We start from the raw sequence: 71,702 nt of genomic DNA, 5'->3' as shown, positions 1-71,702 counted from the left end.
GTTCGCAGTGTCAGAGGAGAGAAGGGGACATATTCAAGAGAGGTTACAGAGATAAAATCAACAAGACTTGGCAACAGATTGGATATGGGGGAGAAGGTGCCTGTGAGAAAGAGTGACAAGTCAGCGATGACACTTGGGCTACAAGCCTGGACGATTAGGATGGTGATGCCTTCAACAGTAATAGGGAAGAGAGGAAGGTTTAAGGGGGAAAGATGAGTTCAGTTTTGGACAAGTTGAATTTAAAATGTCTGCAGGACATCTGATTCAAGATGTCCATTTGGCAGTTGGAAATGTGAGGCTGGAAATTAGGAGATGGGTTAGACCTGGACAAATAGATCTGATAGTAATCTAAATAGAGATGATAACTTAATCTATGGGAACTGATGAGATCATCAGGCGAAATAGTATATATAGAGAAGATAAGAACCCCTAGAATAAACCCAAGGGGGACCCACCTGGTCATCAGGATGCTGCTGTTTGTCCTTCATTCTCAAAGAGGAACATGACATCTGGAAGGTGGTACCATGACTTGCAAGTGAGGGAGGGCTGTGCAAAGTCACCACCAGCCTCACTTTCTCCTCTGGAGTCACCTGGGTCGAGTGTCAAGATACAGATCAGAATAACTGGAGATGGCCCCCAGTTATCCGGCCTAAAATTGGTGAAGATCCAACAAAGAAGACTGAGGAGATATCATGATGAAAACCTAGGGAGAAGAGAGTATTAAGAAGATGAGGGTTCTATATGGTGTCAGAGGCTGCACAGAGGACAAGAAGAATGAGTGAGAAAAGACCATTAGATTCTGTAATTCAGAGATCATCGGTAACTTTGCAGAGAGCAGTTTCAGTTGAAAGATGCCAAATTGTGGAGAATTAAGAAAAGAGTGAGAGGAAAGGAAGTAGAAGCATCTATTGTAGACAATCTTCTCAAGGAGGGTAGCCATGGAAGGGAGGAGAGATAGAGAATGATAGGCAGTAGGAACCGACAGATGAAGTGAGGACTTTTGAGGAGGAGGGAGATAGGAGCAAGTTTGTAGGTTATGGGGAAGCAGCCAAAAGACAGGGAGAGTTTGAAGATAAATGAAAGTGTGGACTAGAAGGGGGGGCAATCTTTTTGAGGACAAGGATGGAACGGGACCACTTGTACATATAAAGGGGCTTGCTTTGGTAAGGAGAAAGGCCGGAGGTGATGGAGGAGATAGTGGGGGAAGGCATCTGATAGATATGAGAGGAAGGGAGAGGGAACTCATGGGGAGGGCCTTAATTTTTTCTGTGAAATATGAGGCCAGGTTGTCAGCTGTTTGTTAGAGAGGGTGGGGGTAAGGGAGAGCCATTGGAGGTTTGAGGAGAGATGAAAAGGTTTGGCTGATTGGGTGTGTAGGTAAAAGGATGACCTAGAATAAGTGAGGGTCCTGTTGAGATATTATGTAATAAATTTCTAGTGACTCAGCACAGTTTCATGATTTTTCTCTAACTTTTTGCAGGATTCAAGGAGGAGGAAAAGCAATTTTTGATGAGAATAATTCAAGCTTGGTGTTTAGAAGGGCAAGACTTCTGATAGGATGCTGGGGAAGAGGAAGAGAAGTTAGTGTACAGTTGAACTGTGTGACCTTAAGCAAGCACTTTCCCATCTCTTAGCCTCAGCCTCCCACCTTGTAAGAATTGGATGGGGTGATTGCTAAACTTTCTTCCAACTCTGAGGTTCTGTGGTTCTGAGGGAGCTGGGAAGGCTGGAGTTGTCAAAGAAGGATTCCTGTGGCATATTGCCACATGAAGTGGTCTTTGGAAGCTGAGGAACATTTGGAGAAGAAGGGGTGAGGAGTGAATCCAGGTATTGGTAGGGAGGCGCCCTAGTGGTCATACAGGAGGGGCAGAGTATTTATGGGGAGAGGTGCAGAGTAGTCATGGGGAGAGGGGCAGAGCGATCATGGGGGAGAGGCAGAATGGTCATAGGGGGAGTGAGGAGAACACTGTCTTGGGACAGGGAAGCCCTTTATTCATTCATCAAGTAGACACTTATTAAAGAGCACTGGTTACCCAGTGTTTGACTCTGATCTTTCCACATATGGCCACCTCTCTTCCTGTTTCCCAGTCCTGAATGATCTGTAGATCATCTCCATCCTGGAGAGCTTGGGGTTTGGTACATTTGGGCAACAAGGTAAGAAGAGAGGAAAGCAAAGGGCCAAGATTCGAGAGAGTGGATGGGTATGGGAGGGAGAGGGAATTCCAGACCTAGACTGGATGAGTTAAGAAGCAAAGGCCAGTTATCTTCTGACCAATCCAGGAAGGTTTCATGGAGTAGGTGGCATTTGAGGCCTAGCTGTCTGACTGGAAATCTCCCTGATGGGACTGAAGGGCTGTAAATACCCTCTCTGTGCTCTGGCTCTTAAGCCCCTGTCTAGAGACAGAAGAAGAGAGGTTGGACTTGGCTGAGCCAGGGTGCCCTAAGAGCATGAAGAGGAATAAGGGAACCTCCCACCCCCAACAGAGGTTGGCGAGCACCTGGTTTATGGTCCTAATAAATGTTGATGGGAAGAGGCCTGGCCAGTTATTTATGGTCAATAAAGCTAAGAGCCAGGGTGAAGCTCCAGCCGGACTGCCAGGCTAGGTTCAGTGTTGGCTCAGACTGGAAGCGGGGAAGTGACTGTCTTGGATCTCTCAGTGATGGGCTGGCTCAAAAACTGGGGGCCTATTCTTAGAACAGACCCCCTCCCCTGGCTTCCTTCTGGGCCAAAACCACTTGTGAGCTCCGTGGGGCCAGGGGGCAGTGCTGGGGAGGCCTTCGGCACCACTCCTGAAGTGCTCAGCTACTGGGAGTGCGGGGGTGCAGATCTGGCCCCAGAGACCTTAGCCAGGCATGAGGCCAGGATCCACAGCAGAAATGTTTTCTTACTCCCATCCCCCTTTCTGTCTGGCTGCTCCCTCCTTGACTTTAAAAGCTCTCAAATAAAGACTCAAAGATAGAGACCTAGCACAAACCTCCATCTCCTGATCTGAAGAATGGGCTGATTCATTTTCTCTTCCCAGCTCATCCCCATCTCTGTCCTGCTCAGCAATCCTTCCTTTCTAGGCTGGGGTTGGTATAGATCATGGCTCTAAATCCTCAAACCTCCTACCTTGGCAAGTGTGATTTGATCTCCTGGCCCAGGGCCTCCTTAATCCAGCTGGGTCCCCAGGCACCCCCACCCCTTGTCAGCACCTCCCCTTTCCCCTCCACCCTAGCCTGGCTGCCCTCCCACTTTGCTGTCTGCTAGCCAAATTATACACAATTTCTCCTTTAAACTCCTTCCTTCAATCTGGGCTCTGTCTCCTCATCTTTCTCCCCTGCCCCGTTCCCATTAGTCTCCCTTCCATTCTCCTTCTCTTACATACACACACCCTATCTCTAAATTGAGTTTCTTCTATCTAGGGATGGGAACTTAATGAAGGAGATGAAGATTTGGCAAGAGTGTGAGGGATCAATGACAGAGGTGGTGTGGTTCAGTGGTTGGGGATGGAGGCCCAATGGAAGGGTTGGAAGCTCAGTGACAGAGATGAGGGATCCAAGTAAGAGGGACAGGGATGTAATGAAGGGGTTGAGGGCTCAGAGGGTTGAATGAAAGGGATGGGAGCTGTTAATAGGAATTTTCCTAAATCTAAATTCCTTTTTCAGAGCTTAATGAGAGGATGAGGAGTCAGTGAGGGGAATGAGAGATCAATGAAAAGCTTAGTAACTAAGCCTAGCCCAGACTCTGAAAAATTCCCAAGGTCATGGAAATTAGACCTTTCCTTGGGGTCAACCCCAAACCTCATTCTCAGCACTCACCATTCTCGTCCTCAACTCAGATTCTCTCTGATATTGGATGGTCTTCAGGATACCATGCGTTCAGTCTGAATTCCCACATAGCCAGAGCTAAGAGACAAGAATGGGACTCAATCTGGCAATTGACCTTACCTGTCCAGCAAAAGCCCAGCCTTATCTCAGCTACTTCCTACAGGTACCCAAGTCCCTTAGAATTCCTAGTTCTAGGAAAGAAAGGACCCTGTCACTGCCTTTTCCTGGCTCCTAAATGGCTATGGAATGGGGAGGAGCAGAGTGGAACACAGATGTCCCCTAGCCTGACTCCAGTGAGCAAGAGTGGTTGCCAACCTGGGAATCCAGTGGGAATGAGAGGACCAGGCCTCAGGGAGGGAGGGGATTCAGGGCAAGGCACATTCTTCTCTTTGTTTTTTTACCAGATTTTCAGGGAGAAAGCAGCCTAACAAAGCTTTGTAACCTGCCCTCATTTCCTCTCTCCTCACTCTCTCCCCCCACCCCCAACAGAACCTTCCCCTGCCTCCACCTTCCAGCCTTGCCAGAGCCTGGGCTAGGAGATTCCACTGAAATAACAGCTCAGATCCTGGAGGAAGCCAGACCTGGCACTGACTGAACGGTCTGTCGGGGGAATGGCACTTGGGGATGAGGGTTGTTTGGGAAGAGGGAGGATAAACTGTTTTTCCAGCTGTAGGACTGAGGAGGGTATGAGTCAAGATCCCCTCACCTGGGAGAAGGGGAATTGTCTGCTTCTGACCCCACACCCTGATTGCTGCTGATGCTCCATCCCACCCCAAACCATTCCCTCTGTCAAACTTCCCTGTTTCCACCAAAAGCACCACTGGCCTTTATTCTACCAACCTTGTAACTTGGGCATTATTCTGGACTCCTCACTCTCCCTCATCCCGCTTAGCAAATCTTGCTTTACTACCTTCTCAGCATCTCTCAGTTAGGTTGCCTTCTCACTACTCACTGAGTTCAATTCAAATGCTTATTGCCTCTTGCCTGGACCACCGCAATAGCCTCCTGATTGGGGACCTTGCCTCAAGTCATTTTGATACCTGTCTATGGTAAAAGGGTGATGTCTTTTGATTCATGGGTAAATTGCATTTCAATGAATCAGAATTGCATGAAGTCGTTGGCCTCACTCTCTCTTCTGGACTCATCACAGTCCAGTGGCAGGACAGAGTTAAGATGACTGGAGATGACTTGAGATACAGTGGATGATTTTGGCATCTTTGGTGTCTAACCAAGCTCGAAGTACTCCACAGAACCTGCTTCAGTGGTCTTCACGGCCGTTGGAACAAATTGTTCTCGTCTATCCATTCCACAGGAGAAGTCTTCACATGCTTGGGGTAGACACCCCCTTACCTCACCAACAGGTTTGAGATCCCTTGGTTATCCTAAGCCTGGTTTAGTCCATCCACCAAAATGGCTTACTGGATTGTAGCCCCTGCTCATGCTCCAGCTTCTTGGAGCCCAGGTGAGTCAGGTGTATCAGGGGGACCCCAAAGGTGGATAAGCAGCTCTCATACCAGAGGTACTGGTCTTCCCTGAACACACCCTACATCCCTACCTGCCTATAACCTCCACACAGATACCAGAGTGATTTTCTTTACATGTAGATAAGGACCACTTATTCATTCCGCTATTCAAGAAATTCCAGTGGCTTCCTATTCTAAGAACACAGTAGAAATCTCTCGGTTTAGCTTTTAAAGCCCTTGGGCAACCTGAACCCACCCTACCTTTCCAGCCATGATTTATTTCTTCCCCATACTCTACAGTCCAGCCAAATAGGTTTTTCCTCTATTCTTTGCAATCTCCGTGCTTTCTCGTGTTAGCTATCCTTCATTACTGGAATGCTCTCCCCTCACAGAGGGAACACGACATCTTCTACCAGGGCTTTTTAAACTTTTCTGTATGAAGGATGCCTTTGGCAATCTAATGATTCCTGTGGACCCCCTTATCAGAATACTGTTTTTAAATGAATAAAATAAAATACATAGGATTCTGAAGGAAACCGATGAGACTGAAGTACAATCTGATTTTTATAGCAAGTTTTAAAAGGTCCACTTTTCAAGATATAGAAAGAATTGATTCAAATCTACAAGAAAAAACTCCATTCCCCACCTTATTAAAAGTCTAAGGATATGGACAGACAGAAGAAGCCTGGATAATCTCCAGACATATGAAAAAACGCTCCAAATAACTGCAAATTAAATCAGTTCTGAGATTCTACCTCATACCCATTAGAGTAGCAAAGATCACCAAAAAAGGGGAAATGATAAATTTTAGAAGGACTGGGAAAACAAGTCCACTGATGCACTGTTGGTGGATCTGTGAATGGGAACAACTTTTCTGGAAAGTAACTCGGAATTACATACCAAAAGTCAATAAATGATGTGTGCCCTTTGACCCAGCTATACCCTTGCTACATCTATATCTAAAAGAGATCAAGGAAAGAGAAACAAAGAAACTTTGTGGTGACAACGCCCCCCCGCCAAAACACTGGAAACTAAGGGGATGTCCATCAATGACATCCCCTGAATAGGGAAATGACGAGGTTGTGGTATATGAATGTGATGAATTACTATTGTGCTATAAGAAATGAGGAGAAAGATATGGGAAGGCTTGAATGAGAGTGAAGTCAGCAGAACCAGGATGATAATTTATACCATAACATAAACATTATAAAAATGAATAATTTTGATGCCTAAACTAATGAGGAATGAAATGAGTAAACAACTTATATAACGATATCATACATATTATACTTACATGTTATATAATAACAACAAAAAATAACCTTGTAAAAACAAATAATTTTGAAAATTGTAGGAACTCTGATCAATGCGGTGTGTATCTACAATTTCAGAGGAGTAATGATGAAACACGTTACTCATTCCAGAGAGATCATAGACTTTGGGTGTAGAATAAGATATTGATATTTTGACTAGGCAAACTTATTACAAGACACTTGGGTTTTTTTTCTTTCCAGTGGGGGTAGGTAGAGGGAGAGAAAAAAGATTTCTGTTCATTTTTTTAAACAGAGGTAGATGGGGGCTACAGATGTGGAATTTTACATGTAGTTTCAGATGAGGTCACCATATTATTAATTTTACCTTGTTACAGGAGATCTCTCATGAAATGGGAATAATCTGAGTTTATGTAGGGTAAAAACAAAATGTACCAACAAAACTTAAGAAGAAATTCAGTCCTCAGACAGGAAAATTATTGTCATATGAGGGCTAACGGCAGATTCAATTAGCTACAGGAATTCTGAAGTGGTGATGAGCGTAGGAAATATTTCAGAAATATCTGTAACAACTGTAATGTGATAGTAAGACATGTGTGATTTCTATTTGTGACAATCACAGTAACCACATATGGGAGGGCAAAGCAACAAGCATTTATTAAGTACCTTTTATGTGTCAATTCTTTACAAATATTGTCTCATATTTAACACTAGTTTGTTGCCTGCATTCGTGATGGAAGGGAATGCTAAATTTCAGTTAGAAGTTAGTAAAAAGAAAAGTTTTTTCCCCTATGTAAGGTTAAGAACCCTGCTTCTACTTTCCTGAACCCCATAACTGCCTTGCATTTATTCTGTGTATATTTATTCTGGATATACATATATTTGTACATGATATCTTCCCCCATAGCATGTGAGCACCTTGTCTGTGTGTTCTTGACACATAATAGGTACCTAAGAAATGCGTGCTGCTTGATTGCTTGGTTAATTCTTGACTAGAAGGCCAGCTCTCACATCACTGTACCAAACTGCCTCTTGTCACATATAATAAGAACTTAATAGATGTTTGTTGAAACATTGAACTGGATTGCCTTTAAAAAAATAATTTTTTTTTTGGAGGCTATCTGGGTTAAATGACTTGCCCTGGGTCTCACAGCTAGTAAGGGTCTGAGGCTGTGGATTGATTTTAACATGTCACAGTTAGAGGGTTCATTAGAAATTGCCTAGTTTAAAAAAAAAGAAATTGTCTAGTTTATCATCATTGTACAGAGGAGGAAACTGAGGCTTCGAAAGGAGAGACTTGGCCAGAGGTCATGTGGTGGATGAGTCAGCCTTAATGGGCAGTGTCCAAGCCCATGAAGAAGAAGTGTGGGCTGGGGAAGGGGAATCAGGAGCAGAGCCTGATGAGTTGTGAGATCATTTAATAAGGGTCAAAGGTGATGGGTGTGGCCATGCTTCTCAAGATGTTAGGGACTTCAACTGCAAAAGGAGAAACTGAGGTAAGACAGTAGAAAGTAATGGGCTGTAAGAACAGGGTTGTCAGGGGAAGGTAAATTACTCAAGGATGGTGGTGGTGGGGCGCATTTTTAAAACTGAGAGCCATACCAGTTTGGTTGTGCTCAAGGCAAAAACAGGGGGATGGATAAATTGACCTTTTAGGAGCCAATCCCCAACACAAACCTCACTTCCTTCAGTATTTCCTTGTAGTGTATGATGTGGGGCTGAAAGTGCTTTGGGTCTAGCTCCAGGACTGGTCCCAGGACAGAGAGAGGAGGAAGAAAGAGCTACTGAAATCCTGGAGGTCTACCTGGCTAGCCTTGAGGAAGGTATCCCAGAACACCACCACCCCTGTTTCTAGGTTTCTTTGGACCTTCCGCCCTGGGGATAGACCCCCCCCTTAGACCAAGGAGAATGCTTCTTGCTAGGAGGCCCCGTGCCAGGAATGTGAGATGGGAAATCCTGGAGGGCAGCAGTGGGGGTGGTGGTGGTAACAATGTGGGTATTGATGCTCCCATCTAGGCCCCACATTCCAGGCAGCCTGGCCCCTACCCAGCCCTAGTCCCTTTCCATCCAGGGACCTACCACAGAGGGACCTGCACTTCTTTGTCAGTTCATGCTCCCAGCCCCCTGAATGCAGCTCTGGGGGCTGGGTGGTTAGGGAGGAGACAGAGGACTGCTCCTGGAAGTCCATGCAGAGGGATGCCCTGTTGGCCTCATTCTTGGGGCTGGTGCCATTCAAGCTGCCAGACATTAGGCCCTGTGTCCTATTCTCTTCGGGACAGTGGGTGGCTACAAAGGGCAGTTATATAGGTGCCCCCATGCTTCCCCTTTGACCTCTTCCCTCTCCCAAGAGGAGGGTACAAGAGGGTTCCTCCCCTTACTGAGCTCACTTTGGTAAGATGCCAGTGGCGCTGGGCCCCTGAAGGGTGTGTGTGCCTCCCAAGCCCTTCTGAGCACCAAAGTGGGGCTTATGCCCCAGCCCACAGCCATGATGACCCTGGTGTTGGGACAGCTGCTAAACACTGTGACCCAGGGCCAGGATGGGCATTCTCAGATCCTCAACTGTTTACTCAATAAACCCTAGGGCAGGAAATGGGGTCACCAGCCTCCTGCCTGGGCCAGGGGTCACTGACATGACTCCTGGTCTATGGAATCACAAAGACCCCATAAAAGTATCAAATCTTAACCACTCCTCACCACTTCTGCCCCAATTATCTCTATCTCTTCTCTCTCTCTGCCTATCTCTGTCTCTGTCTCTCTTCTTGTCTCTACCTTGATCTCCATCTGTTCCAACCTGTCTGTGCCCCTCTATCTCTATCTTAGTCTTCTCCGCCTCTCTCTGTCTCTGTCTCTGCTTCCATATCCATTTCTCTCTCTGCCTCTGTCCTTTTCTCAGTCTCTGTCTATGCCTCTTGTCCCCAGTGCTGCCTGCGTCTGGTTCTACCTGCCTCTACTTGTCATTCTCTCCACCTGTGTAACTCAGCCTGTCTGTCTCTCTCCTTGTCTCTTTGTCTATACCTCTGTCTCTGCCTCTGCCCCTACTTGTCTCTTTCTCAAGTCCCTTTATTGAGCAGCTCTCAAGTGTGATGACCCATGCTTGGAGGCAGGTGGGGAAGAGGAGGGCAGGAGAGAGGAAGGGTGATGCAGGAAACTAGGCTCTCTTAGGTTCCTTCCAGTTTGAAGGCCCATAATCATACGAAGCTCCTGCCCTTATGGAATTTGCAAGCTCCCAGTTTCCTGTCTCTGTTTTTCTCAGCCTCTGTCTATCTGTCTAAATCCCCACAAAAACTCGGACTCATGTTCAGTGAGGTGCTCACTTATCCCCTGACTTCTCTTTTATGGTCTCCTCAATGCTCACACCCAAGCTAAAAGTTTCTCTTTAGGAAATGGGTCCCAGGATGAACTGGGAGGGCTCCCATCTCACTCTGGTGGCCTGACCTGGCTCTCACCAACCCACTAGGTTGGGGGGCACAGTGGCATAGGGAAGGAGGCCAGAGGAGGGAAGATGTTTGCACAGATGTATGACATGGGTGGGCAAATATGACTTGGGTGGGAAAGGGTGACTTCTTGGCCCCTTCCCTCCCGGGAGACACCTTGTCTCTGCACCTCCCCACCTCAGTCTCTGGGGCCTCTGTTTTTACTTGTGTCTCCCTGGATAGAAGAACCCAGTCTATAAAAGGAGGAGGGGATAGAGGCAGGAAAGGCCCATGTGATTTTGGACTGAGTTTGGAAAATCTTTGAAAAGATCTTGTCCAACCCCCAGCCTCCTGACACGGTACATTGGTTTCTCCACTTCTAATGTGGTATCCTAGAAAACTCCACGGTCTTAGAATCAGAAGGTCTGGGTTTAACTGCTGGGTCTCCCACTTACCTGTGTGACCTTGGATAAGGTTTCACTTGACCTCTCTAGCCTCAGTTTACCCATCTAATTGGACCAGCTGATCTTTAAGTTCCTTTCCAGCCCTAATATTTTATGTTTCTTTTGGGGAGAATACTCCATGGGCTTCTAAAGTTTCTGGCAGGTTCTTCCTGGTGTCTACCTCCAGTTCTATCTAGTTTCCTATAGGAGGAGGCAGCAACCCAACAGGTGCTCAGGGAAGAGAGGAAGGGGCTGCAACACAGGAGGATCACCCTCCCCTCCAGCCATTCTCTGAAGTCTTGAGTCACCAAGTGAACCCGTCCCTGGTCCTGGAAATCTCCTCTTTCTTTCTTTCTTTCTTTCTTTCTTTCTTTCTTTCTTTCTTTCTTTCTTTCTTTCTTTCTTTCTTTCTTTCTTCCTTCCTTCCTTCCTTCCTTCCTTCCTTCCTTCCTTCCTTCCTTCCTTCCTTTCTTTCTTTCTTTCTTTCTTTCTTTCTTTCTTTCTTTCTTTCTTTCTTTCTTTCTTTCTCTTGTGCCCTGTTCTGCCCAAACTATCCCTCAACTCATGGCCCCATCCTCAAAAATGCCAGCTATGCGACAAGAATCAAGGTTGCCCTAAATATTTCTGATTTTTTTAAAAACCAATTTTGCTTCAATCACCATTTAAACTCGAACACATGTGTCCAGACCACCCAGAGACCTAGTTGGAGGGGTGGGAGTGAGGCCTGGCTCATAGGAGATGGGAGACTCACAGGCTGGGCCAGGCCAGGCTAGCCCAATCTAGGGGCAGCTCCAAAGAAAAGGAAGAGGGAAAGGGGGAAATGAGGTCATCTCATAGAGGGTGGCCTGGCTCTTGTGAGCCTAGAGGCTGGGATGAGCTAATGGAAGGTGTCTTTCAATGGGATCTCAGTTTGGAGATCCTAAGGGGGGGCAGTTCTCTGGGCACCCTCCACAAGGGTTCTTCTGGGGATCCTTTTTGTTCATTCCCTTCTAGGAACCTCTAAAAGGATCTAATGGATAGTGTGTCTTTTTCCCATGGTGCACTTTCCAGGGTCTCTTTCTGGGACACTTGGGGGAGACAGAGGGCCTCTCAATATGGACCCCCTCTGTCCAGAGCCCCAAAGAAACCTTGGAAAGTTACTTTGTCTTGTCCATACCCAATCCATTTTTTCTGGGTTCTGTGTTCCTTTGATTTCTGTATTACCATATTTGTACAGATTCTGTTAAATAGAATTGGAAAAGAACTTTAAAAACCTCCCTTGTGCCCCCTTGCTTTTCTGTTTCCCCATCTCCATCCTTTTTTACTTCATGTCTTCCTCTTTGCCCATTCCTTCCTTGATGTGTTTTTCTGCTCCAGCTGTTTCACTGCTTCCTTTCAATAGCACCACTGAGGTAGTGGCTACAATATCCTGCCTTTCTCACCCTCAAAGCTAATCAGTATGGTGAGATCTTTCAGCAAACCCAACTGGGGAGTCCATTGGGAAGACCAATGGGGTCTGGATAATGATTTCATGGCCCCTTTCTGCTGACTGGTCCCTCTCCAAATATGTCCATAGACCTCCACCTGAACTTCTCTGGACTTTAGTTTCCCAAACTAGTTGAACTAGGTGTCATCTAAGGCCCTGCTCTCTGTAAGGCCTGGTACCTCTCTGTGATGGGTAGCTGGGCCATTTCTGTTGGGGGTTGGAGAATGTGAGAGGGGGTAAAGCCTGTTAAGATTATAGGGAAATTTTCTTCCTTCTCAGAAGTGAGTTGGTCTGTTATAGGCTGGGGAAAGGGTCTTGTCAGCTGCTTTGGGCATCATCAGAGAAGGCTGCCTGGAGGAGGCAAGCAAAGGAGGTTCATTTCACCAAGATAAAGGAGGGAGCAAACTGAGAAGTTAAGTAAGCAGAGGTAGAGGCCTTCCAGAAAGGCTGGAGCAGACAGGCAGGAGGAGGAGCTGCTTGCCCATGTCTGTGTCTCCAGGCCTGTTTGCCCCCTAGCCTACTCTCTCTCTCTCTCTCTCTCTCTCTTTCTCTCTCTGTCAACTCCCAGCATCCTCCTATCCCCTGGTCCCAAGGCCTCCCCATCCCCTGCTCTGACTGAGCTGGCCCCAGCCCACTCCCCCCTAATCATACCGCAATCCCCCCCAGAGCCGAGCCCCGAGCCCAAGCCACGAAAGTTTCCTCTCTCCTCCTGCCAGGTTAAATTGCCCTCTCGGAATGCAACTGCCGCTTTCCCCAGCAAGCTGCCTCTCCCCTCCTGGGCAGCCGCCTCCATGGTATGCATCCCGGCCTAGGGTCCCGACTGGCGGAACATCAAAGCCCAGGGTAGCCAATAACCTCAAGCATTGGAAACCCTTCCATCCGTCCTTTCCTGCCAGTGGCCGCCCGCTGCCCGCTTGGCTGCCCCCCGCCTGCCTGGAGCTAAGCTGAGCTGGGCTGGACTGAGCAGAGCAGGCCCTGGGCCTGCCCGCCCCATTTGTTTCCTATAAACAGCACATGGGAATGTTTAGGAGGCTGAGGAGGACTTTTTCTCTGGGCCAGGCCTCCTCCCCCTCCTACTGCCCCACAACTACCACAACCACTCCCCCCCCTGTCTACAATGAGCTACTTGTTAGAAGACAATTTTAATTTTGCTTAATGCAATTTCTGCTGAGGCTAGGGAGGGCGGGGAAGGGCTGGCTGGACTCACTCCTTTGACCCCAGCTCTGCAGCTTGTTCATTCCTGAGTATGAGAGGGGAGCAGTCCCGGACCTGGATGCCAGACTGGGGAAGGATGGAGGGACAGACAGCCTGGCACAAGTCAGAGCCCAGGGTAGGTATGGGCAGGGGATCTTAGCATCATTGAGAGTAGAGCAAAATCAGACTTACTTATTTTACAGATAAGGAAACTGAGGCCCAAGGTCACATAGCTAGTAAGTAGTGGAAGTAGGGGTTGACCCCCCTGCCCCCAGCACTTTTCTCACTCAACCATGCTGCCTCACCAATTCCAAGTCTCTTTTCCCAATCTTACCCCAACATCCTTATGATGAGATTCATAGCCAGACCCCTCTAGGAATCAGAGTAATCCTTGCTCTGGCCAGAGGTGGTCCCTATTGTTCTCATATAGCCCTGGGAAAGGAAATAGTACAGCTCATGCTGGCACTTACAGTAATGCTCATGATAGCTGGAGGTTTGCAAAGCGAAATCCTCACAACAGCCCTGTGAGGTAAGTGCTATTATTATCCCCATTTTACAGATGGGGAAATCTGAGACACACAGACATCAAATGACTTGTCTACGGTCACCGAATTATTAAGTGTCTGGGATAGGATTTGAACTCGTGTTTTCTTGACTCCAAGTCCTGGTGCTCTCTCCCCAGCCTTATTGCCCCAGTGCTGATAATGATCAGGGTCCCCTTTGATTTCTCACTGTCTTACACCCTGGGTTTTTCACACTTCATTTTGTCACCCCCCCTGAAACCAACTGGCCTGTGTTAGGAAGTCTAGCTTCAGGCTCAGTGACCAGGGGCCTCCAAGATACTCTCCAGCAGTTTCCTCTAAGGGAAAAGGATAACCACTGCTGGGTCACAGAAACTCCAGATCTTTCTGCTAGAAGGAGCCACAGATTACAGCTATAACCTACACCTATAGGACCACAGAAGGGTCCCCTCTGTGACACTATAAGATGCCTGGTCACCCTTTTGGATATTCCTGCTCCCTAGACTCCCAGGCCTCACTGTCCCTGTTGTCCCTTAGAACCAACCTGGAGATGAGGTTGCTCAGGTCAGAGGGCTGAGCTGGGAGGGACCCAGCACTGGGCTATTCCAGGGTGGGTTTAGGGCACCACAAGGCCGATAGCACTGTGTGTGTGAATGGATGGTTTCCAAACAACTAGGGAGGTGAAGGCTTCTTTGTTGGGAGCAGCCAAGGCCTCAGTAGGTCTTCCTGGGGCCTGGGGCAGGGGGAATCCTGGGATAATAAATTTAGATCTGGGAGGGGCTTTAGAGATCACTGAGTTCAACTTTCTCCTTTTACAGATAAGGAAACTGCACACCCAGATTGGTTAAGGGACTTGCTAAGGGTCACACAGCCAGTAAATGAGTTTAGGATTTTAAGGCTGGCTCTTTCTGGCCTCTTCCAAGTCCAGGAGTGTATTTGTTCCACTACTTCAAGAGACCTAAGGCATCAGGACTCTGCTCCTGGGCTGCCCAGAGCTACCAGCTTTGCTCCAGCCAAACCAAGGAGGGTGTCAGCCCTAGTCTGGGCCTGACTTGGCTTGGCTTGGTGAATTTTTCTCACCCTCCTCCTTTCTAAGTCCAGGTCAGTGCAGCCAAATATGCAGAGATCCTGGCTATTAGCCTACTGTGCTTCCAGTCTCTCAATGGAAGCCAGTGATCTAGGATACCTGGTGGGTAAAGGCTCTTGCAGGCTGGCCAGGTGGGACTGGGAGAGGGGTAGGGGGGTCAGTTTACCACTATTCTGTCTCCTTCCACCCCTAAGCAAGGGGCCAGCAGTTCTAGTCTCCTGCAGACCGCCATGGCACTCAGGACCCCTTTGAGGAATTCGATCAACCTGCCTCTATTCGGAAGGGAGAGGGGTCTGTACCTGTGATTTATTGGTGTCAGATACTTCTGGAGAGGAAATTCTCTCCATCCATGTAAATTAACAACTGTTCTGCATCAAGTCCTAGAGTTCTTGGAGGTACAGAAAGGCTGAGTGCCTGGGGTCTTTCTGCCTATGGGTGTCAGATGGGGGAATTGAACGTGCATTTACCTAACTCTGAGAACAGTTCTCTATCCACTGGGACATACTGCCTCTACTCACACTGCCCACAAACGATCCAAGGGAAATTAGGTCAGGTCCCAAAGAAGTTAGTGGGGAAGCATTGGAAGATTAGAGAACATTTCTAAAGAGTAAGGGAACTGCCCCAACCCCAACCAGGGCCCCAGCTGTGGCAGTTCATGTTGGCAGAGTTCTGAAGCTCTGTGCCATGTGGGGAGGGGGTTAGAGGCTATAAAATAGGGGCCCTGGGGAGGCTGATCCACTTCCCTCCCACTCCCCCTACAGGGGGCCCTGCTTCGGCCCCTGCCTGTATTACTCTGGACGCCAGGAAACCAACTTCCATGGTTTTTACTCTTTGCTTGTGAGTGGATTGGTTAGGGATGCTAACCCTAGGTGCAGAGGACCTGGTTACCAGTGATTGGGGGGAACCTTATAAATGAAGCTTTGTTTCCATGGCTCCACGAGCCATAAAGCTGCTTGGCTGAGGGGGAAAGGAAATATCCCAAGATCTGACATTGTATAAACAGCCCACTTGGAAAGTGGGTGGTGTTGGGGGAGCAGAAGGGAGAGGTCCCTGTTATGCGTACGTGGGGGGGGGTGGGTGGAGAGGCAAGGCTGATGTCTCCCAAGGCTTACTTCCAGAAACCTCAAGACTTGGAATCAGAGGACCTGGATTCAGAAATCCAGATTTGTTCAACCTGTGGGGCCATGGGCCAATCCCTTGCCTCCCTAGCCCCGGTTTCCTCATCTATGAAATGAGGAAGTTGATCTCCAAGTCCCCTCCAGGTCCAAAGCTCAACAACTCTATGATTACTAAATCATCAAAGTTGTCACCCCTTACCTGGCCTACTCCCCAACATCCCTCCCAATAACTGTCTGTGGGTTCCTTCAAAAACTGACTTCTGCCTGCGGGGATGGCCATCTCTAGCCTCTGAGAAACAGAAAGGGAATTTAGATTTCTGCTATGTAAATGGAGGGAGAAGTCTACAGAGGCCTGCACTTCAGTAAAGTCCATTTCCACGTCTTTGGAGAAGTAAACCAGGACAGATGTTATTAAAAAAACCCAACAAACCCAACACCTCTGTTACTTTGAGATGTCTGGCAGCTAGGGCTTTCAGAGGCCCCCAGGTCTTCCCCCATGGAGCAGACAGGTGGACCCATGTTCCTTTCCCTAAACATTCGCTGTGGACAGATAGAACCCAGAAAATTTGAAAACACTCAGCATGAGTGACAACCTGTTGTGGCCCTCCGGTGGCCCAAGAAGCCAGAACTCCCTGCTCCCTGAAGAGAAGAGGGATGGTCGCCCTGCTCACTCCTCCCCTCCCCCTCGGGAGGGTCTCAGTAGTTCCAGGGGAGTAGCTAACAGCAGCTTAAATGTGAGAAGCTGAAGCAGCTTCCTGGGCCCGGCCCAGCCCAGCTCACTTCTGCTGCCTACTCCACCCAGCTTCTATTTCCAAGGGGTGGACAGGCTGGGCACTGGGGCTCTCAAGCTGAGCAGCAGCAGGAGGCCTTGTCAGCCGAAGTGATGCTTTGAGTCAGAAGCCACTTGGGTCTAAGAGAAGTTGGATCCTACTTGCCTCTAACCCCAAATGTGGGATTAAATTTTGATTCAGGGCCCTTAGCTTCATGTCACAAGATCTTTATTGCCACCACAACTGACAAAAAGTGGACATTTTACACATTCCTCCCCTCATCTTTTCCCACAGAACTTATTGGTGCTTTGTAAGGCCTTGAAGGAAGGGCAAGCAATATTAACCTCTCCCCAAATTCACCACTGGCAGCCCTCCAGGGCTTTTCTGTCTTCTACAGATGGCCATTCCCAGAACCAAACCCACCAATATGGGGCAGAGGTGGGGAGCCTATAGCCTCCAAACGAAGTATTTTCACCAGCTCTCCTATCAGCCTTTAGGAAAGCTGGCTTTGGAGTTGAGACCAGGATTTAAACAGCTGTTACTAGTTGTTTGTCTGTGGGCATGTCATTTCTTCTCTGAATCTGCTTTCTCATTTTATAAAACATGCATAAATAATATGGACACAATCAACATTACAGGATTGTGGTGGGAAAGCACATTGTGAGTCCTGAAGTGTTATAGAAATGTGAATTATCACTTCCGAAGCCCCAAGGACTTGGGTCTCCCCTTGGGAATTTTTCACACACCAGAGACCACCCCCCAGGACTGGCACACACATTACTGAATATTCCATGGTTGGCTGCCAGGGTCCCAGAACTCTCTGTTCTCTTGAGGAAAGCTCTTACTCGAGCACCAAAGGCAGGGTCAGGCTTTGGAGACCAATACTGGACCTTGCCTGCTAAGTGTGTCAGACTGGCCCCCTTCACCCCTGCAACAGAATCCACAGGCCAGTTGGGTGGAGCTGAGCAGAGAGTATTAGGAAATAGATGTGTCTGGGATTTCACTTATGTGTCTTTATTGAAGAGCATGTGTATATGTGTACATATAAAAAGATGGACCCTCTGTGAAAAGAGGGCTTACTGCCTCCAAATAGCCAAGCAGAACAGAAGACAAATGCCTGGGCGTGTTCCCAGAAGTCATCGCTTCCTGCACTGCTGGTTCTCTCTCCTGGCCAGCATTACTGCTCGTCACCAAGGATTGAGGGCATCCTCCCCTTCCAGGTGCCCGCCCACCCAGCTTGCTGATGACTCTCATAAGGGCACAGAAGTTATAGGAATGGACAGATGCGCCAGGCTTTTCTCCCAATCGGGTCAAAGAAGGTTTTGCTTTGGAAAATTCAATCAGGAACATAACGTTAGCTTGAGCTCCTTCTGATCCAAGAAGTGAAGAAGACTCTGTTCCACCAGTTAGGGGAAGAGGAGACAGAACTTTCTCCCTGGAGCATGAGACAATACCCACTGTGCAGAGGGAGATCAGTAGCACACACTTGTGGGATAAGCAGAATATATCACACAAGTCTGTTTTTTATTAGCATGGAAAATGGAAACAAGATTAGAAGAATATATAACATCTTAAAGAGTCACTGAGTTCTCCAAGGTGGGGGCACTTTGACTTTACAACCCCAGCAGAGGATTGAGAATTAGCAAGTGCCCTCGCTGGTCATCTCCACTGCCCCCGGAATGGTTACTCCTCTCCCGCTGGGAGATTGTCCTCAATTCGCTTGATGAACCGCATCCTGATTTCTGTCACTCCGTCTCCTTTCAGTGTGTCCTGAACAAACTTCACATCCACTGCCATCTGGACCTGTGCAGAGAAGAAAAACAGGACTGTGGGCACAGCCTGTGGACTGCTTACTGCTTCACAGAGCAGGGGCCTGACTGATCAGTCTGACTCTACTTACCAATGGCTCTAGCATTTCAAAAATGTTAAGTTTTACTGGTATTTCTTTCTTTTTTTTTAATCAGAAAATTCTGGACACGCACCCTCTTCCCTATTACCCCTTCCAGGGAACTTCCCCTTGTAACAAAAACATTGCACAGCTCTAACAGCTACCCAGCCACCCAAGTGCTCAGAGCCCTGATGAGCCCTTGGCTTCTCCAAGGGAAGGAGGGAGGTGGGTCTCCTGGGGCAGGGAGACCAAGGCTGGCTGTAACAGACACAGAGCTTTCCCACCTCATTTACGGCTCTTCTCATTTACATTAATGTAATCATCTCATCAAGCCATTTTCCCTCCTCCTGCTCAGTGCCCTTCCCATCAGTCCACATAAGTCTGCCCATGTTTCTTTGAACACCTCCTATTAATCCTAACTTATGGTGCAATAGCGTTCCACCACATTCAGATGCTATAATCTGTTCAGTCATTTTGCAGTTCACAGGGACTCACTTTCTTTACAGTTATCTGCAACGGTAAATGGGGCTGCTCAGGGATATCAAGGTTTCTATGGGCCCTGTCTGACTTCCCTCTCCTTAAGGCCTGTGCCCAGCAGGGGGGATCCCAGGGTCAAGGGTGTGAAGAAGGGGATGATTTTGTTCACATGGTTCCAAAGTGCTTCCAGAACATTTGGACCAATGCACACACAGTTCCACCAATCCTGCATCAGTGCATCTGTTTTTCTGTGGTCACTCTGACACTGTTTCCATCCTATGGCATCTTTGCCAATTTGCTGGGTGTGAGGTGAAACTTCAGATTTGTTTTAATTTGTATTTTGGATTATTAGTGACTTATGTAGTTCCTAAAGGTCTGCAATTCTACTTTTGAGAACTGTTTCTATCCTTTGACGTCTTATCTACTAGGAAGCCAGGATACTTTCTTAGACTAAGCCTTTCTTAGCCATCTTCTCCCTCCCTTCAAGACTCATAACTGCTCCCAATTTCCCTGCCAAATAGTTTAGGCCGTGCACTTTGCAACTCTTCACAGTTTGAGAATATGTCACCAACTATTCCATGTCAGTGATGACTCTCTTTAGCCACAGTGGCCTCAATGAAAGGTCACCACCAGCAGCTCTAGGTAGCGACTTGCATCCGACTGAGGCAGCACAGCTTTTTAGAGCCTGTCAAAGACAGCTGCTGGTGCAGATAACAGAGAGCTGGGCCTGGAGACGGAAGGCCGGAATTCAAATCCAGCCTCAGTCACTTACCAGCTATATAATTCTGGGCAAGTCACTTCACCTCCGTTTACCTTAGTTCTCTCTACTGTAAAGTGGGGTAAGAAAAACTACCTCGAAAGGTTGTTGTGGCGATCAGATAATTGTAAAAAGCAAATAGTAGGCACTACATAAATGCTTATTCTCTTCCCTCTTTATTCCCCTTCCTGTTCCCTTCTTGCTCCAAATCATTTATTTATTAACAGAAAGACCATAAATGTCCCCCAAGAAAGAAAGGGTCCCCCCTCCTCTCTTATTCATAATGAGAAGTACTCATCAAGTCAACCAGTGCTATGGCAGGGAACCTGGGAAGGCTCAGGGGAAGCTCTCTGGCCTCAAGGGCAGTCAAGGAAGGAGGCTCAACACTAAGTAGAAAAGTACTGGGTGAGTCTACAACAGCCCCCCTCCTAGAAGTCACACTCACCATCTCCAGGGCTCCCCTCAACACCCCACACAAGAGGTTGGAATAAATGAGGGATGAGTGGTTATCAGGAAGCTCCACGAAATCAACCAGGGGGTTGTTTTCCAAGATCAAGGAGAATTCGTCACCCGCAGGGCTCCAGTTGGTGATGCTTGGGGTGATGCCCAGGTACATTTTAAAAGCTACCTATTAGAGGTACACAGAGCAGCAGGGGTAAGCATGGGACACTGAGCGATGTTCCTTTCTCTTCCTAGGCAAGGTGACTATTCTGGCAATACAGGGGAAGGAGAGGCAGGGGAATGATGCTTTGGGCAGAGGGTTCACCCTCCAGAAATAATTAACATAAAAGTATTTCTGCCCGTCCAAGTCTATGTCCTCTGGAGTAACACACTGCAGGCTGAAGCTCCCAGGGGAAAGCACCGCTCACTGTCTCTCAAACAAATGGTGGCTAGCATCATAAGTATCTGAACCAAATGCAGAAAGAAAATTCAGAGACAACAGTCATAGCTGCCGAAGGCCCAAGGGGTAGTTTCTGCACCTTCTGACAAAGGGGACCTTAGGTCATGCTGTGCATGCCTTCCTGGGGCAGAACGACTCTGTACGGGAGGCCACCTCCTCACCAGCTAAATGGATATACCAAGGTTGGTTGTACACTGCAAGGAGGATGGCTCCCTCACACCTACGGGAGCCTGACAATTAGAAGTGTATGATAAGGAAGATGGTCTCCAAGTTGGAACAGAAAGAGCCTCTCCATGACTGATCCCCAAAGACTTGCCAACATAACATTTCACATTTTTTCCACCTTGAGGAAAAGCTGGTTTTGATTTAAGTGGATTTCAGAATTCACAGCAGTGTCTCCTCTGCCCATCCCCCTCCCTCACAACTCAGCCAGCTCTTAGCCAGCTCCTAGAGGCTCTGGAAGTAAGATCCAAAGTGTTCTGTAACTCTTAACTGCTATTAATTAGCTCCCCAGTATAGCCAGAGTCCCTTCAGAAAGAAGCAGGGAATGCCTGGGACCCTTGGGAGATGACCTTGGCAATAACATCTGCTGTTTCCCGAAAGTCATGGCACCTGCCAACATTCGACCGAGCCAGGAAATCTTCAATCAGTCGGACACCAATATTGTAGCCCCTGGAAAGGTGATCAGACAACAACAAATCACAGGGTAACCTTAAGAATAGGAGGCTGTCACAGCTCGGGGGTGAAAGCAAAGGATTCTAAAGCTTCACAATAAATATACTTAGTGAAGGTGTAACCCAAGAGCTGGTATCGAATGAGAACAGCTTCAAAGGAAGCCTCTGCCAAGTTCCAGAAGGACAACGAGGTCCCAGAGCACAGGGCATCCCCCCCCACCCCACAAGTTCTTGCCTCAGGGGTAGCTCACTAACATTTTGTCCAGTTGCTTGTTCACGTCTTCATCATTTTCGTAATCTTTGCAAAGCTGGGTGACCAGAGCTCCATAGGTCAGGGTAAAAAGCTCAGAACTCTAAATGAGATTCAACAGGCAGTTAGCACCAAACACAGGAAAAAGAAAGGATTGTGTAAATGGGGCACAAGACACTGGTGCTACCTTCGGGCTTCAGAAGAAAGTCACTTGTCTGCTGGGAGAAAAAGTTGACTCCAGCAAAGTTGCAGTGAGCCGCGACACCCAGGATCCTGCCCAGGACTAACCCAAAGGGCTAGGCTCATTTAGGAAAGGGTGGAGGAGGGCTCTTTGCCCAAGAGCTCCTGTCTAGCAGTCAACTGCCAACAACTCATGCTAAATACTGGCCAAGGTTGGATTCTACATAGCAGAGGTTGCCATCCCCTGGTACAGAGCCCATAGCTCAGACCTAGACTACAAGACCCTAGTTCAGGAGATGAACCATGGCTCCCCCTGGTGTACTCCTTGGACTGGGAATCCAAGTCATCATTGAACACAGCTGAATGGTCAATCATTTGTCAATTATCCTTTGCTCATTAGCATGCAATGGGAAGGCTTTCTTCAGAGTCCCCAGGGAATGCCTGTCCAAATAACCAGACTGTAGCCTCTGCAGTATCTTTATAATAGCTCCAGCCCTTGGACAGCAAACAGCACTGCTAGCCAGGAAGGAAGGAAACCAGGCCAGGATTACTTGCACCCTCTACAACAACAGATTATAGCCTTCACCCTGAAAACCAGTATCAGGAAAAACAAGGTTCCCTCTCTAACGTATAGCTTCAATGTTTCCTGGGTGGAAATGACTTTGTCATGCACTATGTTTGGTGGGTGCCGTGATGCTGTAGACTGCAGTTAGGGAATGGGATGGAGAAACAATGGAAGGGAGGGCTGCAACATCTGAAAACATTTTTGATCCAGCTCAAAACGTTGCCCTGAGTGCCTTTCAACAACAGCTGTCAGACAATCAAGCAACTCTTTTCTCAGACAGATGAAGAAACCTATCACCTACCATGAGACGCAGAGATGCCGAAGGTAAAGGGAATGGCAAATACCAATACTACAGAATGAAAGCAGCAGGCAGGTGGAAAGAAGGGAAAAAAGACAATATCAGCGTTAAATATGAAAGACAGACACATATGGGCAAGAGCACAATCTACACAACTAGATCACAAAGAAACAAGGGCTGAAAACAGAGGCCAACCCAATAGGCCCCCATGTACATCGGGAGGGGAGTGAAGTAAACTAAGGCACTTAGAGAACTGCCATACTGAACTTAAGGCTCTTTGGAACTGAGACACTGAGGACAAAGCTGAAGGTTCTTGGTCAAATGAGCATTTCAGTTGCTTTGTCCCATCTCCCATTAATAAAGTTACACTTTAGAATAAGAGACACACTGTGGGTTGACTGTATTTAATACTTTATATATGTCCACGGTACAGTGCTGAACTTGGTTTAAGAGCAAAGAAGACCTGAGCTTGAGTCCTCTTCCTGACACTAGCTATGTGACCGTAGACAAGGAACAATTTCTTTGAACCATAATTTCCTACTCTACAAAATAGGTTTAATCATATTGGTAGAATCTACCTCACAGGGCTGTTGGGAGGATCAACACAGCGTATATAAAATACTTTTCAATCTTTAAGTTGATAAATAAATATCAACTCTCACTTTGAAGGACCACTGATTTCACAGGTGTGGGAATCCCCTGCATTGATACATCCCCTCCATACCTTCTCATTTTATGTTATTCAGGTCCACATCTGCCCAACCTCCAAAGATTTATCTAGGGGGCTTTCCTTGGATTCTGTTAGTATCTTGGTGGAAGTAATGTAACCCGGGAGCTATGCCTTGTCTCTCATTTTCCCTGAATGTCTGTCCCACTCCTTTTCCAGTAATAATGGTGACACTTTCTTTGTTCCAGAAAGCTTTTTACTGTTTGTTACTCTAGATGATTGTCATAATACTACAATGAGACAAGTCAAGCAGGTATTCCCACTTTATAGGTGTCCTCCATGAAAGTCCTACTCCAATATTCAGCAAAATACACAACAAAGTGAAAGAGACTGGACTACTCTGAGAACACTGGGAAAACAAAGGTGGATTAAAAATAATATTTCTCAGATTACAACATGCAGCTGGCTATCAGTCTATAAAATTAGACTAAATATGTCTTGGGCAGGCACTGAACTGAACTCATAACTGAACGGGAGGAGGTACCATAGCTCCCATCTGGGGAATCACAAACTACTTGCTCATTCCTACAAAGGCCTATTTCTTTAACACCAATGTTCTCCTGGTGCTGTTATGTGGCTGCAAGTCAAGGAATACCATGGTACTGACAGAATCAAAATTACAAATAACTAAAAGGCCGGGGACAGATGCATGATGGGTATGTATAGACTGTATATGAGAAGTGCCATGAAACGCACCATATGAATGAAAAAAAAGTAGGCAGGTCATGGAATGAGAATGAAGGACAGAGAGACAGTCCATGTGGTCCACTGGTGCTTCCACGTTATGAAAAGAACAAGAGGAAAGCATTCAGCTCATTGAGCAGATCTTCTAGGTATAATTTATGAGAAAATACAGACAATAATTGTATGGGATGAGAAGGCAAGAAAAGAATTAGGAGGAAACTTTTGAAATCACAAATCCAAAGTATCAAAGTCTAGAGATGAGGAAACTAAGGCCTGGAAAGGGGTCATAACCTTCCCGAACTCACAGAGCTTTTTAGTGGTAGAACCAGGTTTATAATCTAGATCCCCAAATTCCTGGGTCCAAGATCAATTTTACTAGGCTATCTACTACAACTTTACTAATCACTTTACTAATCACAATCTCTTTGTAGTATAACAATAATAATGCATCCAAAACAGTAAAACCAGTTGTGACAGCCTGCGACAGTCATGCTAAGAATCACAAAGTTCCTTTAACTCAACTGAAAGATTCTAAGCAGGGCATCTCCAGGAGACAATTTACCAAACATGGCAAACAAGGACAGATATTAAGAAAGGAATTTTTTTTTTAGTAAAGTCAAAGGCCTGGCATTTGTAAGCCTTGGGCATGAATGGATGGAGTACATCCAGCAATTACCAGTCCAAAGATTTGGCCTCACTGCATTAAGTCATGAGAGTTTTCTATCCATTATTAACAATGTGAAGTTGGGATATCTGCCCTTAATATCCAAAGCCCCAGTCCACAGTGATGCCAAGCAATTTGCAAATCATGATCATTTATACTTTTCACATGAGGGCAACAAACATTTTATTGATGCCTCGACCCCCAATTCCCTGCCAAGAACAACAGGTACCAAGAGATAACAAAACCTCATCCAGTAGCACAGAGTCAGATTCTCCCAAATCTAAGAGGGAGGCCCCTGATTTTTGGCTCTACTCTCTACCCTCATTTCTAGATCTCCACTTAAGAACCCAAGTGTTCATACTTTAAAAAGTAAATATGCTACTTTCTGAGGGCTTTGGGGCAGTACAAATTGGGCTCTCAGAAGGAGCATCAAAAATCTGCTATTTGTCAGTTAACTTCCCCCAATGGAAACTGAGTTTTTACCCCTAAATTTAAAGAGTTTGATATGAATGATTAATTGCCCTTTGGAGCCAGCATTGGAACCATCATTCTAATGTAGGAACAAATCAATCCAGCACTGGCCAGCATTCAATTCTCATAGCAAGTCTGTGAGATAAGTCAAATATTATTATCCCCATTTTACAGATGAAGAACAATAACTTTGAGGATATGATTTTTCCCATTTGCAGGGAAAGTTGGTAAATAAAGAGGTTCTCTGTCCAGGTGTCCCACTCTCTTGTTAACCCATCCATTTTCCTCCTTCAGGCCTTGGACCTCAAAGGCCAACACCTCTGATCTCTAAGGAATGGAGATTATAAACTCACGAACTAACAACAAAGAAAGGAGATGGCTGTGATTAGGATCACTGGCTGGTTTTTCAGTAAGCATTAGGAAGTAGTCACAGACAGAGAGAAAAAACAGGAATTACTTTTGTCTTTCAAATGCATAAAATAAAAACAGAAACCCTGTTAAGAGGATAACTTAGCTTCCCAGTTCTACAAAAGAATTGAGCATGAAGGTTAAAATAAGTACCAGAAAAAACAGAAGGGGCTTTTGCTGATATAATACTAAAGATGTAAAGTATCCTATCTAAGCTCACACCAATATTTGGACAGCTGACTCTGTATAGTGAGTGCTGTAGGTATGAATTATTTTCCCCAAGCAATGAAGAATGGAAGAGGAAGAGACTGAAACCAGGCAGCAGCACACAATCCTGAGCTGATCAGTGGAGCACTGATTTCCAAGTTGGATGAGTTCTCTCTCTCTTAGCTGTCACCTCTAAAATGTTCCTAACTCCAGGAAAAGAAAGCCAACTGCTCGTTTATATCCCTACTTCCTGCCATGAATTCCAAAAGAAATCTTGGAGTTCTTTTCCCCAACAAAATCAGGCCACAAGACTTTTGAGGTTGACACTGACCAAAGCTCTTGTTTTTAAAAGGAAGATAGTGTGAACATATATGTAGAGCTGGAAGACGCCATCTCATCCAACCCCACTTTTATTATACAAATGAGGAATCTGAGGCCAGGAGATGTGACTTGTGTTAAGTTTTAAAGGTTGCCACAATAAGGATTTCTGACCTCTTAGGTCCTGGATCCCTTTCTACTCATGATGTAAGATGTGTTGAGTGAAGGTATACTGTCTCCCCAAAAAGCTGATCATGGGATGGAGATCCTTGACTGAAGGGCACTTAGTTTTACATATCAGAAAATAAAAGGACAGAGTGTAATCAGTGCTGGGGTAGAAATGAAAGAAAGAAGATATATGCCCCAAGGAAATAATGACAGGGAAGCCTTGAGATGAGGACTCTGGTCCTCATAAAGACCCCTGCCTTTCCATACATATCAACTCCTTCAAGTATGTATAAAATTCCTGTTCTCAAACTCATAAAAAGAACCTCCTTTTAGTCTTTGATCTGCACTGGAGCTCTAATTATGGGGCAGCTGGCTGGTACAGTGAGTACAGTACCAGGCCTAGAGTCAGGAGGAACTGAGTTCAAATCTGGCCTCAGACATTCAGTAGCTGTGTAACCCTGGGCAAGTCACTTCACCTCGTTTGCCTCACTTTCCTCATCTGTAAAATGAGTTGGAGAAGGAAATGGCAAACCACTCTAGTCTCTTTGCCAGGAAAACCTCGAATGGGGTCATGTTAATTTGGACACGACTGAAATGAATGAATAACTACAAAGCTCCAATTATGGACCTGCTTGTAGCCCCTATCATATCAAGTCCCCTCTGGCCTCCCTCAGCCTGTCCCATGACAGACTTTCTTCTCCAGTGCCTTCAGCCCCATAACTTCTATAAGCCTACCCTTTGGTCTCCATACACATCTTCTCTCAAGTCAGGTAGAACTAGCCACCTAACCTTGTTGCTCCCATCTCAGACCCTTCCCCGGTCTCCATATAGGCCCACCCTCCTTCTCCTCCTAGTTCTCATCATAAGCACCCCCTTACTCCCAGTCTTGGAAGTAGGTCCTTTCCTACTGTCAACATTCCTTCCTTGCCTCCTCCTGTGCCAAGGGCATACCTTTCAGAACACCCTCTCCCCCTTTTCCCACTCCCTTAATCTACAGGATCCTCCTTCCTGAAGTTTTCACTTTTTCCTGGGAAGCCCCTGACCCAGTTGGCTCTCCCAGTTAAGTACCCTCTCCTGCACCTCAATGACCCTCTCCTCGATCCCTATCCAGTTTCTTCACCCCTCCTCAATGCCCCAGCTCTCTTGGCCCCCTTCTCCACCCCCACCTTGCACCTCCTTCCAAAGCCACCCTCTGGTCAGCACCCCCCTCTTCCCCACCTCAGTGTTTCATTCAATCAACAAGCATTGAGAGACAAAGTTATCCCACTCCAGGAGCTCTGGTTTCAGGGAGGGTGGAGAGCACAGGGGTTGGCATCGCTTCCCCTCTCGCCCCGCCCCCAGCCCCCTCCCCCTTCCTATCGTGCCCCTCCCCCTCCGTACTCCTGCCTCCACAGCCCCCCTCCCCTCAGCCTCCCCTTCCCCGCCTTGAGCACCCCAGCCCTTTGCCCACTAGGCACCCAGATTCTCGTCCCTCAGCTCCCCCTCTGGCCCCCACCTCCTCCCGGCACAGGTCCCACGCCCCGCTCCTAGTTACCATTTTCTTGCTCTCAGTGCCTCGATTCGCTTGCCTCGACATGGTGCCGGTCTCCCCCGCCTCAGGCCCGCTCACTTATTCCCCGGCGCCCCTACCCCCCTATCCCCCCCGTGCTCCCCAGCCCCGTTCCGGCCCAGCAGCGGTAGCACAGCCTGGCCCTCGGAGACTGACAGACACCCCCCCCCGACCCACTGCGCAGGCGCGGCCTGCTGCAGGGCACCACGGGAATCGTGGTTCTACTTTGAAGAGCAAAAGAAGACGCCCTCTCTTCCCAACCCTCTTCCGGGGGCTGGGAACTACAATTCCCATAGGATCGTTCGGCAGCACCACTGCCCGGGCACCGTAGACTACAGTTCCCGGTATACCCCACGAGAGGCTGTGGAGTCCGAGGTCCGGCCTGGCCAAGAGGCTGCTCTTGGGAGTTCTGACCGCTGGGTGGTGCCCTCCACTTGCGGGAGAAGCTGGTGCCCTGCCATGCACTATCCAGCCCTAGAGGGTCATGGCTCCTAACTCCCTGCTTTCGGTCCCACCTCCCCTAACCCAGAGAAGGAAAACGGGGGTTGTCTTTGCGAGGCAAGCTCTCTCCATTTTCTAGGGTCTCACATTTTCATTTTTAGGGCTAGCCACGCTGCTGCAACAGAAAGCCACATTATAAAAGGTTCGGGGTCCCAAGGAGGAAAAATGGGGGGGGGGGAGAGACACAAAGGGAGGCTAGCGTTATCAGATGTCTGGCTATGTTGTAAAGTCGTCACCATCTAGTCAATATCTCATTGGTTCAAAGACAGAAAAGTGGATCAACGGAACACTATCCATAAGCCAGACCCAGAAGGAATTAACCACACAAGGGCGACAGGCATAACTGGAAAGCAGCTTGGCAGAAAACACCATGAGACCATCATTTTATACCACATACCATCATGATAAGTTGACTATCCAACCTAAACATAAAAAATCATGTCATAAAAGAATCAAAAGTGAAATTAAGTAGACACCTTACAGATCTGAGATTACGGGAACCAAAAGAGAGCTGGAGAAGATCACAAAAGATAAACTGTTTTGATTATAATATTCTGGGCCACTCCTTTATGTAACCTATTTTCGGTTTTAAACTTTTTAGGTAGCCATCGATTCAAATCTACAACTCCAAACCCCTATCAAAATAATTCCATAACAGACCAAAATAGATAACACATGAATTCAAAGGAAAAGAATTCAAGCAAAATTCAGCGTAAATAAGAAGAAATTGGATTATTTAGCAAAGAACTTGAATGGTCACTACCTTCAAATGTCATCTTGCTTCTAGTTAGGTCCCTATGTGTCTCTCTATATCAGTCTATTCATGAGAGATGTTAGATCAGTGAGTACAGCTTCTTTCCTTTTCTTTCTATCTCGTTTCAGTTAGGCTTCTTAGCATAGCCACTAGAAAGTGTTGTTTTTCTAGGTGCAATACTTGTCAGCATAACCTTTGGTTTTTCTCAAGAATTGGAGGGGACGTCACTTACTTCATCTGCTGCTCTGCTCCCTACGATGGTTTGGCATATCAATTCTATGTGACTGGTTTGCAGTCTCAATCCTGAGCTCCTGGATGGCTCAAGGCCTCTTGGCCTGAAGTTCCCTTTCTGATCTATGGATCATTCAGTCTAGCTATTACTGCTTCCAGCCCCTCAATGAATAGATAGTCTCAGCTTCCTTGAGGATATCCACAAAGTCTTTGACTGGCAGAAAAATGGAAATCTCTGAATTCATACCTCCCCTATTGTCCAAACAGAAGTCCATCTTCATATCAAATGATCTTAGAAGGCTTCTGTGACTCTTGAGAGGGTACCAATCTACAAGTTACCCTTTATTGGAATCTTAGTCCAAATTTTTTCGGTAGAAGCTATTGTCTGGCTCCAATACTCTATCTCCAGTTAATAGACAGGTCCCTCTCAAGGATACATAGATGACTTTCCATTGCTTTATCTTCCTGTTCACTCCTTAGTGAATGTGACTAACTCTTCTATGGGCAGCAAGTGATTGTGATGTAGTCACTGTAGGGCTGATCATTCCCAGGGGGTCAGTTTGTAGACTGCTAGATTGTTTAGTCATTCAGCTCCTTGGTCTGAGTGGCTGTCCTTTGGTGCACGTACCATCTTGTGTTTTCCCTGGATCTCAAGATTTCTTAGGATTTTATTTTCTAACTGGAGTTCTTAACAATGAATCATAATCATGCTGTCAACTGTTTCATTTTGAGCTTTTTTGAGCTGAAGCTGATGAGGTTTAGGGGTGCTGGGGACCCCAAAATACCAACACTCCAAGTGCTGCTCTAATGAATTCAACTCAAGCCTTCTTAAAGCCAAAGAAAACAAAGATTCACCAAATTGGGTTGGCTCTTAAGGAGCCTAAGCATTTGTAAGGCTTGTACTGCAAAGCGGGCCAGATAGAATCTCAGCTAGACAGAGTCTGTGCTGGATCCTACCTGAGCGCCTTCATGGAGGCGAGATGGAACTAAATACAGAAAAGACTATAGGAGGGATCTGGGGGTAGTCTGGTAGTCTAGGGTGATGGGAGGAGGGGTTTAGGGAGGGTCTTGAGGAGAAGTCCAAGGAGGAAATAACTGGTCAAGGGTTGGAAACAGCTAGAGGCAATCAGGAGACATAATCAGGAGATATCAGACCATGGAGGGCTTGGATGGGAAGCAGGTGGGGCAACCCAGAGATCTTGATAGGGGCAGTATGGGAATGAATACAGATTTTGATGGGAGTGGTCAGCAGCCTGGGGAACGGGGTTTTGTTGGGATCAAGAGTGGGGGGTGCAACAGAGACTGGAGCACAGCGATAATGAAGCCCATGGGCTTCCTGAGACTGCCAGAACAAATGGGTAGATTAAGTGGGAAGATTCAAGGAGAGCTCAAGGAGGCTCCCAGAGTATGAACCCCATCAAAGCCATATCAGGTGCTAGACCTTCTTTAGCCTGTCTCTCAGCTGAGAGACATACTGACATGGAGTCTCCATGTTCTTTTTCTTTTTCTCCTCTTCCTCCTCCTCATCTTCCTCTTCCTTTTCCTCCTCCTCTTTCATGTAGTGTAGAGAATTTCCAGTGAGAAACTTCCTTTACCAATGCAGCTCAGCAATGTCTCTGCAACTTTTGATCTTAGAGAGCCCCAGGACATTGAAAGGTTAAGTGATTTTTCCTAGGATCTGTGTTTTTATCTTAAGAAATATTCACGCACCAATCATTAAACAAACATAGTTCCAGTCTAAACATCAGCAAAGAAGGGGTATAAATCTGTGACATCATTCTTGGTGGTGACATTATATGGCTACACTAGAAATACCTTGTCAACCCCAGTGAATCTTTTGTTTAGATTTCAGGCTCTCCTTCCTCCTCCCCCCACTCAGCATGTTCAGTAGCATTTGATTAAAATGTTCTGATTGCAGATTTCTTTGAATATAGTAAGGGATATATTTCTAGACTTTTTTGATTCCTGCCAAATCTAACACCTTCTTGGGTAACTTACTCTCAAAATCCTGACCCTGGTCAGAATGGATCCTGGCAAAGAAGCTATACTGAGAGAAATATATCTCCCACAATACTTTGGCAACTGTAGAAGCTTTCTGGCTCTTGGTTGAATATGCTTACTGAATGAAACGATCTGTTACTACCTGGACATTGCTTGGATTCTTCCAAAGTCCTATCAGAAATAAACTGACAAAATGCACACAAGTTCCAACATTTTGCTCATTCTCATTTACTCCAAGTACAAGTTGGTAGCACTTTCCTTTGAACACAGCAAACATAGACTTCACACATGCTAAATATGTTGGCTATTATTTTGGAATAATGGAATCTATTTCAACTAAGTTCCAAGGGTCCAAAATTATCAGATAATACTTGTATGGTCATGTAACTGTTGCACTTTTTATAGGACTGGTTGTAGTTCATTCACAACTTGGCCCATTACTACCTTTTCTTACACCCTCCACATACTCTATGATCCAAAGACACTGGTTTCTTTGCTCTTCCTTTCATAAGTCACTTCTCTTGACTGGTGTCTTTGCCCAAACTGTTCTTCACACCTAGTTCCTCTCCCTCCTCATCTCTGACTTCTGACTTCCTTCAAGACTTCAAACTCAAAGACCACATACTGCAAAAAGCTTTTCCCAGTCCCTTTCCTTTATCTCCCCACTAGCACCTTCTCTCTGAGAACACCTCCCATTTATGCCATTTACATCTTGTATGTACATAGTTGTTTGCATGCTTTATCTCCATGAGAATGGGAGTTCCCTGAAGGCAGGGACAATGTTTTTGCTTTTCTTTGCATCCCTAGAAATTAGCACAGTGCCTGGCATAAGGTGCCCAATAAGTGCTCATTGATGATGATGATGATGATGGTAATAAATGATACAAAGAAGATAGGAGACCCTGGAATACAATATTCCAAAAGGCAAATAATATTGGTTTACAGCCCAGAATAAGTAGGCTGCAAAGCCTAGGGGAAAAATGGATTTTTAATGAATGGAATAGATTTCTTCCAAGCATTTCTGATGAAAAAAAATCAGGGTAAGAACTCTGAAATACAAACACAGGAGTCCAGGGAAACCTAAGAGTATTGCTACATTTAATAAGACGAGGGGAAACAACTGTCTCTTCTGCACCTTATTCAAATAGTATTGAGGGAATTAAAGAAAAAAATTACGGTAACTTTGTTGTAAATTTGGAAGGAATAGCAAATTGTACATGGTAGATTTGCAGTTTCATGCACAATCATCTTTTATATGGAAGAAAAATCCATGTTATGGAAATGCTTATTTTATTCCATAAATTGAAAATAAAATAAATTTAAACAAAAGAAAAATAAAGGCTTGGTGTGTTTGATTAGCTCTGTTCTGAGGGTTAGGGGAAAGAGAAAAGAAGGTGAAAGGAATGTAGAATGTAGAATGTAGAAAGAAGAAGGAGTGGAATTCATAATTAGGTTGAATGATGTATGTAAACATAAAGGTAGGACTGATGAGAGTAGATGAACTTCACTCTTACGTGAAATGGACAAAGGAAGGTTGAAAACACAGATCGTACATCTACAGTTAAAGCAATTTGCTACAGAAATACATCAGACTTCATAGGGAAACAAGTGGGAATGGGGTAGGGGGATGGTCAAGGGGGAGAATTACACAGGGGAGGGAAGAGTCAAGATAAAAGAAAGGTAGGGGGTGAGAGAGAAGAACTAGGATCTACTGGAGAATGGCTAAACAAGTGGTGGTAGATGATAGAGTGGAATATTATTGTGCCATTAAAAAAGAAGTGATTTCAGAGAATCCTGGGTAGTAGAAACTGGTGAAGAATGAAATGAGTAGGACTGGGAGAATAATTGATGTAAAGACAATATTGTAAGGAAAAACAACCTTGAAAGATACATACACACACACGCACACTAAAGCAGGCAATATGAAATGAGGAATCCTGGTTTCATATACAGTTCTCTATGTTCTGACGTGTATATAGAATGTTCATTTTGTGGGTGGTGTTTAAGTTTAGAAATTTTAAATTTCAATTTAATTTCAAAGAGAAAAAGAAATAAGCTCAGAGAATGAACTTGGCCAAGGTCATAAAGGTAAAAGTGGTAGAATTAAGACTTGAATTAAAAAGGTAAAGCAGAATTAATACTTGAATCCTCCGGATCCAAATTCATCACGTTTTTTCCCCACTTTTGTTGTTGAGTAGATTCAGTTGTTTCCAATTCTCTGTGACCTCATTTGAAGTTTTCTTGGCAAAGATACTGGAATGGCTTGCCATTTCCTTCTCAAGTTCATTTTACAGGGGAGGAACTGAGGCAAATAGGGTTGAGTGATTGGCCTAGGGTCACATAGCTGGTGAGTATCTGACGCCAGATTTGAATTCATCCTCCTGACTTTAGTGTTGGCAGTCTATTCACTTCACCACCTCATGTGCTACAGTCGCTCCTGGGAATTCCTGAGCATTGTTCCTTTTGGAAGAAGAAGACTGCACCCCTTAACCCCTTGCATGGGAAGGAGAAATAAAAGACAAAGCCATGAGATGAAGGAACAGAAGACTATACCCTTCCCCCTCCTATAACTGTGAGCTATCTGGCCAATGCAGGTGCAGTGATGGGTCCAGCAGCCCCAAGTGCATTTGCTTTCTGGAAGGAGTCCAAATCACAGAGTGGTACTATATATCTCAGAGGGACTGTGTAGGACATTACAGGCTAAGAATTCAGAATATGTGTCATTACTCTGGCATGTCCACATCCAGTTCCCTTCAGAGAAGAGCTGTAGTGTATTAGGTGTTTTCTGTATCTGTTTATGGGCTCCTGTTAGCCCTTTAGATTAGCTTCGTGTTCTGTGGGTAAGATGCAGGCTTTCCTCTATACAATGTGCATTTGTTAGCTGGTGAGTCTCCCTTCCCCCATCCAGCTGGCTTTTCAGTTTTATATAATCAAAATGGTTTATTTTGTCTCCTAGCATCGCTTCTGACACGTTAATAATGCTCTCTCTAGTCACAGTTCTAAAAGGTATCGCTTATCCTTTCTTCCCTTTAAAAACAAAATGAGCTTTTATATTTATGTCACATATTCACTTGGAGTTTATTATGGTATATGGTGTGAATGTTGGCATAAACTTAATTTTTGTCAGACTGTTTTCTGGTAATTCCAAAAGTTTTGCCAAATACAGTCCTTATGCCAGTAGTGGGTGTCTTCAAGTTTGTCAAATACTATGTTGCTGTGTTTATGTGTATATATTTGATATAGTATATCAAATACTGTGTTCCATCTAGGTCTTGCATGAGACTCATTTCTTTAGTTTCATATATGTCATGTTATAATATGTTACTGGAGTTGTATTATATATTATGTTAATTGCATAACAATATTATCAGTGTTAACTGCCTGCACTTCAATTGTGAATGCTATGTTTAGGTAATAGGGTGAGCATTGTACTATGTAGATAGAATGACTGCCTATGACTATTATATGTTAAACCATGATGCTTATATGATCACAGATGTTCTGGTGTGCTCCATATGATTTGCAGGAAATGTGAATGTTTCTTTGAGGGGAGGACATACAGAAGATTATAGCTGTGTCTAGGCACAGCTATGATGGGCAGTCCCACTCATAAATCTAAATGCAAACACACCAACCAAGCTTTGGCTAATACGACAAAAAGTGCCAAAGAGGAAGGGGGCAGAAAAATTGTAGGATGCCGTTAAAAAGATATTCACAGACTGGTGGTTTAAAAGGGAAGGAGGCAGTGACAGACTGGGGAGTCTCTCTCCACACCTCGTTTTAACTTCACTCCTCTGCTACCCCATAAGTAGGCAGCAAGCATTGATTGCTGTCCCAATCAGCCCAACCAATGACCTAAACACACTGAGTAGCAGTCAGAGGGCAGGATCAGAGGTTTCTACCAGTATCAGAACACAAGGGGAAAAGAAAAGTATCAGGTGCTAGTCTCGATTCCCAAGTTCGCTAAATGACTTGCCTTTCACTCTTTGGGAGGTTGAGTAGGATGGCAGATGGCAGGTGCTTGTCAGATCCTCGTGGGAGCAGATAACAAGAAGACTCAACTCTCTGAGAACCACAGAGGGTTTGATTTCCTCACCCCCGCCCTCCCACCCCCCAGTGCCCTTGAGTGTTGAATAAAGTTCATAAACCCTTGGGTAAAAATAGATTTGCAGAGTCTGAGCTCTCATCCCTAAAAATGATTCATGACTGGACAGAAGCAGGCCCTGGGCATTAAGGGATACTCTAAGTGACCCAAAGAGCCCCCAAGGGTTCAATTATCATTGTTATGCAGATGACTCCCAAGTCTACTTATCTAGCTTTCTCTCTCTCCACAGTTCCAGTTTCCAAAGCTTGCTGGATATCTGCTGGTTGCATCCCCCACTCAAATTTTCCAAAGGGGAGCTCATTAGCTTTTCCCCTGAACCTATACTTTCTCCTGACTGCCTTATTTCTATTACAGTCATTACCATCCTTATAGTCACCTGGGTTCAAAACTTCAGAGTCATTTTCTTTCTTTTTGGGGGCCCATAGCAGAGGCAGTCAGGGTTAAGTGACTTGCCCGAGGTCACTCAACTAGTGTCTGAGGTCATATTTGAACTCAGGTCCCCCTGGTCTATCTGGGCTGGTGCTCTATCCACTGTACCACCTAGCTACCCCCAGAGTCATTCTCAACTCTTCACTGTCTATTCCCTCATTCCTATCCCTGCCCAAATCCATCAGTTGCTAAATCTTGGCAGTTCTGCTTCCATAATATCTCTGATGTCTGTCCTCTTTTCTCCACTCACATAGGCACCAACCTAGTTCAAGACCTTATCACATCTCCTCTAGACTATTACAATTGCATCCTAATTGCCTTTCCTGTTTCCATCCTCTCCCTTCTCCAAACCATCTTCCAGAGACCCGCCATATTGGTATTCTTAAGCCACAGATCTAATGAGGTCACTACCCTGCTCAAGAGACTTCAGGAACTTCTTATTGACTCTAGAATAAAATACAGATTTCTCTGTTTGGCATTTAAAGACCTTTAAACTTTTGCAGCCTCTCTTTCCAGATTTATTTCCCTTGCTCCCCATCAGATATCCCAAATCCCAGCCAAACTGGCCAGCCTCCTGTTGCTCAAACTTACTATTCCATCTTCACCTTCAGTGCCGGTCAATGGATGATTCTCCATAATTGGAACTTTCTTCCTTTCTCTCTTCTGCCTCTTGGGATCCTGGCTCCCATTGAGACTCAGCTCTGGCCACCTGCCACAAGAGGCCTTTCCTGATGAGGCCTGTCATTAATGATTTTACTAGAAAATACTTACCATTTTTAAAATTTTTGTGTGCAGGTTAAACACCCTCAGCAGAATGTAAGCTCCTTGTAGGCAGAGCCTGTGTTATTTCTGTCTTTGTGCTTTGGATTTTCTCTTCCTGTTCAGTGGTTATACTTTTAATTCTTAATCAGTCCCATCAATTCCAAGCCATCAAAAAGCTGTCCTTGTGTTCCATATAGCAGAGAGATATATTCTGGGCCAGGCCTGACTCAAACTGGTCCCTTAGTTAAGGTTTACTTTTGGAATCAAATAACACCAACCAATGCTTAACAAAAAGAGGTTTATTTGACAATAGCATGGAAATATTTGGATCTGCATAGCACTAGGAGGTATCTCTGCTATGACAATCATTAAGGTCAAGTATAAGGATAAACTAAACAGGGTGAAGACTTAGGGATCACTGTATTACATGGTATTAAACCAAGATTTAAAAAAATAATGTAACATTCAATCATATTTGTCAGTACAAAATATTAATAATAACGGTTTTGCTGAGAGGAAAAAGATTTTTGTGCTATTAATAAATAAAATATTTTAAAACATAATAGCAAGGAAAGGATACTCAGTACACATATAGCACTGGTTCAATGTTTTCAGTAAGAAGAGGCCCCTCCTTGTTTTCATGTGAAAACACTTTTCATCAAAAGTGCACCTTGGACCAGAAGGATGTGTTGGGAATGGGAAATCTGTCAAATTTGAAGAGTACTGTCTCCTCATGGCCTGGCCCTTTTATTCTCTGGGTGACAGGGAAACTGATTCAAGTGGAACCCTAATCTCTTGGACCCATCAAGTGTTAGGGACAACCTTCCTGCTTTGAGGGGAAAATTAGGCCAACCTACATGGCAGGGACTGTCGTAGATGTTGCTTCTACTGCAAGGCACTGCTCTATGCTTTTATCATGTACTAATCCCCTGGTCACTTGAGTCTGTCGGCTATCATCCATCTGTTCTTCAAGCAGTGCTTTTTTCTTTGGCTGCTATCCTCTGGGACAATTTTTCCCAATGTAATAGAAAATCAGAAGCCTTCCCTTCCTATTTCTGAAGGGTAGCCAGGAACTGGGCATAAATATCCTCTGAATTGTTCACACTGCCAAATTGTCTGTCTGTGCTGTTAGCACTCAAGAAGGGAGGGACAAAAACATTAACTTCCTTAATGTTCTTTATAAGCCCTCTACATTTCTTCTAGAGTGCTGGGCCTGGAGTCAGGAAGACTTACCTTCATGAGTTCAAATCCAGTCTCAGACACTTACTAGTTGAGTGACCCTGTTCAAGTCATTTAACCCTATTGCTTCAGTTTCTCATCTGTAAAATAAGCTAGAGAATGAAATGGCAAACCACTCCAGTATCTTCGCCAAGAAAACCCCAAATGGGGGTTTGGAAGAGTGAACATGACTGGAAAAAAATGACCAATATATTTCTCCCAACAGTTATTTGCCATTCTCATGTTATTTCTGCAATGTGGCCCAGCTGGGACTTCAAGGTTCTTCTCCAGATGAGTGTAAATGTCCTTCAAAACATGACTGAGGCTTTGCATTTTAGATCCCTTGTAGAAGAGCTGATAGGTTGGCAGTCTGCCCACTATGACTAAGTACTGTCACAGAGCCATTGCCTGTTGAGAAAGATAACTACAGAAGATGGTGATGCCATTGGGTCATGAACTGTTGAAAATTGTGTGGTCAGCCACAACAGACCTCCTGCTTTGCTTTCAGTCAGTTTTCTTTTCACCAAGAGGGCTTTAGATTTTCTCACCGTATCTTGGTTAATAGTAAGGCAGTTAATACCCCATTAATAATTGCCTTTTTGAGATCAAGTAAAGAGGAAAAGGATTAATGTGTACAAAAATATTTACAGCAACTCTTTCTGTAGTGGCCAAGAATTGGAAAGTGAGGGGGTGCCCATCAATTGAAAGATTACTGAATGAGTTATGGTATATGAAATAGTATTGTTTGGTAAGAAATAATGGAGTAGTTTCAGAGAACCCTTGCATGAATTGGTGCAACATGAAGTGAGCAAAACCAGAAGGACAATTTATATCATAGCAATATTGTGAATATAAACAGCATTGGACTCCAATCAACCCAATGACCAACCACAATTCCAGAAGACTTATGGTGAAACATGCTACCCATCTCCAGATAAAGAACTGATGGGTTCAGAATGCAGATTGAGACATGCACATATATCTATCCCTCTGTGTGTGCATATATATGGGGAGGGAGAGAGACAGAGAGAGAGAGAGACAGAGAGAGAGAGAGAGACAGAGAGAGAGAGAGACAGGGAGAAAGACAGAGAGACAGAGAGGGAGAGAGGGAGAGAGGAGAGAGAGAGAGTGCGCCAATCAATGCATGCATTTGTTTTGCTTGATTCTACAAGTTTATAATAGGTTTGTTTTTCTTACTTTCTCAGGGGAGGGGGGAAGGGGGAGGGAAGAGAGGGAAAAGGGGAAGTGAAAAAGGAGAATGTGGATCTGAAAATAAAATTAAATAAAATTTTTAAATTACCTCTTTGGTGATAGTGCAATGTCCCACTATTTCAGGAAGTTTACAAAATACATTTCCACTTTTCTCTTCTTTCCTCTCTATCTTGACCAGTACTATACATCTCCCTCTCCAAGTTGTTCACTGCCCTTATAATATCATCTTTATCATCACAACCATCATATATCCCCTGAAGTCTATAGTTCTTGATAATAATCTTATTAGCTTCCATTTCGGCATTGCTTTAAGCTTTGCAAAACACTTGACATACCTAATCTCATTTGATACTCACAACAACCCTATAAGTCAGGTACTTATGTTATTCCCATTTTAAAGATAAAGAAACTGAGGCTCTGTCTTGGGTGACATTTTCACTAGGCAATCATTCATTTTGATTGTTGTGTCTCATCTCATGGTTGGAGGTGCTATGGATATATAAATTTTTAGCTGTAAAAGTGAAATCAACTGTATCCCAAAGAAATAAAAAGAAAAGGAAAAGGACCTATATGTGCAAAAATATTTATAGTGGATCTTCTTGTGGTGGCAAAGAATTGGAAGTTGAAGGGAAGTCTATCAATTAGGGAATGACTGAACAAGCTGTAGTATGTGATTGTGATGGAATACTATTGTGCTGTGTGGTAGGTCCTGTGCTAAGTACTGAGAATACCAATGCAAGCAAATAGAAGCAGTCCTGACTCTCAAGAAGCTCACGTTGTGATGAGGGAAGACAGCCATAAAAGGGAGCTGAAAAGTAGGGGTGCGTTAGTGGGGGAGAAGATAAATCCAGAGACTCAGGAACAGAGTCAAGAGAATGAAGGAATGGCTATATCTGGTCTGGGCATTTCGTCAAAATACAGGTTCTGGAAGAAATTAACCAATCAGTGAAGGGGGCTATAGGGCAGAGGTGTCTTTTAGGGTGATAAAGCTGCTGAGGGGAACCAAAAGAGAATAAGCTTGGTCTGGGAGCTTCCTCAAAATGGAGGTTTCAAGAGGAACTCACCAATTGAAGGAGGGGGATATAGGGTTCAGGGTATTTCAGGGTGAGAAGGATACAGGGAAAGAGGAATTTTCCAGGGTAAAATACTTGTTTCCCATACATAGGACTGCCCGTGGTTGTCATGAGGTTGCGTCTAAAAGAAAAAGGCAGCAAGTGAATCCAATCCATCCAATGAAGAAATTTAACAATAATGCTATAAAGATTTAATGAAAGTGGCTGTTGTTTGTTATTCATCTTGCAGACAGAAGAACAAATACTCCTCCTCTCTGGGGACCTCCTGTTTTGATGTAGGACCATCTCTGGAGACAGACCAAGCCGTATCTAGAGCCATCGTTCTTTAGCAGATGGATGAAAGATGAGCAGGATGACAAAATAATATGGGGGAAGCATGGTGGTGTGTTGAGTGACTAGAAATGTTCAGGACTACAACACACTTTCACGCTAACTAAGATGGCTGGTGCCATGCCACACGTGGGACTGATGTCTCTCATGGATGTCAAGGTTGGCCATCATGGAGGTAGCAGGAATTCTAGCCAGCTCCCCCCCCCCTCACCCCAGTCCCCAGAAACAGGAATTCTATGGGCCTGAAGGAACATGCCTTTGAGCTGAAAGTATCCAAAAGGATCCTGGAAATTTTCTGTCCTTGTACTCAACAGCTATCTGAGATCCAGCTTGCTGTAATATATCCCTCAACAAATCCTATTGAAAATATGTTAAGTATGTGTTAGGTTTTGCTTTCAATTTTAGTGGCACAGAAGTACTTTCCCCACACAAATTTCCATTTAGAAAGCATTTTGGTGCTAAATATTGGTGAAAGAGATTGATTACCTTTCCAACCCTTGGATTTAGCCTTGTGATCCTGCAACTATACATCAGTTTTCCAGTAATTGCATAGCCATGGCAATTGCTTAGCCTGACACTCAATTATTTGATTCTTAAACTATCTCTCTTTGATCTACTTTCTGGGTCAGTTTTTTTTCTATACTTTACATTATCTTCTACTTTTTTGACTTTTTATTATTGGGTTTTAAAAAATATTTTATGATGTCATTAGCTTCTGTTTGTTCAATTCTGATTTCCAGTTTTATACTTCTTTTATCAGACTGTTAATCCTCATTTTCTATCTTTCTTCTATAGTTTTAATTTGGTTTTAAAAATCATTTAAACTCCTTTAACTCTTCTAGGAATTCTTGAAGACCTTTGTACAATCTACATTTTTCTTTGAGACTTTGCTTGTGGATATTTTCAAGTCATTGTCTTCTTGTTTTGAGACTTGAGCTTTCTTGGGACCATAATAGCTCCTTATTATCAACTCTTTGTTGTTTTTGTTTTCTTATTCTTAAAACGTACATCTTGACTTTAGGCTATATGTTAGTGTTGGGCTCTGTTCACTTCTGGAGAGAAGGGATATCTGATCTGGGCTTCTGTTTTCTTCTTCTTCTTCTTCTTCTTCTCCTCCTCCTCCTCCTCTTCCTCCTCCTCCTCCTTCTTCTTCTGCTGCTCCTATTGTTGAACCCTGATAGAAATGATCGTAAGAGCTATTTCTACAAACTTATTTCCTACAGTGTATCTAGCTTTTCACATTTTTTTCCTTTAACTTAATTTTTATTTTTAATTTCACATTCTCTCCCTCCACCCCTTGATTCTACCCCTTGAGAAGGCAAGCAATATGATACCCATTATACATATACATTCATGCAAAATATATTTCCACATTAACCATGTTCAAAAACAACAAGAAAAATATACTTCAATCTGTACTCTGAGTCTATCAGTACTCAGTCTGAATGTGGATAGCATTTTTTATTATGAGTCCCTTGGAATTGTGGTGGATCATTGTGTTGATCAGAGCTACGAAGTCTTTCACAGTTGATTTTCCTTACAATATTGCTGCTACTGTGTAAATTGTTCTCTCGAAGTGCTCACTTCATTTTATATCAATTTATATAGTTCTTCCGTGGATTTTCTCAAACCATCCCCTTCATCATCTCTTACAGAACAATACTATTCCATCACATTCATATACTATAACTTGTTCAGTCATTCATCAGTTGATGAATATCCCCTCAATTTCCAAATCTTTGCTACCACAAAAAGAGCTGCTATAAATATTTTTGTACATATGGACCTTTTCCTTTTTATTTGATCTCTTTAGGATATTGCTTGGTCAAAGGTTATTCACAGTTTTATAGCCTTTTGGCTATATTACTTTCCCTTCTGATGCTTTCACAGTTCAATCTGAGGCCTGCATTGTTTTCAGTACTTTCAAAGGGGTATGATCTGAAGAAAGGTCTGTCACTGGTCTAAACTCTGCAAGTCAGGTCTGTTGGTTTGTATATAGTAGAGTTTCAATATACTGTTGTTGGACTCAATCACTCTTAGCCTAATGGGAGATTATGCAGGTTCAAAGCAACTGAACTGCTTTCTCTAATACTGGCTGCTCTAGTTATTCCACTGCAGTATTATATGCTGGCCTAAAAGTTAAAACTGAATTGCTAAAGGACACACATATACAAAAATGTTTATAGCAGCTTTTTTTTTTGGTGGCAAAGAATTGGAAATTGAGGAGATGCCCATCAATTGGGGAATGGCTGAACAAGTTGTGGTATGTGAATATAAAGGAATACTATTGCACTATAAGAAATGATGAGCAGGCAGACTTCAGAAAAACCTGGAAAGATTTACACGAACTGATGCTGAGTGAAGTAAGCAGAACCAGGAGAACTTTGTACACAGTAACAGCAACATTGTGCAGTGACTAACTTTGATAGACTTAGCTCTTCTCAGGAATGCAAGGTTCTAAGACAACTCCAAAAAGACTCATGATGGAAAATGCTACCACATCCACAGAAAGAACTGTGGAGTCTGATGGTGAAAATGTATTTAATAGGAATGTATGTGCAGAACCTATACAAAATTGTATACTGTCTCAGGGAGGGAGGGGGGATGGAGGGAGGAAGGAGCAGAAGGGAGAGAGAAAAATTTAATTTATATGGTAGTGATTGTAGAACACTGGAAATAAAAAAATGAAAATAAAAAATTATAAAAAAAAGAACTATGGAGTCTGAATGCAGATGGAAGCAGACTATTTGTTCTCATTTTTTATTGTTTTATTTTGTTTCTTCTTTCTTGTGTTTCCTCCCATTGGTTCTAATTCTTCTTTATAACATGACTAATGTGAAAACATGTTTAATATGAATGTATTGTAGAGTCCATATCAGATTACACACTGTTTTGGGGAGGAAGAATGGGAAGGAGGGGGAGGAAATTTAATACTCAAAATCTTGTGGAAGTGAATGTTGAAAACTAAAAATAAATTAATTTAAAAAAACTGAGTTGCTGCCCTGCTCATAGCAGCAGAGCAACGCAACTAATGTTTCTGGAATTTGTTCTGTACTCAATATTCAGCTGATTCCCTTTCTGCTCTGGATATGTGACCTAGAACTGCATAATGGGTGACAAAGCTGCCAGATGGCACCCATTCCTGCTCCCAGTTCAGGGGTCCTTGGTTTCTCTTTCTCTATTGCTTAGTTTCAGCTCCCTTACTTCATCCTAGGTGCTGGAATGCTACCTACCAGTGACACCACTGCTGCCTCATCCTCCTGGTCAGCCCTTCCCCCAGTGTTCACAGACCTCTCTGTCTAGTTTCCTCAGCTGCCCTGGGCTAGAAAAATGACTCACTGTGACTTTGTCTTGGTTTTTCCATTCAGAATTCTGTCTGGCACATTTTCTAGGTTGCTGGGGAGGAGGTGTGCTTGGAAACTAAGGCATAAGTGCTGACTCTTATTCTATCATCTTGGCTTTGCCCTTCACTGAATTATTGTACAAGAGTCCAACAAAAGGAAAATATTTTCAATGTAATAGGGAGGCAGTTTAAACTTGACCCCAATATTCTTACTAAGTACTCTTACATCCTAGATGAGCCTACATGAATATAGCCTTGAACCCACTAATGAGTCTTCTCTGCACAGCTATACTCAAGTTTATGGTCCTCTGTCTTGGTTCTCCTCTGCCTGTCTGACTGTTCCTCATTCTCTTTTACTGACTTTTCATATGTGTCAGACCCAAGTGGGGCTCCCAGGCTCTCCCTTGGGTCTTCTCTACTCTGTACATTATTTCACTCGATGATCTCATCAGGTACCATGGCTTCAATTAACATTTTTATGCAGATGATTCTCAGATCTATTTATCCAGGTCTAACTTCTCTCCTGAATTCCAGTCTTTCATTTCCAACTTCTTTTTGGAGATCTCAAAATGAATGTTCCATAGATATCTTGAACTCAACATGTCCCAAACTGAAAAAAATTATGTATTTTCCCCAAACCCTCCCATACTCCTAATTTTCCTATTACTCTGGAGGATATTATCATCCTCTCAGTCACCCAGGATCCCAACTTAGGTATAATGCTCTACTCTGCACTCTCTCACCCCCCAATATCTAATCTGTTGTCAAGTCTTAGTGATGCTATCTTCCCAACATACCTCCTTCTCTCTTCTGACTCTACTGCCACTCTAGTGCAGACCTTTATCACCTCACTCCTGAACTATTGTCATAGTTTTCTGGTTGATCTCTCTGCTTTAGATCTCTCCCCACTCCAGTTTACCTTCCACTTATCTGCTAAAGTAATCTTCCTAAAATGCAGCTCTAATTGTGTCACTCTCCTGTTCAATAAACTCCAGTGTTTCACCTATTACCTCCAGGATAAAATATAAAATCCTCTTTGATGTTTAAGTAATTTTCATAATCTTTCTCCTTCCTACATTTCTGGTCTTCTTACACCTTACTGGCCTTTCATAAACTCTTTGATTCAGTGACAGTAGCCTCCTTACTATTCCTTCCACAAAATATTCTGTCTCCTGACCCCATGCTTTTGGTTAGGCTATCCATTCTTTGTACCTCTGTCCATACTCTCCCCCTCCTCTTTTCCACCTCCTGTGTTCCAAGTCCCAGCTAAAACCCACCTCCTACAAAAATTTTTCCAAGTCACTCTTCATGCTATTGCCTTCCCTCTGAGATAATCTCCAAGTTATCTTTTATATCTCATGTCTGTACACAATTATTCACATGATATTTCTCCCATTAAATTGTAAAATAAACTCCTTGAGGGCAGGGAATGTACTAGACACCTGGTACACAGTAAATGCTTAGTAAATGTTTGTTGATTTGTTGAGTTCATGGTTCTAAACCCTAAATGATGCATCTTCACGTCAGACTAAATCACATGACAAATTAATTTAAAGCAAAGGCATTTAATTAAAACCAAATGCATATTAAAGAAATTGAACTAAGTAACAAGTATACTCAACACCCATCCCTATTTGGCTGCTACCCCCAAATGTTTCTCAGGAACATTAGTAAGATCCCCCAAAATTGTTCTGTCTCCCTGATATAGGAAGAAAACCATACACCAGTTCATTCATAGGAAGGGTTTAGGCTAATCTGCAAAGCAAACTCTATGGTGTTACTTTCTTTTCCATGTAGATGCAGTAGCAGTCCTGGAAGCACTCTAAACTTCTCTTGAGAACTTGAGATGAAGGTGTTCACCGTATTTGTCTGTTTCTCCTTTGATTCCAGTGCTTCACTCCTCATTTTACCGAAACTCAATGTCTGTGCCCTCAGCATGGTCTAGAGGGGACTGCTATTTCTTTGTTTCTATCTTGTCTACCCTAGGTTGTATCTGAGCCTTTCCCTATGCAACCTTGACAGATCACCCCAGGAGATTGCCATCTCCCATTTTAAACTATGTGCATTATGTCTACTCAGCTTCTCAATTATCAGTCTCATGGACTGATGTCATACTGCTATGGAGTTCTCATATAGGTTTCAGGGAGAAGTAGTTCAAAGAAATCCTTCTTTAAACATTGAGGCTCTCTCAGCCCTAAGGACTTTGGGAACATAGGGTTTATTTATAGCCATTCTCTGTATACACCCCCACCTTGAGTTATATACAAATTTAAAAGCTTTTGCATGAACAAAATAAATGCAGCTAGAATGTGAAGAGAAACTATCAGACAGGGAGATAATCTTTTTACCTTATACTTCTGATAAAGGATATCTAAGATATATAGATATATCTCCATCTATATAGGGAACAGCTAGGAGGCACAATGGATAGAGTGTCAGGCCTGGAGTGAGAAAGACTCATTTTCATGAAATCAAATCTAGCCTCAGACACTTAATAGCTGTGTGAGCCTGGACAAGTCACTTAACCCTGTTTAACCTAGTTTCCTCATCTGCAAAATGAGCTACAAAAGGAAATGGCAAACCAGGCCAGTATCTTTGGCAAGAAAATCCAAAATGGGGACACAAATAGTCATACATGATTGAAAAATGACTGAATAACAGAAATAACAACTACAAAGATATGTGAAACATCAGTACAAATGTAAGATTAAGATATTCTAGAATGGAGAAGTTGTTTTGAGTTGAGCCTGACTTAGGCCAGTCCACTGATTTAGGTTTGAAATCAATAGTAAGTGATGTTCTCATACATCGTTCAGCAACTAACAAAAAGAGATTTATTTAGCCATAGCATGAGAAGAATATTCACCAGGAACAGAGATGGAGAATACCTGGAGTTGATTCAGCTGAGTAAAGTTCCATTGTTGGTGCTATCCACAATGATTCACCAACCAAGCGTCTGAGCACCTTAGAGGTTCTCATGGTTGCTTTATACACAAGTGATGTGTAATCTGATCCTTTAGTCCCCTGAGCCAAACATGATTCAAGGAAGGTTTCAATACCTTTTAAGGAGAAGTTAGCCTACCTCGCATGGGTGGGACCCCAGACATGGGTGAATAGGAGGTCAAGATATCATTTCTACTGAATAAGTAGTCAAAAGACACGAAAATTTAGTTCTCAATAAGAAATTCAAACTATCAACAACTGTATAAAAATGCACAAAACATTAACAATAAGAACAATATAAGTTAATATAAATCTCAGAATTGACCTCATACCCATCAGATCTGCAAAGTCAATAAAAGACTGAAATAGTCAAGACTGGTGATTTTGAAAGATAGTTGGGCTGATATACTAATGGTAGGGCTGTGAATTAGTCTAACCATTCTGGAAAATAACTTGCACTTACATAAGAAAAGTAATTAAATTGTTCATATCTTTAATTAAAGGATCCCATAATCAGGTATATACCTCAAGGAAGTAAGATATACAAAGGTCTTTTACATGCCAAAATATTCAGAGCAGCACTGTGTGTAAAGTGTGTGTTGCCCATATAAGATGTGTATATCCTGATAATATTTAATATAAATTTTAGACTTTAATAAGGGCCAAAGTTTGAATTAAGAAGAGCCTGGACCTAATAGTCTCCTTTGTTTAGAGGATGCCTTTTGATGGGCAAATGGGACTTCCTTATCAGACCCTTCTTCTAGCATCCTAATGTTAAGAGAAAAACACAAATACCTTGGGGTGTGTCTTCAGCTTTTGTCAAACTCTGTTAAGATAAACAAATTCAAAGGCCTGTTTAGGAAAGGATGTCTGCAATTTGGGTAATGGGACTTTTCCTTGCCTTGAATCACAAAAGCATGCTGCGGAAGGAAGATGCCCATAGCCTGGCATCACAAAACCCAATTACAATGTGTTTACAATGTGAGAACTCCTTTCTCATGGCAAAATGTACTTAAGACAGTCAATTTCTGTACTAAGTCAGCCAGTTCTGATCTTGGCTCCATAGCGCTATGTAACTGTTTTCTTTATGGGGAATTGATTAATTAATTAAATCATAAAATGTGTGCATTTAGCCTGTTGCCTTTTCTCTAAACAAGTTTTCAGGTCAACAATCCACATGGGATTTGTAAACATATATACAAGCAGCTCTAGGGAACATATTGATAAATACCTCTTACCTATTCCTCTCCAAAATAGATTTTGATTCCTGCCTGGAAAGGAGCAGGAAAATGGCCACAACACGAATCACTGTATTCTCCTCTAAGAAGATTGTTGTTCAGTTATGTCTGACTCTTCATGATCCCATTTGGGATTTTCTTGGTAAAGATACTGGAGTGGTTTGCCATTTCCTTCTTCAGCTCATTTTACATATGAAGAACTTGGGCAAGCAAGGTTAAGTGACTTGCTCAGGGTGAGGCCAGATTTGAACTCAAGAAGATGAGTCTTTAGGTTGAGCACTCTAATCACTATACCACCTAGCTGCCCTGAAAGAGAGAGTATCAGACTAGAATTATATCTATTTACCCCTACTAAATATTGTTGGTCCTGATTTTTTAAGGTTTAAAAGCAAAAAAGTGGATAATTTTTTGGCCACTTTCTTAAAAAGAAGAGTGTAGCCCTTAGCTGACACATGCCACCTCAGCCCCTTCCTACCAAATGCTAGTTACACAAAAGACCATCACAAATAGTATATAGTGTATAAACTCATTTGTCTAATCAATAAATAAACATTTATTAAGTGCCTATTATGTGCCAAGCACCTTGCTAAGTGCTGGGGATATAAAAAAAGGCAAAAAACAGTCCCTGCCTTCAAGGAGCTTACAGTCTAATAGGGGAGACAACATGCAAACAAATATATACAAAGCCACCTACATGCAGGATAAATAGAAAATAAATAACAGAGTGAAGGTACTAGAATTAAGAGGGTTTGAAGAAGTTCAGTAAAAGATGAGATTTTAGTTGGGATTTAAAGAAAACAAGAGAGATTAGCAGCAGAGTGGAGGAGGGAAAGCATTCCAGACATGGGGGACAGCCAGAGAAAACACCCAGAACTAAGATATGGAGTGTAAAAATCAAATAGTAAAGAGAAATCATAGAAGTCATATGGGTTAGGCAATATAAAAAATTAGGGAGATTGAATGAGTTTTCCCATAGGAAGCGAGATATCTCAACTCAAACTAAGAGAGAACAGCTTGTGAAAAGTCTCCTGGTCTCACCCAAGAAGAAATTCCCTAAAGACTCTATGAAAGCAAAGAGAAAATTAGGGACCTGTTGAGGAGTTGGCTTCCTTTACATGCTTGAGATTTCCAAATCTTTCTTCTCTTCGCTTCCTGGAGTCAGTCCAAACTGAAAGTCTAGAACCATGCATGTTTTCTCATAAAGTGAGAATAAAGAAGATCTCTCCTCCCCAAACCTCTAGCACTAGTTCCACCCCTCACACAGTCATACAAGGTGATGTCTTCATTCTCCCCACCAATTAGGAATCACTTTCTTTATTAAATTTAAGATATTTTTAATTTAAAAAAAATTTTGCCCCAGTTACAGGTAAAAATAATTTTTAACATTCATTTTTAAAACTCTGAGTTCCAAATTCTCTTCCTTCCACCCTTCCCCTTCCTCACATTGAGAAGGCAAGCAACTCTATAATAGGTTATACATGTATAGCCATGCAAAACATATCCATAATAATCATGTTGTAAAAGAAAATATAGAAGAAGGGCTTATTGACTGGAAGTGTTTGTTTGGCCAGACGAGCACTTTGAGAAGTCGCTTCCCTCTTTGGTAACTATGGTCAGACAGTTGGCGTCCAACTGTCTGTTGTATTCAGGCAGAGGAAGCCATATCAGTTGATCTTTGATTTCTCTGTATTTTCTTTAAAGTTCAGGGTGCTGACTTCCCTGAACTAGGTGAATGATTTATGTATTTGGTTAAAGGAATGATACATGTTCTTGATTAAAGTGATGGTTAACTGCTTGAAAAAAAAAAAGAAAATACAGAGTAAAAAAACCTCAAGAAAATTAAAGAAAAAAATTTAAGTATACTTCATTCATATTCAGATCTTTTCTCTGGGAACGGACAACATTTTTCATCATAAATCTTTAGGAGTTATTGGATTGTTGTATTGCTGAGAATAACTAAGTCATTCACAACTGATTATTTTACAATATTGCTAATACTTGGTACATAGCACATTTTACTTTGCATCAGCCCATGCAAGTCTATCCACATTTTTCTGAGAGCATAGCAATCACTTTCTACAAACAATATATAGTACTACATAGTTGAGAGTCAGGTTACGTGTTCTCAAAAACTAGAAACAAACATCAGTTGATCAGTTGACCAAATAACTGTGGTAGATAAATGTAATGAAATATTTTTGTAAGAAAAGTTAAAAATGATGAATACAGAGAATCATTGGAAGACTGATAAACTTATGTAAAGTGAATTAAGCAGAACCAGGAAAGCCATATGTACAAAGGCCATAACAACATACAGAGAAATAAGAATAACAGTGAAATAACTGAAACTAAATTCTGTGAAATTATAGTGACCAAACCTGGCTCTAAAGAAAAAATATGAGACAGTGCCTTCCTTCTTTCTTATAAAAGAGAGGCAGGTTATGAATGTGAAATGCTATAGATACATCAGACTTTTTCAAGGTATTGCCTAGTCTTATTGAACTCTATTTTCTCTCCTTTTTTATAATGGATGGTCCTTCAGGAAGAGGGGCATGCATTGGAAAATCTAATTGATAGAAAAACAAAGGATGTCCATAAAAATTTATTATTAAAATATTGAAATAGTTGATATTGATGAGACTGTGGAAAGATAAATGCAAATTCTGATGGTAGCACAAATGCTGGTGGTAGATCTGTGAAATAGTCTAACTATTCTGAAAACAATATCACTTTATACAAGAGCAGTCATTAAAGTGGTTCATATCAGAGACTTCATTACTGGTCATATAAGAAGTAAAAAAAAATAGAAAAAAGGGTCTCATTCATGCCCAAATATTCATAATAGTACCTTTTGTGTTAGCAAAAAATAGAAACAAAGTACATTACATCAAATGGGGAGTGACTGAACAAACTGTGATATATGCACATAATGTAATTATTATGCTACAAGAAGTGATAATGCAAAAAATTTGGAGAAACTTGGGAAGATTTATATGAACTTAGCATACAGAAAGAACAGTATATGCAATAATTAAAACAACTGAAAACAACACAAACAGTAGTTGAACTGAGATTCAATACATTGATTGATCTTAGTTCTAGAGAATAAATTATGAAACAATTCCCTATCAGTAGAAAAATGGAGGACTAAGGATACAGAATGCTGCATATGATCTCAAATATATTCACTGTTTGTGTTGATTTTACTTACTCTTTTCCTCTGTTACAAGGAAGTATTTTCTGTAGAGGGGTATACCTTTGATATACAGGTGGCTCAGTGAATTGAGCACCAGGCCTGGGGTCAAGAAGACCTGAATTCAAATACAGCCTCAGATATGTACTAGCTGTGTGACCCTGGGCAAGTCACTTAACCCTGTTTGCCTTGGTTCTTCATCTGTAAAATGGCAAACCACTCCAGTATCTTTGAGAAGAAAACCTCAAATGGGGTCACAAAGAGTCAGACATGATTGCAATGACTGAACAACAAAAACAAGAAACAAAAACAGCATATCTTTGTTACAAAAGGGTACCTTCAGGAGGAAAGATTGTGTAGTAAAAAGAAAAAGTATATTTACAGCTTTTTAACAGTTATGGTCACCACGTGTACAAAAATATATATATATAGCAGCTCTTTTTGTGGTAGAAAAGCACTGACAATTAAGGGGATGTCTATCAATTGGGGAATGGTTGAACAAGTTGTGGCATGTGATGGAATACTATTGTTCCATAAGAAATGATGAGCAGGCAGACTTCAGAAAAATCTGGAAAGACTTATATGAACTGATGCTGAGTGAAATGAGCAGAACCAGGAAAACATTGTACATAGTAACAGCAACAGTGTACAATGATTAACTTTGATAGACTTAGCTCTTCTCAGCAGTGCAAGGATCTAAGACAACTCCAAAAGATTCATGATGGAAAACGCTATCCACATCCTGAGAAAGAACTATGGAGTCTGAATGCAGACTCTCTGTTGGTTTCTTCTTTCTCATGTTTCCTCCCTTTAGTGCTAATTCTTCTTTACAACATGACTAATGTGAAAATATGTTTAATATGAAGCCTATATCAAACTACATGCTATCTTTGGGTGGGGGGAAGGGAGGGAGGGGGAGAAAATTCAGAACTCAAAATCTTATGAAAGTGAATATTGAACACTAAAAATCCATAAATTAAGGTTTTAAAAAATTATGGTCACCTCAAGAGGCAGAGCCAAGATGGTGGACTAAAGGCAGGGGTTCACCTGAACTCTCCCAAATTCCCCTCCAAACAACTTTAAGATAACACCTTAAAATGGATTCTGGAGTGACAGGATCAAAAGTCAGAGTGAAACAATTTTCCAGCCCAAGGCAACTTAGGAGGTTAATAAGAAAGGTCTGTCCCACTAGGGGGAGAGTGGAGTGCAGTGCAGACAGCAGTAGGCCTTGAGGGCAGCTGCACCACTGGTGGCTGCTGCTGGAGTTCTCTGCCCACAAATGCCAAGGGGGTCAAACAACTGGTCAAAAAGAGATTACAGGAGATCACACTGGGTACCGAATTCTGTTACATTGTCCATACATAGTCCCAAGGCAAGGAGGGTCACTAGCACTCTAACACTTGCAGGGCATTGAGAACCCTGGTCATAGTTCCAGGATAGAAAAGGGTCCTTATGTTCACTCACAGACCAAAGCACAAGCCAGGAGAGTAGTGATCACACCTCTCCTTAGATCATACCACCTTGAAAGAATGGAAATTCCCTTCAGAACTAGCTCTGAACATAAAAGCCTGAAGCTTGGGACAGTACCCCCTCCATCCCAGGAGCAGAGCCCAACTTTAAAATAAAATTTAGAGTCCAGAAGTAGGCTAGAAAAATGATCTAGCAACAGAAAACAAACTTTATTATAGAAAGTAACTATGATGACAGAGAAGATCAAGACACAAACCCAAAAGAAGACAATAAAGTCAAAAGAGCTACATGTAAAGCCTCAAAGAAAGAATTTGAAGTGGTCACAGACCCAAAAAGAATTCATAAAAGAGCTTTAAAAAGATATTAAAAATCAAATAAGAGAAGTAGAGGAAAAATTGGGAAAAGAAATGAGAGTGATACAAGAACATTATGAAAAGAGAATCAGCAGCTTGTAAAAGAGGCACAAAAACACTGAAGAAAAGAACCCCTTAAAAAGCAGAATTGGCCAAATGAAAAAAGAAGTACAAAAGCTCACTGAAGAAAATAGTTCTTAAAAATTCAAACTGGGCAAGGGGAAGTTAATGATTCCAAGAGAAATCAAGAAATAATAAAGCAAAATCAAAAGAATGAAAAATAGAAGAAAATGTGAAATATCTCATTGGAAAAGCAACTGACCTAGAATATAGATCCAGGAGAGATAATTTAAGAATTATTGAACTACCTGACAGACATGCTCAAAAAAAGACTCTTGACATCATTTTTGAGGAAATTTTCAGTGAATACTGCCCTGATATCCTAAAGTTAGAGGGAAAAACAGAAATTGAAAGAATTCACCGATCACCTCCTAAAAGAGATTCTAAAATGAAAACTCTCAGGACTCTTCTATCCAAATTCCAAAGCTCCTGGGTCAAGGAGAAAATATTGCAAGCAGCCAGAGAGAAACAATTCAAATATCATGGAACCGTAATCAGGATAACACAAGATTTAGCAGTTTCTACATTAAAAGAGTTGAGGGCTTAGAATATGATATTTCAGAAGGTAAAGGAGCTAGGATTACGATCAATAATCACTTACTCAATAAAATATAATGTAATCTTTCAGGGAGTAAAAAGGATATTTAATGCAATAGAGGATTTCAAGCATTCTTGATAAAAAAAAAGCCAGAGCTGAATAGAAAATTTGACTTTCAAACACAAGACTTAAGCGAAGCATAAAAAGGCAAATAGGCAAGAGAAATCATAAGGGATTCAATAAGATTAAACTGTTTAGATTCCTACATGGGAAGATGACACTCATAATTGCTAAGAATGTTATCCTTATTAGGGTAGTTAGAAGAAGTATATATAGAGAGAGGGTATGGGCATGAATTGACTATAATGGGCTGATATCCAAATATATATATATAATTAAGGTGGTGAGAAAGGAAGAATATACTGGAAAAAAAACAGATGAGAGAGGTAGAACAGAGTAAATTTTCTCATATAAAAGAAGTGCAAAAAAGCTTTAACAGTGGAAGAGAAGATGTGAGGGGTGGCAGGTAATGTTTGAACCTTACTCTTATCAGAATTGACTCAAAGAGGGAATAATATACAAACTCAGTTGGTACAGAAATCTTTCTTACTCTATAGGGAAAAGAATAGGGGAGGGGGGGGAGAGTTGATTGAAGGGACAGTAGATTGGAGGAGGTAGTGGTCAGAAGCAAAAACAATTTTAAGAAAGAACAAGGTGAAAGGAAGAAAGAGAAAGATACACAGGGAAAATAGGATGGAGAGAAAAACACAGTAGTCACAACTGTAAAAAAAACATTTTACTTGAAGTTTCTCTGATAAAGGCCTCATTTTTCAAACATATAGAGAACTGAGTCAAATTTATAAGATTACAAGTCATTTCCCAATTGATACATGGTCAAAGGATTTGAACAGAGTGTTTTCAGAAGAAAAAAATCTAAGCTACCTATAGACATATGAAAAAATGCTCTAAGTAATCATTCATGAGAGAAATGCAAATTAGAACAACTCTGAGGTATCATCTCACGCCTATCAGATAGGCTAATATTATAGAAATGAAAAGTAACACAAATTGGATGGGACGTAGGAAAATTGGGACACTAAAGCACTGTTGGTAGAGTTGTGAACTGATCTAACCATTCTAGAGAACAATTTGGAACTATGCCCAAAGGGTTATAAAACTAATGCATACCCTTTGACTCAGCAATACCACTACTAGGTCAGTATCCCAAAGAGATTTTTTAAAAAATAAATATTTTAAAGTGGCTCTTCTTGTGGTGGCAAAGAATTGGAAACTGAGGAGGTGCCAGTTAATTGGTGAATGCCTGAAAAAGTTATGGCATATGATTGTGATGGAAAGCTATTACATCATAAGAAATGACACTCAGGATAATTTCAGAAAAATCCGGAAAGACTTAAATGAACTGATGCAGAGTGAAATGAGAAGGAGCACAACAATGTACATAGTAACAACAATATTACACAGTCATTAGTGATGAATGACAGCTATTCTCAACAATATAATGATCCAGGACAATCCCAAAGGACTCATAATGAAAAATGCTGTCTACTTCCAGAAAAAAAAAAAAAACTGATGAAGCATATTTTTTTATTTTATTTTTCTTGGTTTCTTTTTTTTTTTGTCTGTTGTTCCTTTTCACAACATGACCAATATGGAAATAGGTTTTGCATGACTGGAATGTATAATTCATATCAAATTGTTTTGCCTTCTCAATGAAGGAGGAGGGGAAGGAGGGAGGGAGAGAATTTGGAACTCAAAATTAAAAAAAAAACAAATGTTAAAAATTCTTTTTACATGTTGGAGAAAAAGAGTATTTTTTTAAAAGAAAGGCAAAGAACATGTCGTACCAAATTTCTTTTATAACAGAAATATGGTTGTAAAACTAAACCAACAAAAACAAAAACAGAGAACAAAAACTATAGATCAATTTCCCTGATGAATATTAATGCAAAATTTTAAATAAAATACTAGCAGGGAGATTACACAACTATATCACAAAGATCATATGTTATGACCAGGCAGGGCTAGTTCAATATTAGGAAAGCTATCAACATAATTGATTATATCAGTAATGAAAGCAACAAAAATCATATGATTATTTGAACAGATACAGAAAAGGTTGTTTTTTGTTGTTGTTGTTTTACAAAATACAACAATCATTTCTATTTTTAAAATGTTAGAAGGCATAGGAATAAATGGAGCTTTCCTTAAAATGATAAGTAGTATCTATCTAAAAGCATCAATGAGCATTATCTGTAATAGGGATCAACTTGAAGCCTTCCCAATAAGATCAAGAGTGAAGCAAGGATGCCCATTATCACCACTATTATTCAATATTGTACTAGAAATGATAGTCATAGCAAAAAGAGAAGAAAAAGAAATTTGAAGGAATCAGAATAGGTAATGAGGGAACAAAACTGTCACTCTTTGCAGACGATTTAGAGAATCAACTATAAAGCTGAAATAATTAACAACTTTAGTAAAGTTTCAGGATATAAGGTAAACCCACCTAAGTCATCAGCATTTCCAACTATTACCAATAAAGTCCAACAGAAAGAGATAGAGAATTTCCATTTCTAATAATTGCAGAAAATATAAAATACTTGGGAGTCTAATTGCACAAAGTCAGGGACTATATAAACACAATTACAAAACACTTTTCAAACAAATAAAGATAGATTTAAACAACTGGAAATATATGATATAATATATGGAATAAAAATGACTATTCTACCTAAATTAATTTTTTTATTCAGTACCGTACCAAACTGCCAAAAATATTTTATAGAGCTAAAAAAAATTATAAAATTCATCTGGAAGAACTAAAGGTCAAGAATATCAGGGAATCAATGAAAAAAAATGTGAAGGAAGGTGGCCTACAAGTACCAGATCTGAGATTGTATTACAAAGCAATAATCATCGAAACAATCTGGTAATAGCTAAGAAATAGAGTGGTGGGTCAGTGGAATAGATTAGGTACATAAGGCATAGTAGTAAATAACCATAGTAATCCAGTTTTTGATAAACTCACAGACACAAGATTTTGGGACAAAAACTCACTATTTCATAAAAATTTCTGGGAAAATCAGAAAGTAGTTTGGCAGAAACTAGTCATAGTCCATGATAAGGTCAAAATGGGTACATGCTTTAGATGTAAAAGGTGATATAAGCAAATTAGGGGAGCATGAAAAATTTTACCTGTTTGATCTAGGGAGTAGAGAAGAATTTATGATCAAGATAGAGAGGTTCATGGGATGCAAAAGATCTAATTTTGATTATATTAAAAAGGTTTTGCACAAACAAAACCAATGCAGCCAAGATTAGAAGGAAGGCAGGAAACTGGGGGGAAATATTTTTACAGCAAGTTTCTCTGATAAAGGCCTTAATTCTCAAACATATAGAGAACTGAGTCAAATTTATAAGAATACAAGTTGTTACCCAATTGATAAATGATCAAGGGATATGGACAAGCAGTTTTCAGAAGAAGAAATCTAAGCTATCTATAATCATATGAAAAATGCTCTGTTACTGTTGATTAGAGAAATGCTAATTAAAACAACACTGAGGTACCACTTGCCACCTATCAGATTGGCTAATATGACAAACAAAAATTGACAAATATTGGAAGGCATTTGGAAAAATAGGCACACTAATGCATTATAGGTAAAGTTGTGAATTGATCAAACCATTCTGGAGAGCAATTTGGAACTAAGCCCAAAGAGCTATAAAATTGTATGTACCTTTTGACCCAGGTCCATATCCTTAAAGGATCAAATAATAAGGAAAAAGACCTATATATACAAAAATATTTAGAGCAGCTCTTTTTGTTTTGGCAAAGAATTAGAAATTGAAGCTACGCCCATCATTTGGGGAATGACTGGACAAGTTGTGGTATATGATTATGATCGAATACTATTGTGCTATGAGAAGTAACAAGCAGGATGCTTCCAAAAAACCTGGAAAGACTTACATGAACTGATGCAGAGTGAAATGAACAGAACCACAGCAGTGTACACAGTAGATGTATGATGATCAACTATGAATGACTTAGCTATTCTCAGCAATAAAATGATCTGAACTGACCTGAAAATCTGACAATAAAATGATCTGAAAATGAAAATGATCAGACAATTCTGAAGGACTTATGATGAAAGACGCTGTCCACCTCCAGAGAAAGAACTGATTGAGTCTGAATGTAGATGGAAGCATAAATTTTTTCACTCTATTTTTCTTGCTTTTTTTTAGCAACATGGACAATGTGAAAATATGTTTTGTATGATTTCACATGCATAATTAATATCACATTTCTTGCCTTCACAATGGATAGGAGGGAGACAATTCAGAACTTAAATTTTTTTTAAAAAAAGAATGCTAAAAATAAATACATTTTTTAAAAGGAAGAAAGAGGCACTTGAGACGAGCCTTTAAAGAAGCCAGGGGTTAAAACAGGGGAGACAAAGAGCATTCTAGGAATTTGGGGTGGCCACTGCAAAGGCACAGAAATGTAGTGTTGTTTGTGAAAAACAATGAAAAAACTAGTTTGGCTGGACATCAGAGCTCAGGAATGGAAGTAATGTTTAATACAGTTGGAAAGGTAGGAATAGGCCAGATTGTGATGGTTTTTGAAAGATAATTAGAGGAACTTAGATCCTAGAAGCAATAGGGCATCAATAGAACGCAGTGAGGTAGGAAGACCAATTAGGAAACTATTGCAATAAGCTAGATGAGAGGTAATAAGGATGTGAACTATGGTGCAGGGGAGATATATGCCAGGGATACTGGGAAAATAGAAACAAAAACATTTGGCAACTGATTGAATATGTAGAGTGAGGAGTCAAGGATGATACCAAGGTTGGGAAATTGGGGAAATAGAAGTATGGTGGTTTCTTGACAGAAAGAGGAAAGTTTGGAAGGGAACTGGGTTTGGGCAGAAAAAATAAGTACAGTTTTACATATATTAAGCTTGAGATGCATATGGGACATTCAGTTTAAAATGTCTAATAGGAAATTAACTCAGTTAATTTCCTACTGTAACTCAGATGACAGATTAGGGTTAGATATATAGATTTGGAAATAATTTGCATAGATATGATCATTAAACTCGTGGAAGCTTCTCACCAAATGAGATATTATAAAGGGATGACAGAAGAGGGCTCAAGGCGGATCCTTGGGTACCCCTGTGGTTAGGGGGTGTGATATAGATGATAAAATTGTTAAAAAGACCAAAAAGCAATAGAAAGACAGGGTAGGGAAGACCCAGGAGAGGACAGTGTTAGGAAGAGAGGCCGAGACAAATGGAGACAGAGAGACAAAGAATCCAGGAGAGTGGTCATCAGTGTCAAGTGCTGCAAAGAGATCAAGAAGGTAGAGTATGGGAGGTCTCCGAGGACAGTTGTGTAAACTTGAAGGAGGGGAAGGAGACTGAGGTGAGATCACAAGAAAGACTCATCTCTTTCTTTAGGACCCAGAAACCCAGAGAAATTCTTTCTCACCTTTCCCTCCCATTCTTCTTCCAAGACTATAGGGGTACCCAATTCACTAGTAACAATTTCAGGTTTATTGTTTAATCCCCACTCGAAACCCCTGTTTCTCCCACTGAGACCCTTTACAAGACCAAAGCTGAGCAGAGGCTGAATGTCTCCCCATGGAGAAAGTCAGAGCTCAGTCAAAAGCTGCTTTCTTTTAAGAGTCCACCAGGGGGCAGAGCAAACAGAGGCCTGCTCCACCCCTTAGGAAACCCCACGACACCTCCCCGAAAGGGAAGTCCAGCTGTCACTGGCCACAACCCCTTCTGTCTCCTTTCCAGGCCCAGATGGAGCTGAGCTTTGTAACCTGTCATCCCTAATCCTGGACCTTCTTCCAGAAGGGAAAGAAGGAAGAAAAGAAGAAAGGAGAGAAAGGAAAAAGAAAGAAGGAAGGAAGGAAGGAAGGAAGAAAGGAAGGAAGGAAGACGGGAGAGAAGGAAGAAGAGATGGAGGGAGGGAAGGAGGGAACGGAGGGAATGGAGGGAAGGAAGAAAGGACTTCTTTTCCAGGCTATCCTGGGAGCAGAGTGTTGGTCCCTGTTCCACCCTGTCTCTCTGCTCCTCCCTCAGCCTCCCAGCCCTGGAAGCCTGGCCAGCTGCATTCCAGCCCTGGGCCATCACCATAACAACCTGACAGAGTAGCCAGGACAGGCCAGGGAAAAGGAGCCAGGACAAGTCTAAGGCCAGAGCACCAGACCAGGGAAAGGGGTAGGGACAGGAAACCAGGACAAAGACAGGACCAGGGGAAGGTCCAGGACAATACCAGGGATCCAAGCTGGGAGAAGGACAAGAAGTCAGGGTCGGAACCAGAGAACCAGGCCAGTGAAAGAAACAGACCAGTTCTGGAATGAGCAAAGCCAGGAATCCAGGACAGGCTAGGGACAGGCTCTCTCTTTGTCCTTCAGCATTTCCCTAGGCTCTGAAGAATATGTAGTGCCTAAGAAGGGCAGGAATGGTTGGGGTTAGGGTGTCAGGTAACTCTTCGGAGAAGGGGTAAATACCTGCAGCCACTGCCGATCATTCCTCCTTCTCCCCACCTGGGGGACTCAAGTCCTGTCTCCAAAGACAGAAGTTATAGGTACAAAGAATGATCTAGGCATCAGAAAAAAGGTATATAGGGATACTGTCGTGCAGATATTCTAGATTGCCAGTAATAATATCTAAGGTTTGCAAAGCATTTAACATCTTATCTCATTTAATCAACACAGCAAGGTAGGTACAACTATGATCCCCATTTTTCAGATGAGGAAACAGGCCAAGAGAGGCTTAGTGGCATGCCCCATGGTCACACAGATGGTGGTATCTGGGGTAGGAGTTGAACTCAGGTCAACCAACTGCCTATTGGATATTTCAGAATGAATGTCCTATATGCATCTCAAATTCAGTGTGTCCAAAACTGAACTCATGTTTTCTGTCCAAACTTCCCCCCCAGCTTCCCGTCAAAGGGGACCACCTGAATTTCCCAAACTTGGTGCTAGCCTTAACTCTTCATTCTACCTATCCAATCAATTGCCAGATTTTCTCTTTCTGTTTCCTCAATATCTCTGACATATCTCCTCTCCACTCACACAACTATTATGCTAGGCTTCCTGAGTCTAAGTGCAGCCCCACCCAGTTGCCTCAGTGCGGGCAATGATTCCTCTTCTTTCTGTGTCTGCATCTATGGAAAGAGACAACTTTTAGGATCAACCAATGTCAAAGTTGGAAGGGACTCAAGATGACATCTAGATTAACTCCTTCTTGAAGAGTTATAGGGAAACTGAGGCGCAGAGAAGGGAAGTATTTTGCTAAAGAACACACAGGTAATAAGTGAGAGAGCCAGGATTTAGTGCTCTTCATCACAACATCGAAGCTTAGACTGCAGAGGACTCTGGGGAGGAAGTGCAGGAGGGAGAAATGAACCCTGGACATTTTCAGGGAATAGCTGAGGCATCAAAACCTGAGTTTTAGATGACTTGAACCTCTTAGCCTGAAGCACCCCAGGGTGTGGATTTCTTGAGTTTCCTGAGCACTAATGAACCCCTAAATCCTTAAAATCCTGGCTCCCCAGGAATCTTGAGCCCTTAACCTCTGAATCCTGAACAAGCACCTAGGGTCTTGTTTGGCCTAAACCCTTGAGAAGTTATTCCTGCCCATTTCTCTAATCACCTTGCACTTGTTTTTGTATCTAATAGAAAGTAAACTTTAAAAAGTGAAAGAAAGAAGGAAAGGAAGGAAGAAAAAAGTCATGCCTGCCCATTCCTTTGACTACCTGGCACTAAAAAAAAAAGTGAAAGGAAGGAAGGAGGGAGAGAAGGAAGGAAGAAAGATCTCTTTAAGGGCAGGGACCCTTTTATTTTTGTCTTTGTAACCCCAATACCTGACACAGAGCCTAACATAATAGGCAAATTAATAAATGCTTGTGGATGGATTGATTGACCCTCTAAACCCAGAAATCATTAATAACTTTGAGCCTCGGAGCCCTGAGCCCTTGGGTCCTCCTAAGCTCCCAGCCCTGAACCAGTGAATCCTTGCTTTCCTGACACTCACTTTGGGTACCACTTTGATTCCCTAACCCTCGATCCTCACGGTAATTCTGAGTCCCAAAGTCTTTGAGTCTTTTCTCCTTGAGGCCCAAGTACCTGAACCCTCGACCTCGAAGGCTTTTCTATGTCCTGGGTTCTAGGTGTGGAGGTCTTGGAAAGCCCTTCTAAGGAAGTGATCTTCCCTCCCACGGGCCTTAGGAGGGACGGGGCGGGGTGGAAAGGAGAGAGGACAGCTGAGGTGAAAGTATCCATGCGTCTGACTGGGTGTCTGTCAGTCTCAGCCCCTCCCTGCCGGCTGCTCCACTCTTATCCACAGAAACTTGAGTCACAGCCACTGTCCAGGCTCCCAGCCCTAGCGACCTCAGCCCCGCCCGTTGGTCCCAGAATTTGGCACTAGGGAGGAAGGTGGGGGAGGGGAGGGACGCGAGATCTTGGGGGAGAGAGCCGTGTATTTCTGTATTCTGTCCACATGTGTGTGTGTGCTCCGAATCTAGGGTCCTCCTCAGTCTCTGCCTTGCCGTCTTAATCTTTCTCTGATTCTCTGTGATTCTGCAAGCATATTATTCATTTTATTATTAATAAAATGAATGATGCTAGTAACCCATCTTTATATGGGGCTTTAAGGCTTCCCATCCTGCTCTCCTTCTCCCTGACTCCCCCATCCCCATCCCCAAGTCGGCTCATTTTCTCAGGTTCAGAGAAGAGCAGAGGGAGGCTTGTTCCTTCCCAGAGACCTCGGGTCAGCCAGAAACTTCAGACTTCGAACACCTCATTCCTCTTTATCCTCCTCCCTCTTAGAACTAGGACTCTTGGGGTGCCTACTGCTCACTTCCTCTTTGTCCAAAACTGCAGCTCAACCCCGATCCCGGATCCCCAGGCTCACATGGGCCAGTCTTTGGGGCTGGGTGTGCCGGGAGATGCCAGCGCGCTGACACAAAGCACCCCCCTCCCTCGGGACGGGTGTCGACGTCACTGGGAGGGACAGTGATTGGTGGGGAGCGCCCCCCTAGAAAGAGACACCTGCCTCACCGCTGCTTTCCAAGGGACCCAAGAGTCCTGAGTTGAGCTGGGTATATATGGTAGCTGCCGGGGGCAGATACGGAGAAGGAATCCCCAAAGTTGGGACTGACTCCCCCTTTCCTCTTTCACAACTCCTGCCCTCCTTGCTGCACCGCCCCCCCCCCATTTTCTTCTCCACCCCTCTGTAGTTCCGCTCCCCGGGGTTTCCCCGGTCGGTAATGACCTGTTTTGTACTCATCCAGCCACCCCTCCCTCAGTAGGAGATATACTTTAATCATCCGAGGTGCCAAATGAGGATGTACCTTCCCTTCCTCATCCACCACGACCAGCCCTAGCAGGGAACGGAAGGCTAGAGGGAAGCACTGGTTGGTATCTCCTCTGAAGTGGTACATTATAGGTTCAGAAAGAGGCATACATTTTCAGATGCGGCCAATAAGATTTGTTTTGTTTGACTTTTTTTTTCTTTCTTACAAAGGTTAGGGGAAGTGAGTAGAGGCAGTAGGAAATATTAATGATGTTAAAAATAATAGAAGGGTATTAAAAAAAACTTTTGTTAAGTTAAAAATAAATACATTGAAAATAAAAATTAAGTTAAAATTTTTCAAATGAAAGAAGGAAAGGGGGCAGAGTCCTGGATCATATAATTAGAGCTGGGAGGAACTTCAAAGGTCACTTGGAATCAAAAAATGAATCTGAGCTGTCAATTGATTTCCCAGTACTTGGGCAAGTCATTTAGTTTCATTATCTATAAAATCAAGCTAGTAAGAATTACACCACCTATATTGCAAGGTTGTTGTGAGTCAAATGAAATCATTCATGTAAACTTTGTAAACAGGAAACATAAAGGGCTCCATAAATGCTACCTATTCTTTATTTAATAACAAACATTGATCATGAGCCTACTGTGTACCCCTGGGGATACCATGGTAGATGCCACAGAGTCCCTGTTCTCAAGAAGCTTATAGTCTAAAGGGACTTTGAGGTGGAGTTGAGGAGAAAAAATATGACCTCACTAGTGTTGAGGAATCTGGGTCTCCTCAAGTCCCCACTGAGCTCTAAGTAGCAGATTAGCTTTTCAGCATCACCTAAAGAGTGAGGAGCAGCAATCCTATATCAAACATTGGGAGGTTAGTCTGGCATCAAGGGAGAAAAAAATACTGGATTCAACTCCTGCTTCAGTCACTTACTATCTCAAAAGAAACACAAGATGCACAAATTTAGAGAATCCACCCCAAATGCTCACATGGTTTGTTTGTGCCTGATCTGTGGCAGAACATTCCAAGCTTATACTGGTCTGATCAGCCAAAGGTGAACATACTGAAACTTGACTGTAGCATAGTGATGTCATTTTGGTCCTCCTCATGAACTAAGGGCAATAACCAATCTGTGTGACTCTGTCTAAATCACTTAATCTTTCTGGTCTTACTTTGTCCCTCTAAATTTGAAAATTTCAGACCCTTTTTCCTGCTTAAAATCCTATAATCCTGCCGTGGTCTTCCCCTTGCCCCATTTCCTGACTTTCCTTCTTTCTGTATGCCAGATGACTGGGATTCTGTTCTTAATTTTGCTCTTTCTCTCAGCGTGGTCCTCACTCCCTAAAAACTCTTGCCCCTTTACTTCTCTGCTCCCCAGAAGCTTTGACTCATATCATTCTACTTGTCTATATACTTTATCTAACAATCTATGAATTTTTGATACTCATGCCCCTGCCCTAGGGAGGAGGCAAAGGGATCTGGGTCTGGGGAAGTTAGGAGAGGGATTATAGCCTCCCCTTCTTGTGTCAGGTTTTACCCACTCTCCCTTTTCACCCAGGAAATCACATGGTAAAGGAAATCATGGTTCACTCATCCTTGCTTCCCTTAGGGTTGGGAGTTGGGCAGCAGATCTGCCTTCCACTCCCTTCCCCTGGCCAGAATCCTAAAGGGAAGGGACTCATGAGCTCAGAGCCAACCCTCTTGGATTTGAGGTTCTGTTGCCCATCCCTTCACCCCATGACTCAGCTTCCCTACCAGACCAGGTACAGCTTCTTAGTGCAATTGAGATATCCCCACAAAGGCACTCTCCCTGATCTTGAGAGAACAGGCCTTTTTCCTTTCTTGGCAGAATCAGAAATCAGACTCAATTTAAACAAAATTTTGTAGGCAATAGGGATTTGAACGCAAAGGAGATGAACTCAAAAGCCTCCTTTACTTGTTCTCCCAGATGTTACCTTGACACTTAGACCCAGCCTCTAATACTTCCTTGAGTCACTTTCTTCACCATCCCAATAAACAGGCCCTAACTCACAAAGCTCCTAAATTTGACCACCTAATTCTGGGAGCCTTCCCAGATTGATGCAAAGCCCTGGAGAGTTAGTTTCCTGCTGACTTGTCTTGATGTGGAAGCACCTGGCCCTCCTCTCTTATAGAGCATCTTCAGTAATTCCCTTATCTTAATCCCCTCATTTCTTAAAATGTACTGTAAAGAATGCAAAGACATCAATCCTTCCTGTCATCGATAGAGCCCTAGAACATCAAACTTTGAGAGATTATCTATTCCACCCCAACCAATAAACAAAGAGGAACAATGGATGCCAAAGTCAGCACTAGCTGTTAAAATGAGTTTCAGTTCTATTAAAGATGGCTCTGGTTCACCTTGCAAGTTGTCTCTACTGGATTTCTACTTTTGTTATCTGATTCATGAACAAATTGATACAAAAGTGCAAAGATTAACCTTTAAAAATATGTGGATGGAAAAACAGAGACTGGGGCAGCGAGGTGGCACAATGGATAGAGCGCCAGCAGTGAAGTCAGGAGGGCTAAATTCAAATCCAGCCTCAGACACTTAATAGTTGTATGTCCCTGGGCAAGTCACTGCACCCTGACTGCCACCAAAAGGAAAAGAAAAGCAGAGACCCAGGAAAGGGACTTGTCCAAGGTCACATAGCAAGTTAGTAGCAGAGGTGGCATTTTAACTGGGGTCTCCTGACTCATAGGTCAGGGCTCTACTTAGTCAACACTGACCCTCCTGGTCTTTTCTTCTTTCTAGAGATCCTGTACATGGATAGCTACTTCAGACTGTGACTTCTCCAAGAGTAGAGACTAGGTCTGGCACAGCACAATTAAATACTTGACTAAAAGGCTTTTGAGTCCTTTTTAAACAAAATAGTGGTGTTGATCATGCCACATCCATGCTCCAAACCATTCAATAGCTCCCAATTACCTATAGGACAAAGTTCCAAGGATGTTTAACTTGACATTCAAAGCCCTTCAAATTCTGACCTCACTACACCTTTCCAACTTTACCACTATTTCCTATGCTAATTCCTATGGGATTACTAAAATTCACCAAATAGTCCCCTCCTTCCATCCTGGTCTTTCCCATCTCTGGAACTTTGTTTATGTTCTGACTGAGGTGCTCTCTTTCTGCCAAAAAATATTCCTTGTAAATATGCTGTCTAAACTGTAAAAATGCTATCTAAATAATTTCTTTGTAAATAAATGGGATATTGTGGGAAAGGTCTCTGGGTTCTGGTAGCAGCTCTAGCATTTACTATTTATAATAATAATCAATTAAATCTGGCAATCATTCATTAAGTGCCTACTGTGTTCTAGGCACTGAGCCAGGTGCTAGGGCTAAAAACACAAAAAAGAAGTCAGTTTTTGGTCTTGAGGAGTTTCTGTTAAATGGAGTGGGGGTGGTATATGATGAAACATGAAGGCAGGTAAGTAAATAACAGTAATTTCAGGAGAGAAAGAAAGGTAAGAACCAGGGGACCAAGAAGTTCATGTGCATTGTGCCATGAGCTAAGCCTCATGGAGGGACTGATTTAGAGTTAAAGGTGTATCAAGGGTATATTCCAGGCATGATGAGCAGTCTGTTCAAAGATATTTCTTTCTTTCTACGCAATCTGGGTTAAGTGATTTGCCCAGGGTCACACAGCTAGTAAGTGTATGAGGCCACATTTGAACTCAGGTCTTCGTGACTCCAGAGCCAGTGCTCTATCCACTGAACTACCTAGATGACCCTGCAAAGACATTTTGAGATAATATTTTTGAGTCCATGAATGAATGAGTGAGTGAAAAAAGAATTTATTAAGTGCTTACAATGCACAAAACACTATGTTAGGGAGAAGCCAGTAGGTTGGTTTAGCATGGAAGTACCATTGCAAATACATAAAATGTTAACTGTTTCCTCTTAGTGGACAGTGCCTTCCTGGAAATTACCTTGTGTTTATTTTGTTGTTGTTTTATCTACTCATTTGTATTCAATAGAATGGAAGTTCCTTGAAGGTAGGAGCTGTCTCATTCTTCTAGCTCTAGCTCCTAGCACTGTGCCAGTTAGTCCTTGGTATGTGTTTAATAAATGCTTGTTGGTTTGATGCTTGTTTCCTCCTTTGTAAAGATAATAATACTTTCCTTCCAAATCTCACAGGGCTGCCGTAAGGCATTCATTTTGTAAACTATAAAGGGTTAAGGAAATGTAATCCATTTTTATTGTAGTCCTTTAAGGCCTAACTCAGATGCTCTCTCCTTTGGAAAGCCTTCCCTGACCACTTTGGCCAATGGTACAGTCAAAGAAGGCTGTGGGTGAACACACAAGTCAAAGCCTCCAGATGGGGGAGGGGGAGGTAGTTACATTTTTCTCCCTATGTTTGATTCCCTTTCTGCTAGATTGTCCATACATTACAGGACCAGGTCTCATGTAGATCTTTGTTTCCTCATCTTTTGGCATAGTTATACTAAGGAGATACTCTGTGAAACAAGGAACAGGGTCTTGAACTTGACTGAGAGTCAGAAGAACTGGGTTCCAGTACTGACTCTCTTACTGACTTGTTCTATCACCTTGAACAAATCACTTCCCCTCTCTGTGTCTCAGGTTCCTCATGTATAAATGGAGTCTTATAGTCTCTAAGGTCTCTTCCAGCTCTTACATGATTTGAAGAATGTCTGTGTCATCGTTGTTGTCTTAATGTTGGATTCGTCCTATCTTGGATCTTCACTCTGGGTTCCTGACACTTCCCTCACCCCCTGAATTTACTATCTCAGCTCAACTAGAGGTTAATTTCAGTGCCTATCCTCTAGGTCACTGATGCTCCCTCTTCACTCCCTTACCTCCAAGGAACCCAAAAGAGAGGGCATCCTCTTTCCGAGTCACCAGAAGCATGGATCTCATTGTCTTGATGTATGTGGGTGGCCCAGCATTCCTACTCCCTCCAGAAACTGACTTTCAGGGAAGATGAGTCCGTTCAGAGCTTTGGGAGCAGCAATGTGGCATACTTGATCCCCAGAGAGAGGCCCTCACATCTGGACCACTGGCTAATCCCTGGACAATGAAAGAGCCGGCAACTTGAAACTCCTGGGGTCAGGATAAAGGGCAAACCCAGGAGTGGGCAGGGTCCGAGTTTATCCTCCCTTCCACTCAAACCCTACCTTCCCTTATTCTCTCCCTCTCTTGCATTCATCTCTCACCGGGCCCCTGCAGTCCCATCGATCCACCTTTCTGAGCAGGCTCCTGCATTTTGTCCAATGTAGTCTGGGACGACGGACTTGGCTCCAGTCCCTGGCCCCAGCTTCCTCAGTGGGCCTGGGGAGAAGGGGGTGGGGATGCTGATGGAGGGGGAAGGCAGAGACCGCAGGGTCAGAAGGGGGAGGGGGGAAACCATTGGGAGTAGAGAGACAGATGTGGCCCTGAATGGGCTTACAAGTTTCAGAGTTATAATTACTGAAAGAGGAGGGGGGAAGGGAGAGGGTCAGGGCATCTGCCCGAGTTTACCCGGCACCCTTTGGAGTATTGAAGTAATTTAGGATTGGGGGAGCAGTGTGTGCAAATGGTTTCAGACTTAGGAAGCTAAGCCTCTGGGCCCTGCTCGAGCCTAGCTCTGAGCCTGCAACAGGCAGAGAAGCAGCTCCTCGGGGAAGGAGAGCTTCTGGCATCCCCTTCCCCCAATAGCCAATTGGGCTTAGGACCGGGGGTGGGGGGCATATTCGATCGGGATTTTATTTTTTCTCAGAGTTGGGAGTGGTGTCCTATAACCCCAGGCCCGCAAACCTCACACGTCTACTGGCGGATTGGGGGGGTAGTGAATTGGGGGCCCACATGCCACCCCCCCTTCCCGGGGGTGGTGAGTCACCAGCTTCTCAACTCTCCCTACATAGACTCCACGCTCTGCTGGCCGATACCAAATTACGTTCGTAGGGGAGAGACGGCCCAAAAGGCCCCTCCCCAAGCCTTTTTGCCAATCTCCTTTTTGCTGGCAAAGAGAGGTCCCCGTGTCTTCAGTATTTTCTCCCTTGCTAGAGGCGGAGAAGTAGAGGTTGACACCTTCTACCCACCCGCGCAGGTTCTCAAGGGGGGGGCCCATCCTCCCCCTTGGTGGAACACTTGGTACAGGCCAGCTGAGAGCCCAGGGCCGGAGCCGGGAATCTGTACAATAGCTCAGGGGCCGTGGCCGGGGCCGGGCCGAGACTGGGCAGCTGTCGAGGCCGTCGCCGCCCCCACCCCCACCGCCCCGCCCCGCTAGCCCGGCGCCCGCGGATCTCCGCCTCGCCAGTTGCACGGGGCCCCCGGGTCCTGATCGCTTGCATTTGGAGGTGCGGGTGAACCCCAGCCCCCGGATCTCTAGAAGAGGAAGAGGAGGAGGAGGAGGAAAAAAGGAAGCCAAGGCGGGATGAGCCGTCCGATCCCCCCAGAAGCCACGGGGGTGGGGGAAGCACCAAGCTCCGACCGGCGCCGCCTCCGCGGCGGAGATCTCTAGGCGTTCCGCAGAGGAGCAGACCCCACCCCGCCGCACAGGAGCCATGGACCAGGGCCAGCACCCGGAGCCGGACCCCAGCGCCTCACAAGGTACCCGCCGCGCTTGCCGAGAGGTTGGGGCTCGGGCAATGGACTGAGGCCGGGAGGGAGGCCCTGGGTGGGCTGCGCAACTCAGAGGCCTGGCCAGGGGATGGGGGCGCCCGCCCTGGGCGTGGAGCCGTCCCCCCTCCCGCCCCCATCTCGTCCAGAGACTGCTGGGGAGTGGGGAGTTTTAAAAATAAAAGCTGCGGCTGCGGCTCCAGGACACTGGCATCTTCTGACAGCTGCCCCCCCTCCCCCCCTGCCTCCGCGGCTTTCCCGTCCTCTAGCCACGGTCGCTGCAGCCTTCGGGATGTGCCCGCCCAGGAACCGGCCTCTCCTCCGATTTAGGGCCTGGTATTCCCAGAGGCTCTCCCCCGATCCGCCGGCCCGGCTACCCCCAAATATTCTCAGCTCGCCTCCCTGGAAATGGATCCCAGACTTTGCTGGGTATCCCACTCCGCTCTCTGCACCCGGGGACCACTCATCCTCCCCCACGCCGAGCCTCTCCGGCTCCAACTCTATCTTGGTTACTGCGCTCCCCCGACCCCCCCCCCCCTTCCTTCTCAGTCCTGCCCCGTCACATGCCTCCTCAGCCCAGCCTCCGCTTCCCCTTCTCCAGGGTTTGTGTATGGAGCGGCGGGGGTGAGAGAGAGTGGAAGTGGGGGCGAGTTGCTTTTCTTCCAACTTGTGGAGCTGCCTCCTGGGAAGGAGACGCAGAGCCCCTTTTCCACATCCTCCTCTTCCGCAGGGATGGGTTCCCATACACCAGAGAGTAGTGTGCAAGAAGGAATTGGAAGGAATTGTCCTGTCTACCTATCCTGGCCAGGAAGGGTCCCTTACCCCCTCCCCCCACGCCCCATCCCCCTAGTTGTCGGTCTTTGGGGCTTAGCAGATCAGGACCCACACTTCCCCACCAAGTTCCCTCAGGGAAGCCTGGAGAGTACACCGCCCTCATCCAGATCTGGACCCTTACTCCACACACACCCCACCTCCCATTCAGATCGCTACCCTCCTCCATTCCCCCATCGCTCCAGCTGCCACGAAGTGTGCGGGTGGCTGGGGCAGCAGAGGCCGAGGGGGAGGGGGGAAGCCCTGACTGCACTGTGGCTGCCAAGTAACTGGCAGAATAAAAGCGAGGGTTGGGGGAGGGGAGGGGAGTGAAGGGGGAGGCAGCATTGTTAGGGTCTAGGGCGGGAGGCTGGGAGGGGGCCCTGACTTCCCTTGGAGCCAGGCTAGGCCCTGGGCCCCTAGGCGGTATTCCCTAGCCTCCAAGCTCATTTCGGAATTTGGGGTGGGGGAAGCATATGGGGACAGAACAGAAGCTCAGACTCCTTCCCTTTCGGACCCCAAAAGACTTCTCCCTTTTACTTCCAGGCCTGATTTCCCTAAATTTCCTGGCATCATCCTTAAGCTGAGCTCTCTTAGGCCTCAGTTTCTCTACTCTATAGAATGGGGCAAAGGCTTGGGTTTGCATCCTCTAGGTTCTGTCCATCTCCAAGAAAGGAAGTTCTTGAGATTTGGAGTAATAAAAAGGAGCATTATCCCCTGTCTCCCAACCCCACTCCTCCCACCAATAGCCAGTTCTGAGGCTATAGCGAGTAGGAATGTGATTAGGAAGTGGGAACAAGTTTGGTTGAGGGGAAGGAGGGAAAAGCAATCCTTGCTGCGATATAACTCCTAAGGAGGGGGCAGAGCTTATAGAGCTGGGAGCTCAGGACTCCTGAGTCCCTTTCTCACTGACTCAGGCAGTGATGTGGGCCTGAGCCTTGCTCCCTTCCCACACCTTCCCCACTTTGCTTCCAGGAGTCAGAATCTAATCCCAGTCACCTCCTTGCCCCCTCAGGGCCTCAAGCTCAGAATGAAACAGTGTCTGTGGGTGTGGGGGATCCTAGGATAGGTGGGGTTGCTGTGATGCCCAGTGGGTGTTCACTGTAACCTCCCAACCACAGCCAATGGTACTAGGATGGGTGCTTAGTTATGTTCTAGGGTGTGGAAGAGTGTGGGATATTGGGAGGGCAGGGTCTGTGGCTGTGGGGTAATGCGGTTGGGGCTTAGAACACAAGTCTAACAGCTGAGATAACTGTATTTTGATTTTTGCTCAGATGAGGCTTGAGAGAGCTTCAGGGTCTTGGAAGCTTCCCAAAGACTCTGCTAGGCTCTCTAGGGTCGTTGATATGCCCCTTTTCCCAACCCCTCTGCACTCAAGGGTCTCCACAGGTCCCTGGCAGATTGGCAGATGGGGAA

General features: G+C 43.7%; 2 protein-coding genes across 4 annotated transcripts in view; one reads left to right on the top strand and one right to left on the bottom strand.

Moving 5' to 3' along the window:
- Nucleotides 1-18,060: 18,060 nt before the first annotated feature.
- On the bottom strand, nt 18,061-29,701 carry TRAPPC3 (trafficking protein particle complex subunit 3). 2 transcript variants are annotated; one of them, XM_072610051.1, is made up of 5 exons: nt 29,475-29,701; nt 21,508-21,605; nt 21,151-21,250; nt 20,123-20,305; nt 18,061-18,358 (listed from the first exon to the last, which is right to left on the bottom strand). In XM_072610051.1, coding segments are annotated over exons 2-5 (405 nt in total). In that variant the 5' UTR covers nt 21,510-21,605; nt 29,475-29,701; the 3' UTR covers nt 18,061-18,238. The 2 variants fall into 2 exon arrangements, with proteins under 2 accessions (XP_072466152.1, XP_072466151.1); XM_072610050.1 differs by lacking the exon at nt 29,475-29,701 and adding an exon at nt 27,727-27,958.
- A 39,353-nt stretch (nt 29,702-69,054) lies between these two features.
- The window catches only part of MAP7D1 (MAP7 domain containing 1), a 27,938-nt gene continuing 25,290 nt past the window's right edge, over nt 69,055-71,702 (top strand). For both annotated transcript variants that reach the window (XM_072610024.1, XM_072610023.1), the window contains exon 1: nt 69,055-69,467. In XM_072610024.1, coding sequence (XP_072466125.1) covers nt 69,422-69,467 — 46 coding nt within the window. In that variant the 5' untranslated portion in view covers nt 69,055-69,421. The remainder of the gene's footprint in view (nt 69,468-71,702) is intronic.

The sequence above is a fragment of the Notamacropus eugenii genome, chromosome 5, assembly GCF_028372415.1.
Source record: "Notamacropus eugenii isolate mMacEug1 chromosome 5, mMacEug1.pri_v2, whole genome shotgun sequence".
Lineage (NCBI taxonomy): Eukaryota > Metazoa > Chordata > Mammalia > Diprotodontia > Macropodidae > Notamacropus > Notamacropus eugenii.
Note: the sequence above shows the minus strand (reverse complement) of the source record. Positions and strands in the feature narration are given on the sequence as shown.

What these genes read in the sequence shown, in the direction of transcription:
- TRAPPC3 (XM_072610050.1), bottom strand. Translation starts at nt 27,768, where the DNA reads ATGTCGAGGCAAGCGAATCGAGGCACTGAGAGCAAGAAAATG. An exon ending in GCACTGAGAGCAAGAAAATG is followed by an intron (nt 21,606 to 27,726) that starts GTAACTAGGAGC and finishes AATCTCATTTAG; the next exon opens with AGTTCTGAGCTTTTTACCCT. An exon ending in CAGCAGATGTTATTGCCAAG is followed by an intron (nt 20,306 to 21,150) that starts GTCATCTCCCAA and finishes TACCTCTAATAG; the next exon opens with GTAGCTTTTAAAATGTACCT.